At 43.3% G+C, this 72,089-nt stretch overlaps 1 long non-coding RNA gene across 1 annotated transcript; it reads right to left on the bottom strand.

Annotated features, from left to right (window-relative positions):
* Positions 1-4,724: 4,724 nt before the first annotated feature.
* On the bottom strand, positions 4,725-29,373 carry LOC123281478 (uncharacterized). Its single transcript, XR_006520993.2, has 3 exons — positions 29,233-29,373; positions 28,861-28,934; positions 4,725-5,326 (listed from the first exon to the last, which is right to left on the bottom strand). It is a non-coding gene; the product is annotated as an uncharacterized lncRNA (long non-coding RNA).
* Between the last annotated feature and the right edge of the window lie 42,716 nt (positions 29,374-72,089).

The following is a 72,089-nucleotide window of genomic DNA, read 5'->3' on the forward strand; positions in this document are numbered from 1 at the left end:
ATGTATATATGCACATTTATATGTAGATGGTCCAAAATTCTTGTATTAAGTTACAGTCCAATGACAGTGTACTCACGTTCCTTTGGTGGATCTGAAGGTATGATGCACAAATCCCCCTTCAATTTTTGGAAATGTATTGAGCCTTGATTTATGGCCCTGTATATGGTCTATTGTGGTCAATGTTCCATGTGGCCTTTAAAATCTTTTGCTGTCATGGAGTGGAGTGTTCCAGAAATGACAATTAGAGGGATGTGGTTGATAGCGTTGTTCAGATCTTTTATATTTTTACTTTTTGTTTTGTTGTTCTATAGTTATTGAGAGAATGGTGTTAACCTTCAGTTATCATGGATATGTCTAGTTATTCCTTTATTTTGTCAGTTTTTGCTTCACATAGTTTCAAATTCTGTTATTAAGTACATGGGGATTTATGATTGCCATGTATTCCTGATAACTGATCTTTTAATCATTATGGATTATCACTATTTCTGGTAGTAGTTCTTCTCTCGAAATCCACTTTGTTATTAATATAGCCTCTCCAGCTTTCTTATGATTAGTGTCTGCAATGGGGTATCTTTTTCTGTCATCTTACTTTCAACCCACCTGTGTCTTTTGATTAAAGTACTTCTCTTATGCACAGCAGATAGTTGGATATTGCTTTTTAAATCCAGTCTGACAATCTCTGCCTTTTAATTGCAGTGTTTAGTCAATTAACATTTAATACAATTACTGATATGGTTTGATTTAGGTATACCATTTTGTTTTCCATTTATCCCATCTGCTTTTCCTGTTTTTCATTCTCCTTTCCTGCCTTCTTTTGGGAAAATCAAAGTAAAGCCTTTATTTCTTCCTCCCTCCCTGCCTCCTTCCTTCTGTTTTTCCCTGCCTCCCTCTCCCGTTGTTCTTTCTTTTTCATCCTTAAGATATACCATTTGCATTATTTTTTAGAGGTTTCTCTAAGGATTATCATATGCCTCCTCAATTTATCAGAATATTTTTAGAATTAATATTTGATCACTTCACATAAAATTTAAGAATCTTGCAAGAGTATAGTTCCACTAACTCTCTCTCCTGAGTCCTTTGTGCTATTGATGTTTTGTATATTATATCTATATATGTTAAGAATTTACTTAAACAGCTATCACTTTAAAATAAATAAAAAGAAACAAAAATATAGTCTTTTATATTTACTCGCTATTAACCACTTTTGATGCTTTTTATCCTTTTCAGTAAATCAATGTTTCCATCTGGTATCCTTCCAATCTGAAGAACTTTTTTCTTCATTTCTTTCAGTTAAGGTTCATTGCTGATTAATTTTTTCAGTTTTCTTTGTTGTAAAAATGTAACCATTTCCCCATCATTTTTGAAAAATATTTTTATTTGATATGGAATTTGGGGATGATAGTTTTTTTTCTTTTTGACTCTTTACAGATGTCTTTACATTGTCTTCTGGCTTTCATTGTTTTTTTTTATGAGAAACTCAGCCGTAAGTCCTATTGTTTATTCTCTGAATGCAACATATCATTTTCCTTTGAGTGCTTTCAAGATTTTCTATTTATCATTAGCTTTCAACATTTTGACTGTAATTTCCCTACATGTGGTTTTCATTGTAATTATTCATCCTAGGATTTGCTGAACTCCTTAGATGTATAGGTTTATGTTTTTCACATACATTTAGAAAATTTTTGACCGTATTTCTTTAAATTTTTATTTGTCCCCAGTCTTTTTCTCCTCTCCTTCTGGGATTCTAGTTACGTGTATGTTAAACCTCTTGATATCGTCCTGCAGGTCATTGAGGTTCTGTTCCTTTCTCCAAAACATTTTCTTTTTTTTCCTTCAGATTGAATACTTTCTAGTGATTTATCAATAAGCTCATTGACCCTATCTTTTACTGTCTCCAATATGCTCTTAAGGTTATCTAATCATCTTTTCATTTCAGATATTGTAACTTTCAATTCGAAAATTTCCATTTTGTTCTTTTCTATAGTTTCCATTTCTCTGCTGAGATTCCTGTCTGTTTTTTAATTTTAACATTAGCTCCTTAAAGTCTTTGAATGTATTTATAATGTTCAACATATTTAAGTTTCTGTCTGCTAATGCTAACATCTGGATCATCTAGAGGTTGGTTTATATAGACATGTTTTTTTCTTGACTCTAGGTCCCATCATTTTTCTGTTTATTCCCCCCATGTCTAATAATTTTTTTTATTGTATGCTAGACATTTTTGATGACAATTGTAGAGATTCTGGATTCTGCCATCTTCCTTTGAAGAATGTTTATTTTTGTCCTAGCAAGTAGTTAACTTGGCTGGGCTTGAACTCCAAGCTGTTTCCCCTGGAGTAGGCAATAGTTGAAATCTTTGCTCAGTTCTTTCAGCCTTACAGCTGTTGTTTTCCATTGGTCTCCTTAGAATCTCTCCAATGTATGTGCAATTCAGGGGTTGTCCAAGGATCTGGGTGGAATTATATGTAGATTTGGAGGCTCTCCTCATGCCTCACTCTTTTCCAGGATTTCCCTTCTTACTATTCAGTTGCTCTGGAAGCCCATTTCCTGACTCCTTAAGACAGTAAGCCAGAAGCTTTCTCTTTGATATCTAGATGTCTCATGCTATGTGGACCATAGAGTATCCTTGGGCAAAAACAGACCCATGTAGTTTCCTTCTTTTAAGATTTGGCTATTTACCAGTTTCTGATTGCTTTTGGTTGCTCTCTAGTACCCTCAAATAGTTGATTTAAAAAATATTGTATAAATGTTATCTGCAGGAGTGTTAGTCTAATGCAAATGACTCTGTCTTATCTCAGAGTGTTTTCTACTATTGATTTTTGTATATTTATTATATATAGAGGAGGTTTAAAATTTTTCATATTAATTCTAAGAATTCTGTAGATTCTTCTGGATTTTTTCTGTATACAATCCTTATCTGTTATAGTGACAGTGCTGTTTCTTCTTTTCCATTCAATATTCCTTTTGTTTCTGTGTTTTGCCTTACTGCATCATTGGCATCTCTAATACAATGTGGAAAACAAGTCGTGACAGAAGGTTCTTTTATTTGGTCCATATCTCAGAAGGAGAGGTTTCCAAGTTTAACCTTTAAGTAGCTATATTATATTATTTATACTTTTTTTAATGGACAAACATTGTCATACTGAACAAATTACTTCTATTTCTTGTGAATGGACATTACATTTTATCAAGTACTTTTTTCTCTGTCTATTGACATGTTCCAACGTTTTCTTTAATATGTTAATGTGTTGAATTATATTAATTGATTTTCTAACATTTAATCAACTTTGCATCCTTGGAATAAATCCAGTTTGGTAAGATTTATTATCCATTTTAATATATTGCTCAATTCATTTTACTAGTATTTTGTTCAGAATTTTTGCATCTATTTTCATAAATGAAATGGAAATATAATTTTTCTTTTGTACTATCTTGTTGAGTTTGATAGAAAGGTTATGCTGCTTTCATATAATGAGTTGGGAAGAGGTTGTGTATGATTAGAATTAGTTTTTCCTTGACTGATTGGTAGGACCTGCGGGGATGCCATCCGCATTTTTAGGTTGCTTTGTAGGAAGATTTTTCTCTTCTGCTTAAGTTTATTTAAATGGGCATAACATTCAGGTTTTCCATTTTCCTTGTGTCAGTTTTATTAAGATATACTTGCACTGGTTATTAAGCTGTTGCCTTTTATTTCCAAATACACCCTTGTACTTTCTGCTCCATGATGGCAGAGCTAGGACTCTGCAAACAGTCTTTCTCCTTTGTCGTTTGGCTTCCTGTTAGGCTCTGCAGGAGGAAACTCCAGAAGAAGACTAGAAAGTGAGAGGAAAGAACATACTTCCACTTTCTTATTTACTTGTGTGCCTATCAGCAATGCTCAGCAAGAACCCTTCCCTCTGGAGGCAGCAATTACTTCTGTTACTCAGCTTCTCTGCAGACTCCTAGAACCAGCCTCACAATGACCCTTCAGAGGGACCATCAGTAGTTGGGCAAGGTCAGCAGCAGCAGAATTCTTCTGAGGTCAAAGTCTCAGCTCTCTGGGGTTCCTCTTATGAACTCGTGAAGAGCTGGCAGCATCCAAGTTGCCCTCTCCTAGGTGGTATGAGCTGCAGCTTCTGGAGGTTCCTACTGCAAGCTTCCAGTTCTGATGACCTCAACCTCTTCCCTTTGTCCTCAAGTCCCAGCTGTGGTAGATGCTTCCTCCAGTTATTATCAATATGATAGCTCAATGTTTTCTTTTTGCTTTATCAGTCTTCCAGGACTTGTGTAATCAATTAATTTTTTCTGTTGATATGCCTACTGTGGTCTATTTTCCTGATGGGACACTGGCTGGTACATTTCTTGGTAATGGAAGTGGTCACAGGACAAAGATCCTCAAAAGTGTCTAGGCCTGGTTTGATTTTTATCCTAGCCTTGAATACAGTATTGAACTCCTTGCCAATAGCAAATGGGTTACTACTAATCCATAGCATGCAGCGGTGATATGATAAAATTGTCACCTGTGGTTGATTGTGATAAAGAGCTTACTGCACCAAGTGCCTTAGGGACCAAGTAGCTCTGATGTGGAAGGGCTGCTTCCAACTGCACTGGAGAAGTCGCATATAGACAACGACAAGATCAGGTTTTTAAGGGTCGGGGGGTGGGTAGAATGGGGGAAAGTGGTCAAATGGTACAAACTTCCAGTTATAAAATAAATAAGTCATGAGATGTACAATATGATGACTATAGTTAATAATACTGTATTGTTTATTTGAAAGTTGCTAAGAGAGTAGATCTTAAAAGTTCTCACCACAAGAAAAAAATTGTAATTATGTATGGTGATGGATGTTAACTAGACTTGTGGTGATCATTTTGCAATATGTATAAATACAGAATCATTATGTTGTACTTCTGAAGCTAATATAATGTTATATGTCAATCATATCTCACTTTAAAAAAATCAGGTTTTCAGACTCTCAACTCAAATGTTCAGACAACCAGGGCACTTTTACAGAGACCATAGAAGAATCTTTTTCTATGTACGGGGCCAATCTTGATGAGAATTAGACTTGGAATTTAGTTGTATGGGTTGTAGAATTATGATGAGTTGAAGTCACAGACACAACAAGTTTCTACCTGGGTTGAATTGTTTGAAACTGAGACGTGAACTTCCCAGTCTCTCCAAGTGTCCCTTGTTAGAAGAAGCAGCTCACTCTTCTTGGGCACACCAGATCAGCTTTCTCTTTCTTGAAGACCCAGTAATAACCTTACTTAGAGCAGGTGCCTTGAAAAGGATGCCTGTTCTCATTAAGCCTCCCAGACCCCATCCCTGCTGCCTCTGTCGAACCTGAAAAAAAAAAATAGCTTATACTCCAAAATAAATGCAAGATGTTGCTATTTTATGTCAGCATAAATTTTGGGGAAGCACGTGTGAAAATGGATTCTAAGAGTACTAACACAAGGAGGATAGACTATACAAACAGATCAAACCGAATTCATTATATAGGTGCACTTACCAGAGATGATGGATCTCACGTTAGAAGTGGCTCTAAAGTTTGTTTACCTGATTGGTTGGCTGAAACTTTGACCCAACAATGGCCTATATTCAGTGATGCTGAAGCATAATGTAGAAGATTGACTCCAAATGTTTGATGGGTTAGGAATATGGGAATGGATTTATCATATGCAAACTGCATACCATTACTCTCCACCTCCACTATGTCCCTCAAGAGGCCCGGAAGACATTCCTTTTATTAAGGGGAGAAATTGGGAAACAGGTTAGCGATGAGAGCATCAGCATCATTGCAAAGCATTATGGTAGTTTTCTCTGTACACATGAAGAGCTGCAGTGATTAGATGTGCTCCCTGATTTCCATGGAGATCCTGGAGAATTAGTGGCCAAGAAATAGCTTTTAACTGCCAGAGACAAGGGAGAAACAATTACCGAAATGGGCGGTAGGAACCAGGAGGTAAACGGAATGACGTGCCGGACTCTTTGGCCATGCCTAACTGACTTCCGTATCCTTGCGAATGAAGTAGATGGGCGGTCTACTGCAATAGTACTTCCTCTATATAACAGAACACTCCAGGTCTGACAGCCAGGAACTTGATTTGACTGGGCACAATGGAGGGTCTTAGTTTCGTAACCAGTGTTCAGCCTTAAGCCAGATCATAGAGCCTGAGCCCCTTGATTGAAGGGAAGGCTGGCCCCCCTGAAGATGAACATGCAGCATGCTATGACTGTATTCTGTAAATATTCCCCCAAGCTTTTCCCAAAGGGGCCTTTGCTATTTACTAGGCTTACTGTACACTGGGGGAAAGGAAATCTGCAGAACTTTCAGGGATTTACTAGACACTGACTTGGTTCTGAACTGACACTAGTAACTGGGTCCCTAAATGCCACTGTGATTCACTAGTCTAGGTGGGACCTTCTGGTGATCAGTGAGCTTTTGGCATAAATCCATCTCACAGAGGGCTTAGTGGACCCATGGACCCTCCCTGTCGTTTTCCTCTCTGTCCCTGAATATACAAATAGAATAGGCATACGCAGCAACTTGGCAGAAGTCCCACATTGGCCCCTCAACCCTTGGAATAAGGGCTATAGTTTGCTGATGCTCTCCAGTGGTTTAATCTTATCTCCCCAAATAAACTGTAAGCTCCTGAATATAGTAAATCTCACTTAGCTGACTCTGTACTCCCTAATACTTGGGAAAGTACTTTAGTATTTGGTACTCAATACAAATTTATTGATAGTCGTTTTGTGAATTCATGTCAATATCTCAAAGTTTTTAGGAGGAGTAAACTAACTTGTATGGTATGTGAAAAAGAGACTGATCTAGATAGAGGGAAAAATAGCTAGCTTTAGGAAAGGAGCCTAAGAGTCTTTGCTGGGTCTTAGGTTCAAGAAAACATTTTTAGATACCTATTCTAATATAAGACATGCTATTTATATTTACAGTTGAAAATCTCATTGAATCTTTATGATATCATCGTGAAGTGGATTTTATTGTCTCTCTTTTCTAGTTGGGGAAACTGAGGCTTGGGGAGGTTAAGTAGCTTGTTCTGGGTCACTCAGTAAGTGGCAAGATAGGGATCAAAACCCAGGTTTTCTGACTCAAAATATTAGGTGTTTACCATTGTATGCTAGTTAATTCTTTGGCAGGCCATTTTGTCTTATTTTTCTTATACCGTAGAATATCTCCTTTCTCTGGAAAAGTGAATACTTCTTGTCTCCTCAACATTATAATTTCAGCTACTACCTTGACCTGGAGAGATGGGAAGGAGGAAGGAGAATCTATATCCTGGGCCAAGTATTGACTTGAGACCTCTCCCTTTCTAGAGAGTAGCCCACAAAGATTACCAAGGAACATTTAAATATGACTTTATGAAAGGATTGAGTGTAAAAAAGGGGAGATAAACCTAGAAATTGATATGAAATTTGATACTTTGCCTTGTAAGAAGTGGTTTGCCCTCCATTGCTTCAGGCCTTGCTCTCAAGGGAATTTCCTTCATGCTTTTTGGTCTTCCTTCATGAGATGTGAGCAGCTGGCTCCATCGCCTAGAAAGCTCATCCACTCCTGCTCTGCCATACGCCACCTCCAAGATGTGAAGCCCAGAGACAAGCAGGGACCTTTGGGTACAGAAGTGCTTATGGAAGGAAGGCCTGTGTCCCAACTGCTCTTTTCTGACTGAAGTCTTCCCAGTGTCTTGGTGATGTGTCCCAATCATGGCAATGTGGCCTTGAAGACTCAGTTAGGAAAAGCCATCTCAATGTGACATGAGAACTCCCACAACTCATAAACTCTGCATGCAGCATGTTTTGTACCTTGCCACACTCTTTGTCATGGTATCCTATATGGGGAACTCTGCCGTTTCTTAGGATCAGGGACTTTGAAATGGCATAGTTCGGACCAGAGTCTCCTAGAGCATGAACCATTTTCTAAGAGTAAATTAAGACAGGTTGGAAGCTGTGCTGACTTTTAAGGTCCCTTAACAATCAATTTTTAGCTTTGGAGCTTTAATATAGTAGATTAAAGATGAGGATACTCTTTGACCTCATGGACCATCAGTGGAACTCAGTGGTGACCTACCTTCATGCCCCTGGCAGGCCCAAGGAAGAGGCGAGGGAATGGGAGGAAGAAACATATGGAAAATGGACAGTTAGAAAGATGAAGGGAAACAAAAGAATAAGAATAAGAATAAATAAATGACTAGTATTTAATATAGCACAGGGATGTGTTCTTGTTCTGGTTCTTACTCTGGTAAGCTCAGTAAAGACAGAACTGTGAGAAACATGGAAAGCACTGTAACAGGCAAAAACAGAGAGTGAGGAGTGGAGAAGTGGGTGGTGGATAAGGAAGATTTTCTGGAGGTATCATATCAGTTGTGTCTCAAAGGAAGAATAGAGTTATGTAAAAATGCAGAAGAGCCCCCAGACAGGTGATGCATATGGGCAGAGTTGGAAGACACAAGAGCATGAGGGTGTGAGATCCTCATTCTATGTGGGATCCACATGTGGGTGACCTCCCACATCCAGGGCCCCATATGCTAGCATCCAGCACTTCAGCAGAGTCCACTGGTGGCCCACCCAATTTTCCTCTTCCTTTTTAATAACAGATCCTCACTTTTAACAAGGCACATTTCTATCTCTCCTGCAGTGATATGTGGCCTTGGAACTAAGTGCTAGTCAGTGAGATGTAAGTGGAGGAATTGTGCAGGACTTCTGGAAAGGCATCTTGAAGGGAGCTGACTCAGATTGGTCCTCTTCTTGTCCTTCTGTCTTTCCTCCTTCTGGCCTGTAACACAGGAGTGATGGCTAGAACTCCACAGCCATCTCAGACTCTGACATGGCCTTGAGGGTGGAAGTCATTAGCTAGGATAGTGAAGCAGGAAGACTGAAATTTCTGTTGTGCTGAACATGGTATGCAAGTTGAACAAGAGATGAATTTCTTCTGATGACATGGTTTTAAAAGGCTGTATGAAAATCCTTAGAAAACAGTTTGGGACCATCCAGTGTTACTCTAGAATGCCCAAAGGAGGTCTTATGAAGTGACTAATAAAATAATATACTCAAGAAAACCAAATCTTTCCCTGGAAATATACAGTACATGAAGGAGATTGTGCAGTAAAGAAAAAAAAAGTCAAGAAAACTAAGCCAAAAAGCAAGTTCCTATAAAACACAGAGGTGGGATTTGAATCCAGATCTGTATGACTCCCACACCTGTACTTTTTCCACAGAAAATAAAAGAGGAAGCCCATGTTGATTCAGAGGCTGGGTGAAAGGTGGGATTTCACAGTTATTTCTGTGTCTTGAACCTTGCTAAATGGCATCAGAGGGACCAGGCTGAGTTCCAGAAACAGATTAATCTCTGAGAATTGCTAGCCAATTTAATGGGATTATTTTCTCTAGCTTTTTTTAGTGGTTGGGTTTAATACTACTTGTATTCAAATAGCTCTTCTCCCAACCTCCCAGTCAAGTTCCTCGGCCTTGATAGATTCACCCCATAAGTAACCTGGTGAAATCAGAGAAGTCCTGAGAGTTTGCCTTGAAGCTTCCAGAAGCAGTTAGGGAGTATCTTGTCAGATATTCTGTTAGGAACTGATGTGTGTATGTGTGTCTGTGGGTGCATGTGCACATGTGTGTAATGTGTGCTATCTACATGAGAGAGAAATAATCAAAGGAATTTAAAGGTCTGCTATGAAAGTGAGAAGCCCTGGTCCTCTATCCCTGCTATTTCTTGAGAGGTACGATTTGCTAGCTACCACCTCAGCTTGCTAATGCCAGGTTCTGCCAACCCTGTGACTTCTTTGCCTTGGAGGAGAGTCTTGCTAGCTTTCTGTCCTTGGTATCTTCTTGGTTCAAGGAAAAGACCAAGGAATCAGGCCTGGAAGGCTATGCAAGAGCAATTGGTAGGTCACTTTGCATTCATTCTTTCTTTCATTGTTTCCTTATTTCTGCTTCCATTTTCGTGTTGCTTGTGCTCGAATGTCATCTTCTCAGAGAAGCTTTCTTTGTCCACCCTGAGATGTCCACCATGACCACCTGACACTGCTAATGCCCTTTTCTCTATATTCTTCTCCATATCATGTGTCAACATTTAACATAAAATTTATTTGACCTATTTGCTTTATCAATTCTCCCTTTACTAGAATGTCCCTAGCGCCTAGTACAATGCCTGCCACATAGTAGGCACTCAATAAATGGTGAATGAAGAAATGGATGAATGATTGAACATCCCATAGTTCCCAGATACCTGTTGTTAAAGGTATTGGTTAATGGATAAGCTGATCCCTAGAACTAATAAGGGCATCTAGAATTAGCAGAGGAGTGACTCTCACTTTTCTTCTTAGTTTGCGGCATGGTAAGAATTTTCTAGATCTTGTTCCTCACATTCACCTCCTTTTTAGCTCCCACAATTTGGTCTCTTAGGACAATAGCTTTTTCCCAACATGCTCTGTGTCAATTCTTGCTATTTTATCAGGAACCTCTTTATGAGGCTTCAGAAGAGAAAAGAACCTTGTAACTTCTAAAAGAACACTAGTGAACATGTTGGGAGTGAGAGGAGCTATGGAATGAGTGTCGAGAACATTAGGTTCATGTTCTGACCATGTAGAGAACTAGTTGTGGACCTTGAACACCTATTTTAATTTAGTGCACCCTTGGCAATCACAGATTTATTGCTTGTGAGCAATCTTGAAGGTCAATGGTGTATGATATTTGGTAATTTTTGTTGGACATGAACTTGAGTTGCCCTGAGTCTTGGAAATGCATTTCTTAAGGAGGATTGTTTGGCTAAAAAAGTAACAGAAATGAATTTGAACAAGTTTAAATAGAAAAGCAGGAAAGGGATGTGTGGCAGGATACAGCTGGACCTTAGGAAGACTTGAGAAGCAAGGCCATAAAGTCTTCCAGATTCTCAAACAGAATCAGTTCCATGAGAATTAAGAATTGGTCCCATGCTATCATTTCTTCAGTGGATGCTGATTGAGCGCATTTTATGACTTCAGTACTGGCTAGGAGGTAGTGAGACGTAAAAGGAAACATGAGGCTCTGTCTTTGCTCTCAAGGAGTTCACTGGCTAGTTAAGAGACAATAATTCCCCCACATTGAACACCAAGAGTGTGTGGCAAACTCAGTTCACTTGTCCTGGAAGTATTTCATATTATTGAGAGGTCCCTGTGTACTGGGGTAAACTCAGGAAGGCTTCATGTATGGGAAAATGTTTTATGTTTTTTTCTTCCAGGAACTGTAGAGTTTGCATCTTAGAAAGAAAGCTGAGTAAGACAGAATGAAAAAAGTCTTGGAGATTTGAATTAATCTGGTAGTGACAATGATGAGGAGAAGGATGGCAATAGGGAATTCCCACTAGAGGCAGGAGTGAGAGAGAAGTTCTGGCCAGCTGAGGAAGGGCTTAAAATGCCAGGCTTATGAGTTTAAACATAATGGAGCAATATGGAGCCTTTGGAGATTCTTTTTAAAATTTTAAATCTTTTAAGGAAATATTTCATTTATATAAGTACACACACACACACACACACTGTGTGTGTGTAAATATAAGGTATAAAGAACAAAACAAATATCTGTATACTTTCTATTCCACTTAAGAATTAGAACATAACCAGTACCCTTGAAGCCCTCTGTGTTCTCCTTCCTATAGTTACCTTCCTTATTCACTAAGAGTGATCATTATTTTGAATTTCATATTCATTATTCCTTTTCCTTTGGGTTTAATTTTATTACATATATTAAGCTTAATATGATTTTAAAATTTTGTATATATAAGTTATATATATATGTGATATATATCAATTTTCTATATTCATAAATAAATTTCTACCTTGTTGCTATTAATTTTGCTTTTTCTATGACTCTGCCCCCACTTCCTTTTCTTGCCTTCTTTTGGATTGCTTGTTCTTGATTGCCTCTCTACTGGTTTTAGAAATTACTCACTCAATATTCATTTAAAGGGAGGCCTTTAAATTTCATTTTGTGCACTCAACGGTCTAAAATATATTAGCATCTTAACCCCACTTCCCTCAAGAACAAGGATCTTGGAAAGCTTTATCTCCTGTCAATCCCACCCCCTCCAGCACTGCCCATATATTTTAGCTCTTGTTTTGAAGCACACAAAAAGATTACTTTTGTTTTATTGTTTAGATTTTTATATATGGTATCATTTTTATTGCTCACAATTTCTTCTTGCATTGCAGATTATTTTCTGGGATTATTTTACTTCTTAAACTAAGTTTTTTAGTGAGGGTATCTTGGCGATAAACTATTTCATTTTTTTTTTTATCTGAAAGGAACTTGAAATCTGAATTTTCTGGATACTCCTGTCCAAGGTTGATAGTTATTTTTTCCTAGCATGTCGAAGTGTTATTCCATTGTACTCTGACTTCCATTGTCACAAATGAGAAGTCTGTTGTTAGTTTAATTATTAGTTTTATTTTTCTGTTTTTATTTTTGGTGATCAATCTTTTCTTTTAGATGTTTAAACAGATGTTGTCATTGTCTTTGCTGTCCTGAAGTTTCTCTACAAGGTGTATAGGTATGCATTTCATTTTATTTATACTGCTTTGTATAGTTGTGCTTCCTTTATGTATAAATTTATGTCTTTCACAAATTGTGGAAAATTCTTAGTGATTGTATCTTTGAATATTTTCTCTCTTCTATTTTCTTTTTCTATAACTACAATTACGTATGTGCTATGCCTTCTAATTCCTTTCTTCATGTTTCTTGACCTCTCTTTCATTCATATTTTTCATCTCCTATCTCTTTATGCTAGATTCTGCATAATTCATCAGCTCTCTTTGATGTCACTAATTTATTCTTCAGGGGTGTCTAATCTGATGTTAACCTTTTCCTTTGAGTTTTAAATTTCAATGATTGTATTTTTAATTTCAATGAAAAAATTCTCCTTGTCATTTTTTAATACTCTCTTACACTTTGCTCATTTTTGCAATTTTACCTCTTTCCTTTAAAAATTACATAATTTGTTATATTGTATTCACTCTCTGATAACCCAATATTCAAATTTGTTGGGAGGCATAACTTTGTTGTTTGTCATTTCTGCTGATGCTAGCTTATGGCAGCTTGTTTCTCCTTGTGCTTGATAATTTTTTACTTGAGCTCTTATTTGCTTGAACATAATCTGTGGGGTCTGGGTTGAGGATTTCTTTTCCAGAAAGGTTTATATGTTTCCATTTGGAATTGAGGGCACTACCAAACTAGGATCACTTTTTAATTTAATTTCTCAGTTTGAGGTTTCCCTTATATGTGGGTAGTATGCATTAAAACTCCTGATGCCCAGTGAGAACAGATCTGGGTCATGAATTCTAAAGGAAGATTATTTTACATATATAAGATGTATATAAAGGCACTATAAAAACAGTTTTGCTTTGTTAGAAGGCTGTATCTTTCTTCGGTTTGCCCTTTCACGGAAGATGTAGCTCCATGAGGAGGTCTTGGGTTAGCTTCTCAACCTTGCATGAGGCCAAGGACTGGCCTCCCATTTCCCATTCACATCAAAGCCACATTAATCTCCAAAACTCTAGGTTTTGACATTTGCCCCCAGGGCATCACTTACCCTTCTTGTTTCAGTTTACTCTTTGTTTTCGTAAGTGTGTGTGTGTGTGTATACATGTATGTATGTAAGTATGTGGCTCTTGGAGACCTCCCTTACTTTCTTGAAAACAAATACATTTAAAAGTGTGTTTTCTGTAATTTATCCAGTACCTAAGTGTTAAGATCAGAAGATATTTTTAGAATGCTCAGTCTGCCATGTTGCCAGAAGTAAAAGTGCCATTTTAGACTCTTATGAAGGGAATTAAAGTGAAAAAAAGTCCTGGACTGTTGAGTCAGAAGACATCTCAGTTTAGTTACCCTGAATTCAGACCCAGAGACATAGATCCTAGGAAGCGACTGAAGGAGTGGGGAAAATGTGACAGAAATGGGAGAAAAGCCAATGAAGATACATTAATCAGTGGGATTCTGCTGTGGTCTATTGATCTCAATCCTGCAGGGACCTTCTATGGATCCATGTAGAATATGCCTCAAAATTGTCTTCTCAAGGGATGGGAAAACGTAATATTTATACACCAATTCACATCCTCCATTGGTGAGAGTTGCTCTTGAGGGTTTTAAATGCCCAGAATTTCTGTCCTTCTTTGCACACAAGCTAAACAAGCTTCTAGGGCACTAGAGAAAGCCCTCAGGCAGTGAAGCAGAGAGATGTGGGCTCAGGTGGGAAGCTATCAGTGCTCCTGGGAACTGTCCCCTGAGGGTGTAGGTAAACTCAGAAGTGGGCTAAGGAGCCAAGCAGGGCATCAACAATGTCTGCTGCAGAAGACTAGAATTCAAGTCTCATTTCTGGACCTAATTATACTTCTTCTGCAAAACACTACAAAAATGATAAGAACTGTGGTGTTGAGGGAAGATTAATACAAGAACAATATAGAATAAGAGTTGACAAACTGTAGCCCATGGGCCAAATCCAACCTGTTTTGTAAATAAAGTTTTATTAGAACACAGCCATGTCCACTCATTTATATTTGGCTATGGCTGCTTTTACACTGCTTTTACACTAGGCAGAGTTGAGTATTTGCAACAGGGACTGTTTGGCCCACAAAGCCTAAAATAGTTGCTATCTTGCTTTTTACAGAAGAGGTTTGCTGACCTCTAACTTAGAAGGATTGACTAGGGAGGACCCCATTACTTGGGAGACGAATTTGGAAACTCCTGCAGATTTCCAAGGCTGAGATAAGAATGGCCATGACCGACGTCTACACCTGGTACCTAGTCCACGCTTACACGCAGTACTCTTTGAGTTTGAAAAGTTACAGCAAAAGAATCTTTAAAACAACTGCAGGGTCTTGAGTGTGGGAGACCCTGAGAAAGGTGAGATCTTTGTTAGACAAGAGGAAGTTAGGATATTTTTGATAGGGCAGGGAGATGGTGGGGGTGAGGGGATGGTGATAAGTTTGGTTCAAGAAGTCTTGAAGGCATTTGAAACGTCTAGTTTCTAAGGCAAAATAGAGCATTGGGGCGAAAGTTGGAACCGCGAGGCAATGACTGGGCCATCCATGGACCTAAGCATATGGGTAGCTCACTGGAGCGATGGGAGGCAACATAGGCCACTCTGTTTCAGAGATTCTACCCTCAAGGCCTACAGCCATCCACCATCTGTTTTTAGGGGGAGCCGGATGTGGGGCATCTCCAGAAAGGAAACTATCTAGTTTTAGCTGCTTCACAGCATAACAGGCAACCAGATCTGTGACTATGAAGTAAACTGGTTTTTTTCTGAGCTTCTCTGACTTGAGAACTTGCCACACTACATGAGAACAGACAAGCAGCCATTAGGACAAAGGCAGGCAGCATCTCGGCTTTGCTTTGCTGTCTGAGGCCCATCCCAACACAGCCGGCTCCTCCTGTTCTTTAGGATGTGCTGTAGTGATGGATCACGCCCAGGGCAAGGTGTTCTGCAAAAAGGCCCAGAGGATGTAGAAAATTTGGTCAGCTTTCAGACTCCTGGCCCACATTTGTCAGTCACCATGGAGCAAGTGGATTAGTTTTTTGATCCAGAGCTTTTCAAAACTAGGGTACCTTTTTTTTTTTTTTAACATTTGTATCTGAGCTAATGTCTATTGCCAATCTTCTTTTTTTCTTCTTCTTCTCCCCAAAGCCCTCCAGTACATAGTTGTATGTTCTACTTGCTGTCCCTTCCAGTTGTGTCCACACTAGGGTGTCTTATTAGTAGACCAGCGAAATTTAAAATAGTTTTAAAGTGTAATTAAACAAAACAGTAGGGTTTTGTTTGTTTGTTTGTTTGATATTTATTAGATGGGCATATATTTTGTAAAGAAAAGACACTAGACTGTGGGAGAAGACCTGGGTTTGAGTCCCAGCTTGGTACTTTGTAAACCGTGTGACCTTAAGAAAGTGACTTTATCTGTTTGTTCCCAGTTTCCTTCTCTGTTAGGTAGGAATGGTTGTCAATGAGAAGTAAAAGAACGCATATGAAAGGACCTAGTAAATATAAAGTATTGCTCAAATTGTTGTTATAAGAATGAAAAAAGTGTGGTGAGGCGGAATGATTGTGAATTGCTCTTAAAGCTAACGATTGTTGTGCAAAGCAAGGGTCTAGTTCTTTCCATTCATTATCCCATCCAGTCCTCACAGTCTCCCATCTGATGCAGGTGTGACTAAGTTTTCCCTGTTTTGCAGGTGAGGAAAGTTAAGCTTGGAGATTTTAAGTACCATCCATAAAGGGGTGAAACAATGAGCCTAAAGGGTGATACAGCCCATGAAGCCTTGCTGGCTGCACAGACAGCTCCAAGTTGGTGGCATCATGGTATGATTGCCGAGACCTAGGACCTCGGCCTCAAAATTTGATGGCTAATGTATGCAGGAGTGAACTGGACTTACGGATTTATTTCCCCTAACCTAACTCCTAGGAAACTGATAGATAAAAATCTAGAAGGTCAATTTATTAATTTGCAATGAGAAACATATCTGATAAATAGACTGATTCTCATGTTAACTGGTCAGCAGGGTCTTTTCTTGTAGGGAAGCCAAATTATAATCAATAGCTTGCTAGGTGGGGACGAAATCAGAGCACAACAAATTGATAATAGTAATAATCATAGCAATGGTGGCAATAATAACAAATATGTTGATCACTTACTACGTGCCAGGCACAATGCTAAGTTCTCTGTAGGAATTATCGCAGTTAATTTTTATGAAACTATAGGTACGTACTGTTTGGCTCCCATTCTCCAGGTGAGGAAATTGAGATGTAGCAGCGTTTAGTAACTTACGGGAGACTCAAATGTGACGTGTGGCAGAGCCGGGATTTGTATCCAGGAGCTCTGCTCCACTGGAATTATTTGCTTCCTAGAGGTGGTGCTTCATGGGACGATTTCTATTCCAAGCTCAATAGGAAAGTCAGGGTCCAACATATATCTAGCAGTGGAAGGTAGTTGGTGATAAGGCCCACATGGGTGACCAAACGAGGAGAACAGAGAAGGTTCCTGTATCAGGAAGGCTTCTGTGTTAGGAAAGTCTGCATGGGATGAAGGGAATGAGTCTTGAGACAGCCCAGAAGGGTGAGCAGGCTTTGGAAGGGCAAGATTCCTTGGAAAAGAGCCAGCAGAGTGAGCAAAAATGTAGGGGGTAGAATGTTCAAAGCACATCAGAATAGAGAAGTTGTGTCAGGAAGCAGTGGGAGAAAATACTGAAGTCTTTTGAGGGAGAGGCTGTGGGTGAACCCCAAATGCTGAGTTGTGGTTTTATCCTGATCTTGATGAAGTAGATGACTCCATCCTTGCCTGCGATTCTGAATCTAGTGCCAGCTCTGTGCCAAGCAGTGTAGGAGGCATCAGGGATAGAAGGGTTGCTGAAGCCTGGTCCCCACCCTCAGGGTGCTCATGGTTTAGTGGAGGAGCAGGCAGGACCCAACAGAAGAATTCAGGAACATGGGGGGAGAACCGTCACAGAGGTAGAATGAGCAGCCAGGGAGCCCAGTCAGCCAGATAACTAGCTCCACTCACATGTGGCCTTAGAACCAGGTCTTGAAGGATAACAAGCCACAGCCTGTCAGGGAACAAGGATGGAAGGGCGTCATTAGAGTGAGTGAGAGCCAGAGCAGGGTGTAGAGTTTAGAAAGGGGCTCTGTGCGCATGGAATGCCCAGCCCAGGAAGGTGTAGAGTGGCTGGGTCTAGGGGCCTAGGCAGAGAACGGAGCAACATGTGGGTAGAGAAGTGGGGTTCTTAACCACTCACCCCAACATTTTCTGGGCTCCGATAGGTGCAGAGCATAGAGTTCAGTGGGCTGGGGCACCCAGATAAATTAGCTATACTCCGTACCTTCAGGGACTGACAGTCTAGGAGAGACAGAAGACCCGAATGCAGACTCCTTGGAGTAGGACCACATCTTGTTCATTGTTTTTAAATTCTCTTAGAGCAGTGAGCAGGGTGCCTGGGACATATTAACGCTCATCTATTGTTCCTTGAATGAACCAATGAACATAAATCATTTGAATATAACGCAGAAACAAATAAACGCTAAACGAATGTGAACACAAAGGGAGCAGAGGCCAGCTCTGGGTAGGGGAATCTGAGAGGTCAGACTTAGGGGTGGCAGGGAGATGACCAGTCCGTTTCCCAGGTGGGCCTGGGAAAGGGACCATCTGAGCGCTCCTTGCTGCTGCTTGCCCTTCTCTTCTCCTGGCTCAGTCCCCTCCCCTTCCCGCTGAAGTGGCCTGGGACTGAAAATCAGCCTGGGCAGCACCAGAAGAGCTTTGCAGACGAGATTAAAAGCAAATCAAAGAAGAAAAATTGTGGCTCGGTTTATGTCTTCCTAATTAAAACCCCGCCAGTCTCCCTTCTTTTTCTTTCCAGCTAATGTTACACTAACGAGCTGAGTTTAGTGGCATTTATGTAGATAAAAGTCCCAATGATTGATCTCAATGGCTTGTTAAAATTAGTTTCAGTCCACCATATTGATTTAATTCCATTGCTTGAAAGTGCTAATTAATAATGATAATAAAAGTGTCTCGGCCCATTATTATCAGTGGGCAGGCGGGGGGTGTGGTGGGGGGGACTGCTGTTTTTAGTGTCACTTACTCTGTCTAAGAGTGGCCTTTGGAAGCTGACTGAGGGGACAGGAGGCTGGGGGTAGGGGCAGAAAGGGGTGGTTCCGTCCTTTCTGGTGGTCTCATAGGTTCCTTGCAGTGGGGTTGGAGGCTGCTAGGAAGGGAAAGAAGGATGGATGCGCAGGATGCCATGCACCCCGCTTGTCCTCTAGGCACTCTGCCTGCAGAGGTGGCCGCGCTGCTTGCCTGGGTGGTTCTTGAAGGAGCTCAAGGGTTTAAACTTTAGCCTGTTCTAGGGGGTGATGATGTTGGAGGGGGCAGGGTCAGGGGTTGGCTGTGTAGATACTTATGAGCTGCAGAGGGCGTGGGCCTGGAAAAGGTCGATTGATGAAATGTCTGATAGATGGGGAGGGGAGAAGGATTTTAGAGAGCAAAGAGGGAAAGAGTCAGGGAAATTGAGTTAATAAGGGAGAGTTAGAGGTCTCTCCTAAATTAATTCATTAATTTGCTTTAAAAGTCTCCTCACATGAAATAAAGCCCTATGCCCCTGGAAAGGATTCTGCCAGCCACTCTGGAGAATAGGGTGTTGCCGTGAGAGAAGGGTGGCGTCAGGAATGAAAGCAGCACCTGGTTGAATGAGCGCTCTTCCAAGACAGTGACAAAGGCCCTGTAAGAAACACCTCCCTGTAAGAAACGGGAGGCAAGGGAGAATGGCGCCTGCAATTTGGCCAGCCCTTCCCCCAACCCCAAATCGTCTTGGATTTCCCTGTAGACCACCTACCAGATCTCTCTCTCTCTCGCAAGCACTCATGCACACACACCACAGTCTGTATCATAGAAGTCCAAGTTCCATTAACCACATATAATTTGCGTCTTGGAGCAGTTGGAGGTCTGTGATCCTTCCTCTGTTGAACTTACGACCATCAGTGGTCTGTGGATTGCTCTCGGAGAACCAGGAAGGGAGTGGAAAGTTTCAGGTCCCAGTAGATGTGGTGAAGAAAGTGGGACGAGACACAAGTGAAGGACATGCAGCCGCTAGAGATGAGGGAGCATGGCCCCACAGAAACAGCCCACAGGCCCACACGGGGCCCCAGCAACCCGAGGACCAAGAGGTGGCCTTAATTCTGAGGCAGGTTCTGGATCAGCTAGTCAGCTGCCTGTTGTCTGGGCTGGACTACTGGGTGGGAATAAGTCTATTTAAGGCAGAAGTCTCTAAGGGATGCAGCTGCTGGGTGTGGCAATTCTGAGCATCATAGTCTTGAACGTAATATCTACAGATCCACCTGATGTATGTGTATTTCTGGAGATGTTCTTTAATGAAGGGGTTGATGAAGCATCCTCCACGCCCCAGAAAAGATTAATTGAAAACTCACACTATAGAATGCAAACTATATATGATTTACTCCACAGTTAGCTCAAGCATAATTATATGCAATAATTATACTGTGTAGTTCTGATATTAATTACAATCCATCCTCATTAAAGAATTAACCAAACCATGTGTGGCTGGGGACAGAGAGGAGGGGATAGTTTTTATTATGATTTACTCTCTATTCTTCTCCTTCCAGCTTGTGCAACTTTTTTCTCCCGCTGTGCTCTGTGCTGTCCTTGTTCCGCAGTGGTTTGTGTTGGGATATGTGTTTCTCGTATCAAGGTCCTCATTACTAACTGCAGAAATTCATCCGTCTCTGTTCATGCAGTTCCTCCTGGCTCCCTGAAGTAAGGAATCTTTACCAGTGATGCTCCTTAGGAAGGGTTCTTCCTCTGATATGATTGGCCAAATGCCAACTGCTAGCCCTACTTTCCATGAGGTTTCTATTTGAACGATCCTGGCTCTCTGTTTCTCACTGCCTACTCCCTGCCTGGTGCTGCCGGCTTCAGCATAGTGCCCTACACTGTGATAGGTGAAGGGGTTTGAGCTTGACTCATTTTAGGGGAAGAGTAACTTCCAGATTGAGTCCAAGCTTAGAATAGATTGCCTTTGGTAAAAAATATGGGGATCCATATGCTTCCTTGTAACACTGTTAGGCACCCTCCCTGCTTCCACTCAGGGATATTATTGTTAACTATTTCATACACATGTGTGGGTGGGGTAACAATGCACTTAGCTGGAATGTGGATCCTGGTAGGGATCTTAAAATTAGTTCATCCATTTCTTTGTTTGTAGGTAGAAGCCATCATTTATGTTTTCTAAGGTCTGGAAATCCCAGTGGAATGTTGGAGAACATAATGCATTCTGTCATACCTGGTACCTTCTACTGTGCCTTTCCATTTTGCCATAGTTTTTTCCTTTTCTGTTCTCCTTTTACCTTGTGTTTTTCACTTTTGCCTTCTTCTTCTCAATCACAGCTTATTCAGCCTAACCGAGGCTGACACATGAGAACAAGAAGGTTGTTCATATGGACTATGGGAGGGAGAGTAGGCAGTGGGGATGGGCAAACCTTATCTAGGAGGACATAGTGTGTGGTAGTGGGGAGAGTGTTTTCTTGTTGAGGCTCCTGACATTAGAAATGGCAGACTCCACTTGTCCCTCATGGCATGATGTGGGTGGCAGCTGGAGTTTCCCAAGGGGACTAAGTGATTTCCCTTGTAATTTTTGGGATATACATCATGGGTTCTGTAGTCAGATGGATGGAACACACAGCAAGATGTTCCAATTAAGAGATCAGTTTGGAAGTCTGATGACCTCAAGCCTGGAAGTTGAGGCTCTCTGATCATACTCAGCTGAGGATATACTGGACAGTGTCTGGTCCTGTGGGTGGAGGACTGGCAGGGTACCAGGGCCTTCTCGTGGTGTACGGACTGTTCAATGCTCACTAGGTGTGCGCATGTTCATGGGGATGGGGTTGGCAAAGAGAGTTTCTGCATAACCAGAAAGAGAAAAAGATTTAAAAATCTCGTCCAATTTGGTTCATGCATGCGGAAATTGAATTTGTCATTAGATCCATGGAGTAACTATTGGGTGGGAAACTGGGGGCATAGAAGGAGTTCAGGAGCTTGGTTAATATTGAAGTGGAGTGGGAGGTAAGGAGCTGTCAGGGAAGAGGGGCATGAGGCAAGATAGTTCAAGACTTAGTGCCAGAGCAGAGAGAATGAGGGTGGGGGCAGAGCTGCACAGTGGGGTGAGCCTGAGTTGATGGCATAGGGTTAAGGTTTCTATGAGCTGGGCTCCTTGGCAATTGAATCCCGTGGATCTCTATGGTGAATCACACTGCAGCTCCAGTATAGGCTGAATATAGACAGTACTACAGCTCAGGGGCTATGTGAGCACCAGGGGCTGACCTGCCTGGTATCCTGGATCCTGAGTGTGGTTGGATGTGGAGGAGAATCCAGACAGGGGCAGGGAGTCATGGAGGGAGAAGTGAAGAGAAAAATTCAGTGGGCTGGCAGCTGTGGCTGGGCAGTGGTGTCTGGAGCCAGCCGCTACTGGCTCATGAGAGCCTGTGGTGCACATCTCTTCCCAACTCCAAGTTCAGTGACATTTTGTTGGTAGGTTGTTAGCCTGAGATCAACCATGGTGAGAGTATTTACACTGCAGAAAGTGGCAAATGCTACAAATCAGGGATTTTTTGCCTGGGGGGAGCTGGTTGTTAAACATTTACCAGCACCCTGCTGGGAGCAGAACCTCTTTTGTGCCCCCTAGTGTTAGCGGCAGTGGGCACTGGTGTGGGCTTTCCTCTGTGCAATTAGTTCAAAAACAGCATACTGGAGCCACTAAGGAGGGCGTGTTTGAGGAACTGGGAGAGAGGGAAGTGGGAGAAAGAGAGTAGAGGGGCTGGCAGCAGATCTGACAGCTGCAAAGGCTGTCACCAGAGGTGGTGCTAATGAAGGCTGATGAAAGGAGCCGTCAGCAGCCCCGCTTTTAGCCTTTTGGCCCAATCGTCTTGCTCTGGGTGTGGTGTGTGGGCACTGCCACATGCTGCTGTGTAGTGAAAATGGATACAGACTTGTTGAAAAACAAATTGGCACCATGTACCATGAACTTAAAACATTAATACCCTTTGACCCAGTAATTCTCCTTCTGGGAATCTGTTCTAAGAAATTAATCCTAAATTCATTTTCATTTTTTTTAAACCTATGATGCAAAAGGATGTTAGTTGTAGCTTTATTTATATTAGCAAAAAGTTGATTATGATCTAAATGTCTAACTGTAGCAGAATGGTTAAGTAATCTATGGCATGTCTTCTTAGTAGATTATTACACAGTGATTTAAAACGATATGAAGAAAATTTATGAAAAATATGGACATGCTTTTGATAAGCAGAATACAAAATTGTAGAGTGGCATTTTTCTAAAGTGTGTTTTGGAATACTATTCCCTTGTCAAATATATTTGGGAAATGCTTGCTATCATATGCCCTCTCAGGACTTCACAATGTACATCAACGCTGAAGGTTCTGAGAAGTTCTGTGGTTTAACCTACTGCTTCTTGAACTTATTTCTCCCTGGAGTCCTTTATCCAACCAACATCTATTACCATCCTCAAGCATTAGTGTTCTGCAGAACACGGTTTTGGGAAATGGTGACACACTGAACGGTTATAATTACATTAAAATGTCCATCAGAATAAAGAAAGGTCTGGAAGAAAAAAATGGCAAAATGCAAGTAGGGACCATGAGTAGCAATGACTGTGAAAGATTTTTTTTTGATCTTGTTTTTTTTTGTGTGTATTTGCCAGAGATTCTTCAGTGTGCATATATTATTTAATTAAAGAATTTTATAAAGTCCTCTCTCGAAGCAAATTTGTGTCTTTCTGGAGTTTATAACATGTAAGATTCAGAATTTGTGCTTTCTGCCTAGTCGATAAAATGTCCATATAATCCAGTAGGATATTTGGTAAGTAAAGGATCTGATGGCTGGTATTTATTATAGCATGGTGACAATTTCAGTGTGAATGTGTATTTGGGATTCACTTAGTTCGTTATAGCTAGAATGAAACAGTCTTTAAAAAGGTAGTAAACACCTACCTAATTGTTAAAGGTGTGCCAGGCATGATTCGGAGCACTGTACACGTTACCTTATTTAATCCTGACAGCAACTCCACAAGGTAGGTACTACAATTGTCCCCATTTTACAGACAAGTAAACTAAGCCACAGAGAGGTTCCTCTGGGTTCCAAACCCTCTTTCTCCAGAGGATTCTTCATCAATAGCCAGACCTGCCTCCTGCTGAGGGACCAGTGATAACACTGTATCAATAGACAGATTTTACGGCTGCTGGTTGAACTTAGACACTGAACCATTCCTGCCTGTGACAGTGGTGGGGCCGGTTCCTCCTGGGTCGGCAGGTTGAAACTGCATGGGCCTTTCACTTCCTCTGGCCATATCCTCAACTATGTGAAGGCAGGGAAGGTACAGACAAGAGGCGAAGGGGGAGGATGAGTGCCCAGTTCTGGTCCCCAAGGGCCCAGGAGCTAGCCTGGCTTCTGTAGCTCTTCTGATGGACTCCAGGAGGTATCCTGTATCCTTCTTCGATTATATCTTCCATCCAACCACCTTTTATGTTTTCATTTTTCTTTACAAAGCTGTTAACCCATGATTATATGTCTTCCATGCTGATGTTTTTGGACCAGATTACACTGCGGATGGGTTGTGAAGCCCAGATGGAAGTATAGACTAAGGTTAGGGACGTGGTCCAAACAGTCGAGATGCCCAGAGGCAGAGGGACGGCTGCATGACCATTCGAGGTCACTTCCCTTCTCTGTTCACTGCTGTGTTTGGATATCAGGTGTCAGGAGAGTGCAGCTGACGCAAGTTGCCATCTAGAATCCAGCGTCACCGTGGATGTGAGAGACAGAGGAAGGTAAGGTAAAGAAACAGGAGAAAAGAAACCTGTTGTACACAGATTTTAAAGCCAACGATTCCAAGGAGACAAATTTGGGGTTGGCATGTCCTTGCTCCAGTTCAGGCAAAACCCGTTCCTTGCTCTTTCTCATCAGAGAGCATGGAGAGGACCAGCTGGGCACTGGTCTCCAAGAGAAAGAGCCTCCCATTGGCTTGAAGCCTGTTGTTACATCAACTTAGTCCCACTCGTCTCCTTCTTCCTAGACTTTTCCACTCTGGACTAAATAATTCTGAGCCTGAAGTCTGTCCATAGGTCCTGCTCTCTAACCCTGTATGTCACTTCTCCAAATGGGATGCAGTGCCCAGTTGGGGCTGACTTCTGCTTCTCATGAGAGGGTTGCTTGTGGACCTACGTTGTTTTATCCATATTTTCTCATTCTACCATCATGCCTTCTGTTCTCAAGACACACAACACACGCGGGTGTGATCCTACCACACAGCAAAGCATTACACTTTTTCTTCTAATACACATTCACCTTGTTCACTCTGCATTTGCTGGTCTCTTCCCATTCAATTTTATTATTGCACACTTTTTCCACTTTTTTATTCTTACTCACTTATTTGATAGTATCGTTTTTTCTTTTCCTTCTCATAGGTTTAAGACTTTTACACTGATTACCACTGAACTTCATTTGGCCTGTTTTAGACCAAGTTCCCAGTTTGTCAAATCAACCTCTGTATTAATTTAAAATTTGTTCCCTATTTCCAGCTCCTTGTCTGGCTTTCACAGAAAGGTCTTCCACAGAGTAAAACTTCTCTGCCAGCAGTACATTAGCCAAATGGTTGGTGGCTAGATTGACAAGAAAAATGGGGTCAGTATCACAGTACAGGGGCTTCAGCAGTATCCTCCAGCTCCCGTGATCCAGTGTCTTGAGGAATGGTAAGTATTTCAACTCCCCAGTCCACTGCCCCAGAGAAGAGAAAGTGTGTTGAGAACAAACAGCTACATTTAGTGGCATAGCTTCTGTGTTCAAGAATACTCTTAGCTAAATCAAAAAATACCTGGAAACAAATGAAAATGATAACATGCCATACCAACTTGTATGGGATACAGCAAAAGCTGTATTAAGAGGAAAATTCATCGCAATACAGGCACATCTTAAACAAACAAGAAAAATCCCAAATAAGCAATCTTAAACTACACCTAACTGAACTAGAGAAAAAAGAACAAATGAAGCCCAAAGTCAGCAGAAGGAGAGAAATAATAAAAATCAGAGCAGAAATAAATACTATTGAAATGAAAAAGGCAGTAGAAAGGATCAATGAAACAAAGAGCTGTTTTTTTGAGAAGATAAATAAAATCGACAAACCCCTAGCCAGACTTACAAAGAAAAAAGGGAGAAAGCTCAAATAAACAAAATCAGAAATGAAAGAGGAGAAATAACAACAGACTGCAGAAATACAACGGATTATAAGAGAATACTACGAAAAACTATATGCCAACAGAATGGATAACCTAGAGGAAGTGGATAAATTCTTGGACTCCTACAATCTCCCAAAGCTCTCTCAAGAAGAGGCAGACAATTTGAACAGACCAATCACAAGGAAAGAGATTGAAACAGCAATCAAAAACATCGCAAAGAATAAAACCCCAGGACCAGATGGCTTTCCTGGGGAATTCTACCAAACTTTGAGAGAGGATTTAATACCTATCCTTTTCAAGCTATTCCAAAAAATTAGGGAAGATGGAACACTTCCTAACACATTCTATGAGGCCAACATCACGCTGATACCAAAACCTGACAAGGACACCACGAAAAAAGAGAACTACAGGCCAATATCACTGATGAACATAGATGCAAAAATTCTAAACAAAATTTTGGCAACCAGAATTCAGCAATTCATCAAAAGGATCATACATCATGATCAGGTGGGATTCATACCAGGGACACAGGGATGGTTCAACATCCGCAAATCAATCAACGTGATACACCATAGACCACATCAACAAACTGAGGAATGAAAACCACATGATCATCTCAAAAGATGCAGAGAAGGCATTTGACAAGATCCAACAGCCATTTATGATAAAACTTTGAACAAAATGGGCATAGAAGGAAACTACCTCAACATAGTAAAGGCCATATATGACAAACCCACAGCCAATATCATTCTCAATGGGCAAAAACTGAATGCCATCCCCCTGAAAACAGGAATGAGACAAGGATGCCCTCTATCACCACTCTTATTTAACATAGTACTGGAGGTCCTGGCCAGAGCAATCAGGCAAGAAAAAGGAATAAAAGGAATCCAAATAGGGAGGGAAGAAGTGAAACTCTCGCTGTTTGCAGACAACATGATCTTATATATAGAAAACCCCAAAGAATCCATTGGAAAACTCTTAGAAGTAATCAACAACTACAGCAAAGTTGCAGGGTACAAAATCAATTTGCATAAATCAGTAGCATTTCTATACTCTAATAACGAACTAACAGAAAAAGAACTCAAGAACACAATACCATTCACAATCGCAACAAAAAGAATAAAATACCTTGGGGTAAATTTAACTAAGGAAGTGAAGGACCTATATAATGAAAATTACAAGGCCTTTCTGAGAGAATTGGATGACGACATAAGGAGATGGAAAGACATTCCATGTACATGGATTGGAAGAATAAACATAGTTAAAATGTCCATTCTACCTAAAGCAATCTACAGATTCAGCGCGATCCCAATCAGAATCCCAATGATATTCTTTACAGAATTAGAACAAAGAATCCTAAAATTCACATGGGGCAGCAAAAGACCCTGACTTTCTAAAGCAATCCTGAGAAAAAAGAACAAAACGGGAGGCATCACAATCCCTGACTTCAAAACATACTACAAAGTTACAGTAATCAAAACAGTATGGTACTGGTACAAAAACAGGTGCACAGATCAATGGAACAGAATTGAAAGCCCAGAAATAAAACCACACATCTATGGACAGCTTATCTTCGACAAAGGAGCTGAGGGCATACAATGGAGAAAAGAAAGTCTTTTCAACAAATGGTGCTGGGAAAACTGGAAAGCCACATGTAAAAGAATGAAAATTGACCATTTTTTTTCACCATTCACTAAAATAAACTCAAAAGGGATCAAAGACCTAAAGGTGAGACCTGAAATCATAAGACTTCTAGAAGAAAATGTAGGCGGTACACTCTTTGACATCAGTATTTAAAGGATCTTTTCGGACACCATGCCTTCTCAGAGAAGGGAAACAATAGAAAGAATAAACAAATGGGACTTCATCAGACTAAAGAGCTTCTTCAAGGCAAATGAAAAGAGGATTGAAACAAAAAATCAACCCACTAACTGGGAAAAAATATTTGCAAGTCATATATCTGACAAAGGCTTAATATCCATAATATATAAAGAACTCTCACAACTCAACAACAAAAAATCAAACAACCCAATCAAAAAATGGGCTGGAGACATGATCAGACATTTCTCCAAAGAAGATATATGGATGGCCAATAGGCACATGAAAAGATGCTCATCATCGCTGATCATCAGGGAAATGCAAATCAAAACTACACTAAGATATCACCTTACACCCATTAGAATGATAAAAATATCTAAAACTAATAGTAGCAAATGTTGGAGAGGTTGTGGAGAAAAAGGAACCCTCATACACTGCTGGTGGGAATGCAAACTGGTGCAGCCACTATGGAAAACAGTATGGAGATTCCTCAAAAAATTAAAAATAGAACTACCATACGATCCAGCCATCCCACTACTGGGTATTTATCCAAAGAGCTTGAAGTCAGCAATCCCAAAAGTCCTATGTACCCCAATGTTCATTGCAGCATTATTTACAATAGCCAAGACACGGAAGCAACCTAAGTGCCCATCAACAGACGAATGGATAAAGAAGATGTGGTATATATACACAATGGAATACTACTCAGCTGCAAAACAGAACAAAATCATTCCATTTGCAATAACATGGATGGACCTTGAGGGAATTATGTTAAGTGAAATAAGCCAGCTAGAGAAGGATAACCTCTGTATGACTCCACTCATATGAGGAATTTAAAAACGTGGACTAAGAACAGTTTAGTGGATACCAGGGGAAAGGTGGGGTGGGGGGTGGGCACAAAGGGTGAAGTGGTGCACCTACAACACGAATGACAAACGTTAATGTACAACTGAAATTTCACAATATTGTAACCTATCATTAACTCAATAAAAAAAAAAAAAGAATACTCTTAGCTCATCACTGATTTGGGGGCCTGGCCTGGGTGCTCCTTATTATTATCATCATGATTTTTTTTTGACAATATGGTTGGGGGAAGAGTCTGAAGAATAATTGTTACTTGGCCACTGGGAAAAAAATCACCTTTTGGTAATTCCTTAATCTCTTAGTGATTTTCCTTGCCTAGCCCCGTAACAGAGCTACCCTGCGCAATTCCACAGGGACACTGGGAGGATAAAATGGGATAAACTCCTAATACTAATAGTACTTACTGAAAGCCAGTAGTCACGTGTGCTTGCTCTGTGCCAGGCACGGTGTGTTCTGTTTTGACGGCTCTGTGGTAGACCTGGAGGGATAATTTCTGTTAGATAATGGGATTTTCCATGTCTTCCATCGTCTGTCCTCGGTCTCATTTCTCTTACCAAGTTCCATGGATTCTCTTTTGGGTATTTCTTCCCCGTTCTTCCCCATGTCCCAACCAAGTTGAGTCCCTTATCACTGCTCACTGTTCCCTGGTCTCGCTGGCCTCAGTTTCTCCCTTGTCTAAGTGTCCGACGGGTGCTCCTAGACTGACCATCTGAAGACGCCACTTCCAGTCAGCCACCCCCTCCTCATTAGAAAATTATTCCGTGTCCTCCTCTTACCTGGTCTAGTATTCAGAACTCTCTACATGCTGACTCCTCATGACCTTTCCAGCCTGTCTCCCACTGCTCGTCTCCAGGGACAGCGTGCCTCATGTAGTTTGATTTCTCACTCTCCCAGTCCACGCTCTGTGTGTTCCTTCCTCCAGGCCTGTGCTCGCCCTTCTCCACTCCCTTCTGCTCTGTGACGTCACCTCTACAAGTCCTGCCCAGCCTTCAAAGTCCAGCCCGAGCTCTTGTTCCTACACTCCGTCTTCTCTGAACGCTTGTGCAATCTCTTTGACCACTAATGCTCACACTGGCAGATGCTGCATTTGCAGTCTTTGGTATTGTTGTTTTGTGTTGTTATTTAATTCATCTCCTTTTTGAAAACATTTGGGTGTGGTCCATAGTAGACCACAGTAGTTCATTTAATAACTCTTTGTGTAATGAAGGAATGCCAATATATAAATGTAGTGCCTACCTCCAAAGGTATCAGTTTCCTTCCCAGATTGATAAAAATATGAATCTTCCTTATAAAGCAGAGTGGGAGGTAAAGAGGGAGACTGAGGCACACAGAGGAGAGAGAGGAAAACAGTCTTGAACACAGTCTTGATCGGGAGCTTGAACGAAACCCAGGGCTTTGGTGCTCAATCTAAGATTTTCTGGGCCTTTGCTTAAGTAATTCAGAGTCTAGGATCCCCAGATAGTTGGGAGAAATAACCAGTAGTAGAGTAGCTGAAGCATGCTGCAAAAAATTTTGTGGTACTCATTACTGTTAGGAACAATAATAACAATTATGGTAATGATGATGATGATGATGATGGTGATGGTGATGACGGTCATGATTAGGCAGCTGCCCTGGCTGAGCCTGTCTCCTGGGTGGCAAATCCTCCACTGGATAAGCAGGAATCGCTTTCCTTCTTCTGTGGGAGAGAGGTCTCTGGCCTCCCTAAGCCACAGGGGCTGGGGCGGACAGGTCAGGAAGGCCGAGCCCGGGCTTCTGCCTGGCAGAGGCGAGGGAAGTCATTTCCAGTCCCCTTGGTCTTGACTGAAAACAAAGTGAGGGTCCCTGAGTTCTCCTATAAACGGTAATGATAACACAATTATCATGCAAAACAAAAATTAAGTTTAATGGTGCAAAGCCAGGGTGTACTGGGGAGGTAATTCATATTAATTATGTTTGGATTAAAAGCTTATTTCTTTTGTTAGCATCTGCAAGTAGAAACTTGGCTGTTAGAAAAAAATCCGCATATAATTACGGCCTCTTATGGAGGAGCAGTGTTGGACTTAATGGAGCATCTCTGCTCTCTTCAAGCTCCCGGAGAATGGTAATATTTCACATTTTATGAAACAGAGAAGAAATAAATTACAGGTTTAATGATAAGAGCTACTTGGGCTCATAATGAAATCTGATTGGCCAGTTAATCCACCGAGACCCTCAGATGTGAACCATCCAAAAGGGGTAAAAATGATGAAAAATGAAATTAAATGGAAAAACCTTCACCTGCAGCCTCTTTTGTGAAGGCTGGGGAAAGGAAGAGCAGGAGAGAAGCCCTGGGGCTCAGGAGGAAAATATTCGCTTTCCCAGGCTTTGGGGAGAGCAGAACGAGGGAAGGACTCTGCCTCCTGCCCTCCCCAGGCTTCCCACGGAAATGGAGCCTGGAGACTTCCTGCTGGAGATAGGAAAGGGACCACCGGGAGGAGGGAAGGCGATTTCTCCGTGAGAAAGCTCGAGGGACTCCCACGGGGCCTTGCCTCAAGCAGGAAAAACAAAGACAGAATGCAGGCTAACTAGAATAGGGCTGAGTGGATAAAACTGTTTTCACAAACAAGGAAGTATTTTGCATGGGGAGGAAGGTAAAGATGGTCTCTGTTTCTCAGTTCCAGGGGCACCTCCAGCTTGAGGCACATTCCCAAGAGGGAGGTAACATGAGACTTCCCCGAAGGGCCAGCTCGGCCTCTGCCTGCTTCTCCTCCTTGGCCTTTGCTGCTTGCAGCCTCTGCAGACCCTTGGGGAGCAGGCCCAGCTCTGTTGGGGACAGCCCTGGGGAAGGCTTTGCATTGTACTTTGCGAGGCAGCAGGCACACAGCAGAAAAAGATTCGGGCTTTGGAAGCGGACAGGCCCGGGTTCCTATTCCTGCTCCGACATTTATTTGCCTGATGACCTTGGACAGGATATTTCACTTCTCAGTCTTGGGTTCCTCATCTACAAACCACGATTGTTGTGACACTTCAATGAGAATAATATGTGTGAGAATTAAACACATACCGGGCTTGAGCCATGCCAGGTGTTCAGAAAATAACTATGACCATTACTAGTTACTGTCGAAAATACGAGAAAAGCTTCCTGTCCTAGGTAAGGCCTGAGAATCAGCCCACCTCCCAATCTGTGGGAAAATCAAAGAAATGACTTTATAAGAACTTATTGATCGTCCCAAGCACTCTGAAAGGTCAGGTCACTGACCGTGCCCCTCCCGGCCATGGCACGGTCTTCCTAGATCCCGCACAGGTAGGAAGTCCATGAAAGACTCGTTTTTGATATCAGGTGGATGGCACTAGGTGGAACTGGTGCTAAAGAGGACTCCTTCCATGTTCAGCTCTCAGGTTGCTTACTGTCCTTATCAACAAGCTCACCACTGATGTTCGCTCTGGCTGCTTCCTCTGGGGTAAAAATCTATGTGTATAGAGTAGAGGTGACAGTGCGGGGGTGGGGTGGGCACTCACGGTGCTAATTCCCACAGGTCTTTGCCATCCAGTTATAATGCAAAGACCAAAGACACTGGCAAGATGGCCGCTGAAAATTCTGAGCACTAGTAGAGGTGGTTTGATCAGGGCATCAGGAGCGGCATCGTGGGTGGGAGGTGGGGTGTGGAACAGAAACTTCGAGAGGGAAATGGAAAAGTCAGTTCCTGGAGCACCATATTATTAGACCAAGCACGTCTCAGTTCAGAATGTGGCTGTTGCATCACGACATAGGGCTGTGCTCCAAGAGTCTCTGGAAGTCTCTGAGGGGGCTGAGGATTTCTCGGAAACTCTTGTAGGACCCTGTGCCTCAGGCCCTCTCTGCTGCTGCTCTTGTCCTTGGAATGATCTTGGTCCCCCCTGCTTGGTGGTCTCAGCACAGGCCCTCTTAATGGTAGACGCCCAAACTGGAGGGGTCTTGGGTATCTCCTGGTCCTCCTCATCACTGCACAAACGGGGCACAGATATAACCTGTGAACAATGCCCAGTGCCGGGCCTGCCACATGTGGATACTCAACAAATGATCATTGTCCCTGTTCCTTATGTAACTTGCTGAAGGTCCCATAATGCCCAGGCTAGAAGTATCATTAACACCAGTTTTTTTTTTTTTAAGATTTTATTTTTTTAGAGCAGTTTTAGGTCCACCGCAAAATTGAGAGGAAGGTACAGAGTTCCCACATTACCCCCTGCCCCCACACAGGCATAGCCTCCCCCATCGTCAACATCTCCCAACAGAGTGGTACATGTGTTATGTTGAGGAACCACCACTGGTGCATCATAATCACCGAAAGACTATAGTTTACATTAGGGTTCACTCTGGGTGTTGTGCATTCTCTGCGTTTGGACAAATGTACAATGACACGTATCGGTCATTGTAGTATCATGCAGAGTAGTTTCACTGCCCTGCAAATCCTCTGAGCTCCACCTATTCATCCCTCCCTCCCTCCAACCCTGGCAACCACTGATCTTTTTATTGTCTACATAGTTTTACGTTTTCCAGAGTGTCATATAGTTGAAATCATACAGTATGTAGCCTTTTTGGATTGGCTTCTTTCACTTAGTAATATGCATTTATGTTTCCTCCAAGTCTTTTCATGGCTTGATAGCTCATTTCTTTTTAGCACTGAATAATATTCCATTGTCTGGATGTACCACAGTTTATCATTCACCTACTGAAGGACATCTTGGTTGCTTCTAGGTTTTGGCAATTATGAATAAAGCTGCTAGAAACATCCGTGTGCTGGTTTTTTTGTGTGGATGTAAGTTATCAACTACTTTGGGTAAAAACCAAGGAACACGATTGCTGGATCATATGGTAAGAGTATGTTTAGTTTTGTAAGAAACCATCAACTGTCTTCCAAAGTGGTCATACTCTCATTAATTGCATTCCCACCAGCAAAGGATGAGAGTTCCTGTTGCTGCACGTCCTCACCAGCACTTGGTGTTGTCAGTGTTTTGGATTTTGGCCATTCTAATAGCTGTGTAGCGTATCTCATTATTGTAGCTCCCAGTTTTTGAGCACCTAATGTGCCAAACAACATGGTGGTACTTTTATGTACATGGTTGCATTTAATTCTCACCAAAATTCTTAAAGTAGGTGTCATTTTCTCACTTTACTGATGAGGAAAGGAAGGCTCAAAGAAGTTAACTGATCTAATCAGGTAACTTGAGTTCTCCTGACGCCCAATTTGGAATTCTCTCCACTCTGCCACACTGGCTTGAGGGTTGAGGACAACAGTTTTCTCTTATTTTTCAAGAAAATAATTTGCCAAGTGGCGAATATGTACCTGCCAAAAGGCCTTCGAGGCCTTCTATGAATGGATGTTTGCTCTTATCGCCTGTGACTTTCCCCTTGTTCATTAAACTAGAGTTACACTAACCATAGTCTCTCCTGGTTCCTCCAAATCCAGTGTAACACACCTCGCTCTTCCACTCTGGTGTTTTCCTACTTGCATTTCCCTCTGCCTGGCACACTCCTCACCTAAGGCCCTCAAATGGCCGCCTCCCTCAATAAAGTAGCACCTCCCACCTCTACAGTTACTCTCTGTCTCAGTGCTCTGCTTTATTTTCTTCACGGTACTTATCACTATCTGAAATTCCCTTATTTATTTAAGAATATAAACTCTAAGAAGGCAAAGACTATGTTAACTGCCGTGTCCAAAGTGTTGAGATGAGGGCCTGGCCCAGAGACTCAATAACTCTTTGCAGAATGAATGAATGAATGAAAGAAAGAAGCCCAATTCTGTCTCCATTCCCATTTTCAATTGTTCGTCCCCAATCCTCTTCTTGATTTTGTTCCTCTTCTTGCAGCTATAAAGCCTTGTGTGTGGGGCTCACATCTTTGCGCAGAGGCGGTGACAGGTGGAATGATGACCTGCATTGCCATTCTGCCCTTCCTGCAGGAATGCTGAATGGAGGAGACCTGGGGAAACAGTCTTTGGCAGCATAGGAAGCAGTGATCTTGCCACCTGTGACAAATGCTCTGCTTTTCGGTTGTGGTTCAGGTGTTGGGAGGCCTCTGTCAGTTTCTTGAAGCTGAGCTCTGGCTGAGAAGGGAAGAGTCAGGCCTGGCAGGTTCACCAGGTGCCCCCCCACCTCTGACTGCCGCCCAGGCCGCCCATGATGCTGTGGTGTCATGGCAGCACATCTGCGGGCAGTGGTGCAGGCTCAGAGTTTCTCCTTGCAGGTTGCTTTGCAGTGCCTGGAGGACAGCAAAGGGTGAGGAGAAGACCTTCCTTGAAGAAGTGACCTTCCCTTTCAAACCTCCCCTTAGGACTCAGATAGCTGTATCCAGTGGTCACGTTTCTGCTCGTGGAGACCTTCTGGCGGTGGTGGAGGTAGAGGGAGGGAGTGCCAGGAACTGAAATGGCTCTGAGTACATGAGGATAATAGCAGCCATATAGTCAAGGGCAGCAGATCGTGGGTGGGACACAGACTCTGGGAGCCTGCTGGCCTTGGTTAGAATCCCAGCTCTGCCTTTTGCTAGCCATGTGACCTTGGGAAATGCTTGAGCTCTCCTCACCAGTTTCCCCATCAGTAAAAATGGCCTGAGAATAGAACTTCTCTCAAGGCTGTTGTGGGGATTGACTAAGTTAACATTTCTAAGTGCTTAGAACAGTGACTGGCACATATAAGCATTACATTGTAAGTGCTATTTAACTATTGGTTAAAGAAATAAAAATGATCCCCAGTAGACCTCCCATGTGGATGATACTATGCAGTTTGTATAACATTCTCCCATGTGTGATGCCATTTGGTCCTGTCCCTGTAATGGTAGGGAAGTGAATTGGTTTGTACTGGACACCCAGGTTTGGTAGGGCCCTTGTAGACATTGTATTGTTGGATCTCTTTTAAAATGCAATCTGAAAGTTTTTGTCTTTCGATTGGTGATTTGATTTGTCTTTCAACAGTTTGCTAGGGCTTCCGTAACGAAATACCACAGACTGGGTGGCGTAAACAACAAAAACGTATTTTCTCACTGTTCTTGAGGCTGTAAGTCCAAGGTCAAGGTGCCAGCAGAATTGGTGTCCTCTGAGGCCTCTGTCCTCGGCTTTCAGATGGCCATCCTCTTACTGCCTCTTCACATGATTGTCCCTCAGTGCACAGCCCCCTGGTGTTTCTTCCTGTTCTTTAAAGGACACAGGTCACCTTGGATTAGGGCCCACCATAGGACCTTATTTAGTCTTTCTTCTTTGAAGGCCCTGTCTGCAAATACAGCCATAGTCTGAGGTACCAGGGGTTAGGGTTTCCACATATGAATTTTGAGAGCAACACAATTCAGCCTATAACAACCCATTTTCTTTGTTTAATTCTGATTATTTGATTTCATGCTTTCCTTCTCCTAAAGAGCTACACAAATAGAATTACTTTTTTAAGTGAAAGGAACTAAACAACTTTTACTAAAAGAATTTTGAGACTCTTAAGACAAATTTTAAAACAACCAAGGATATTCCTGAGGATGCGGCAAAATCTTGACTGGGAATCACTGCCCTCTGGACAGACAGGAAGGAAACAGACAATACAGATATTAGGGGAGGTATGGTTGCAACTGTTGAGGACTGCTTATCTGCTAAGTTAAATATATTGCGCAAGAGAACAGCAAGTACTCTTGTATCCTTGTTGAGCATATTGTCTAAGGTCACACAGTTCTTAAACAACAGCCTTGGGATTTGCCCCTGGAGTCTATCTGACATCTAAGTCCAACTGCTGTCCACCACATCAGGCTGGAGCATGACTAGTTTTCATAACACGCAATCTTGTCTCCGGACCTCTTTGCTAACCAATGTTCCTATGTGCGCAGAAGTTACAGGGAAACCATCTGACACAAACCCTGCTAGATGGTCCCCTGTAACAAGGTGAGAGTAGTACTCTGCTTTTGAGGAGCCACTCATGAGATTTTGGTGATGGGTTGACAATGAGACCCTGTCCTCCAGCCACAGGGGAGGGCCCACAACCTAAATCAGGCCAATGATAACATTGTATCTCTGTGGCTACAGTGAGTGGTCCAGGGGGTGGGCAAGGGACACAACTGGGACCAACCTGAGTCCTTCCTAAGGATTTTAAAAACTGAAGCTTTTAGAAGAAGAAATTCTCTCTTTCCTTCTGGGAGTGGGAGGGCAGAGCTGTTAGGATGTGGATCTGGAATCCTGGAGGCCATGCATTCTGCCACATGGAGAAAAGAATCTGCCACAGGAGAGAATGAAGCCAACAAACAGAGAAGCAGAGGCACGAGATGGAGAAAGAGAATCCTGAAAGCATTATAGTCCCTGGGTCCAACCATGGTTGAGGTCACGTGCTGCCTTTTTTGGTTTGTAGAAACTGTCTCTCTTGCTCTGTTAGCTTCTGTCCCTTACAACTGGAAACCTTGACTAAAGAGCCGACCTCTGAGCAGAGCCACGTGAGAGGCAGCCGGAGTGTGGTGTGATGAACGTGGGATATGTATCAGGTGATCGGGTATGAGTCTGGCTCTGATACATCATTGACTTGATTTTGGAAAAGACAGTTTCTCAGAATTTTAGTTTATTTAGTTGTAAAATGTGGGTAACAATAATACATGTTCTGTTTACCACCAAGAGTTCTTTAGAAGATAAACTGAGGTAAAATGTGTGAGAAGGAAATGTTATAGAATTTTCAGTGTGAAGTCATTAAATAGCGACCCTTCCTCTAGACTGCAGAGGGGAGCCACCACTCTGGCTACATGTGAGAAACTTCTGCCCTAGGAGACCAACACTTGATGACAAATTACCAAACATTTGAGGAAAGCCATCAAAATGAAAGAGATGATGAGCAAAAGAAGTTCTTACGTGAAAACAAACATAAATAACAGGGCCATCAGTATAGGCCTTTAAAATAATTATATTTAATATCCTTCAGGAAATAAAAGAGGACATGATATCCATGAAACAAGAACAGGAAGTTATGAAGCAAGGGCAAATTGTTGTTACAAAAGACCAGTTAGAGAACTTAGAAATGAATAATATGATTGTTGAAGAGCAGAACGGATACAGTCAAATATTTATTAAGAGAGTCACCAGGTGTTGGATGCTGGGGATACACTAATGAAGAAAAGCAGACATGGTCTATGGACTCATATACTTACTAATGAAGGACACTTATAAAATAACCGCTCCAACAAATTTAAAAGTGAATGTGATGCTAGAGAGCCTGTGATGGGTGGGGGTGGGGTTTTACCTAATTAGGGAGGTCAGAGAGAGCTTCCCCAAGGGAAGGACAACTGAGTTGAGGTTTCAAGGATCAGTGAGAGCTAATCGGCAAGAAGGGAGGGTGAAAGCTCTGGGTTGGGGACCAGCCTATGTAAATGTGCAAATAGGAGAGAATGAAGGCAGGCCAGGGCGAGTGGGCCCAGGAGAGAGATTGGGAGCTTCAGGAAAGCTGGGGTTGGGGAAGAGGCAGATGGGGGAGCAGATCATGCCCATAGGGAGCCATTTTAAGATTGGATTTTAAGCAAACTTTAGTCTGAAAGGTAGGCAAAATGACTCTTTTGGCTAAAAGGACTTTAAAACCTTCGTCCCATAACCCGGTATTCAGAATACTTTTACTCAGAGAGAAGATGCAGCCATCAGATTTGAGAAGGAGAGTTTTGTTATCACACAGCTCACAGTCAGCATTTCATTGAGCACAGGGGGAAGTGAAAGCACCGATAGAAATCAAGGGACAACAATGCTGAGAGACTGGGCAACTGAGGGCGGCAGATGGAAGTTGTGCTGAATGGAGGCTGGATAGCCACCGTGAGCCACGTGCACACTGAGGTTAAACGGAGCCCAGGCAGTGGAGAGAGGAAGCAAAGCACCATAAAGCAGCAGATACAGCATGAGGAAGGAGGGAGGGCGGGAGTGAGAGAGATGGAGAAGGGGAGAGGGAGAGGGGAAGGGAGGGAGGGAAAGCACGCTTAGTTCAGATGCCTTTTCAGTTCTCTATTCCAGTTCCCCTGGGGCTTTGCTGGGCTAGTGTTCTTCTCCTCGGGTTTCTATGAACTTCCTTTCAAGGTTCTGCTTGTATTATTACAACAAATCCCTTTTTAATCTCCTGAGAAAAGAAAGAAAAATAGAGAGAATGGTAACTCTTTCGTACTTAAAGACTGCCCTGTTCACAGTGGATAAGTCAAGTCTGAGATTTATAACGGTGGTCTTCAAAGAAGAGGCTTAAATGTTCTAGCCTGACAGCAAGGGGTAGAAGCAGACGAAAATTTTGCCTGGACCATACCCATTCCCTTAGACGGTTAAGGGTTATCTTTAGGGAAAGAAGAAAAATTGAAATCTGGTGATCCTATAACCTTTATAGTCAGTTGTGTGTCCCTATGTTTGATACTCTGTGTGGTGTTTGGTTTTCTCTACAAAGTATGAGTTCAGTCATGACAACAACCTTTTAACATCATCTTCATGAAGACAATAAAAGAACTTTTTAAAGTATTGCTATAGATAAGCATTTCTAAATATCTATACACAGAGGAAACGAGAACGAGTCTTGGTAGGAAGGAAGTCCTTACAAGGGCACAGTGATAGAAGGATTGGTTATTATCAGGATGGGTTGATTTGTATATGAGAAATGTGCTCCTGGTGAGCCCTTTGCTACCTCTAAGAAAGGGTTGGCTCTGGGAGGGGCAGTCTCTCCCTGGCCAGCAAGCTTTTTAAGATGTCAAAACATCATAAAGTACAGAAAATAAAAAACATGAATTTTTGGAAAAATGTACCTGGATTGATTCTTAAAGTCAAGATTTTGGAGACAAAAGTGGGCGAAACCAGACGAGCAGTTCCTCATAAAGAATTCTGTCTTTATTGCTTTAATCAGGGTCTGGTCAGGAAAATGGAAACCAACCTAGGTATTTCAAACAAAGGATATTCAATGCAGGGTATAGATTACAAAGATCTTAGAAAGTTAAAGAGCAACAAAGGAGAGATGCAGGTAATTCAGAGATATCTAGACAAGGGTAATACAGAAATAACTAGATGAAGGTAGTTCAAAGATGATGTAGATGAAGGTACTTCAGAGATGATCTAGACGAAAATACTTCCGAGATTATCCAGGGCTGAAGGACAACAGGGCCGCGATGCCGGTTCCAGAACCTAAGATCACAGAGGGCGAATCACAGCTTCAGAAGCTGGAATAATGGAAGAAACACCAACAGAGGAGGGAAGGAAAGAAAGGGGAGTGGGTTGAGAGAGGGAGGGAGAGAGAGGAACAAAGACATTTCCCCTCCTCTCGCGTCTTGATTTTCCTGTCAGTTTGGCAAAACCTACCAGGAAACGCATTGCCAAAGGAGCCTGGGAGGCGTAGTTTGCAGACCTCCAGCGCCATAACCCCAGAAGGCGGGTGCGGGACTCAGAGACAACAGGCAAAAACCTGCCGCCCTAAACAAAGTTCCATTTTGTTTGGCGCAGTTTTGTAATGAGCTTTACAATGACTCATTATTATTATGAGGCTATTGTTCTAGTCTCAATGGATCTTTCAAGGAATCCCTTTGACGCATCCTTTCCTCTAGATTAATCCGCAGTTTGACTAATCAGCATGATTGTTTAAGGCCAAGCTACTCCTTAAATATATAAAAAAGACATATAAGTAAGTTCTCTAGAATAATTCAAATGAAAGAAAAGTGAATGTGTACAAACAAGTTCTTGGCAGCAAAACTTATCATAGGAAAAGAAAAAAGACACCTGAAAACGCTCTAAATGTTAATAATAGATGATGAGCTAAGAGAATTTGTGTATTATTTTGACTACTATGTAGCTATTGCAAACAATAAATGTTACTATGTAACAAAACCCTTTGTTTCAACCAATATATACTGAGCCCCTCGAATGTGCCAGGCCCCAGGATTAATGACAGACATAAAAAGACGAGTGCGACATGGCTCCCTGTTCTGATGGAGCCATAAGCCCATGGAGGTGACAGCCCTATAAACATGAAAAAGAGTTCACAAATTACATAAGGCATTAGAACGGCAAATTTTTATGTAAACAAATTTTCCATAATGATCGTGTATTATATGTATAATAAAAGTAGTAAATTCTTCTAATACGGTTTTTACAACTGTGTAAAATACGTATAATTATTGGAAGAGAACACAAAAGAGTGAAAATAGTTGTGTTAGGGTAATCCTCCTGTGGTGGTTAGTGTTATGTGTCTACTCGGCCAGGCTGTAGCACACAGTGATGGATCCAACACTAAGCTAAATGTGACTGTGGAGGTATTTTTTAGATGTGGTTAATATCTACAATCAGTTGACCTTATGTAAAGGAGATTACCCTTCATAATGTGGGTGGGCCTCATCCAATCAGTTGAAGGCCTTCAGAGCAAAAACAGGTTTCCAGGAGAAGTTCTGCCTCAAGACTGCAGCACTCACTCTTGCCCGAGTTTCCAGCCTGTGGGTCTGCCCTATAGATTTCAGATTTGCCAGGCTCCACAATCGTGTGAACAATTCCTTAAAATATCCCTCTTTATTTCATATATATATATATTACACGCACATGTGCACAGACACCTGCATCCACATATGTCTCTTGTTGGCTCTGTTTCTCTGGAGAACCCTGACCAACACACCTGCTAAGTGTTTGTCTTTTAAACGGTCCTTAATGTGATGTTGGTTTTATCCTACAGAATTTCTTTATAGCTTCCTCTGTCCTTTCTGTGCCTGGACTCCTCTTTGACTATCTTTTCTCAGCCTTCTGACAACGTCCACCTCCAGTTGGCCCCTGATCCTTAAAGTCCGTCAGCAGAAGCAGGATCAAATGGTGATGAAGACCGGAATGCGTTAGCCCACGTGCTTTCTTCTTTCCCTCTAAACCAGCTACTGAGCAATGTCAGAGGCTGCTCTCAGGCAAGGCCTCAGCCCCTTGTGAGACCCCAGAGGGCTGTGCTCCCATCAAGGGACGGCTGCCCATCAAGGACAGTCTTTAGATGACATAGAGCAGTTTGGATAAGACTAATGCCAAAGTCCCAGGAGCACTGGTTGACATGCTACCTTCGGTGTTCTTGGATCTCCACCCTGCCTAAAAGGGGAGTGGGGAGTGAAGTCAGTTCAGCTCGCCAGCCCAAAGCATAGTCTGTATTCTTTTTTTTTTTTTTTGAAGAATAGTCCTGAGCTAACATCTGCTGCCCATCCTCTTCTTTTTGATGAGGAACGTTGGCCCTGAACTAAGATCTGCCACCAATCCTCCTCTTTTTTGCTGAGGAAGACTGGTCATGAGCTAACGTCTGTGCCCATCTTCCTCTCTTTCATATGTGGGATGCCTGCCACACCATGGCTTGATAAGTGGTGTGTAGGTCCACACCCGGGATCCAAACTGGTGAACCCTTGGCTGCTGAAGCAGAATGTGCAAACCCAACTGCTGCACCACCCGGCTGGCCCCTGTAGTCTGTACTCTTGAGAGGTTTGCTGTTAGTGCCAGTGACCCTGCGTGCAGCAAAGCTGAGCCCTGCATCCCACCTCCCAATGCTCTATCAGATGGTGCTCCATTGCTATTCCTAGGGTTTCCATGGCCAGTGTTTTCAGAAGTGAGTGGCCAGGTCCCTCTTCCTAGTCTGTCTTAGTCTGGAAGCTCCGCAGAAACCCATCCACCTTGGGTGACCCTGCTGGTATTTAAAATGTTGGTGGCATAGCTTTCAGCATCACAGCCACATGCAGCCACCACAGTATGACAGTCGACAGATGGGTGGTCATGGACAGATATGGCTCCCTCATAGGGAAAGGAAGCCCGGCCACTGCAGTGAGAGCACCGGATCTTAACCTCTAGACCACCAGGGCTGGCTTCTTGAGAGATAGCACCATCCAGAGGGTGCAGGCTCTGGGGACAGAACATTGCATTCCAGTCTCAGCTCAACTACTTTCTGGCTGTGTGACTATATCCAAGTCACTTCACCTCTCTGTGGCCCAATTTCCTCATCTGTAAACTGGGGATTGTTATTCAACCAAACCTGCAGCATTGTGGTCAAGATGTCAAATGTGTTCATTTTCTAGCCCATAGCAGCAGTCACACAAATAACAATAATGGGATTATTTGAGGATGAGGGTGGACTTTGGGAAAGACATTTGACACATGTGGGCTGCCTAAGAAGTCGAGATCCTGGTCCAGCCCCACCTCCCAGATCTGGCTGAGGGTAAAGAAATTATTCTTGCAAAGTACAATGAATCCTCAAAAGAAACATGGATTTTTACCATCGTTTAATATCACTACCATGTTAGCAGAGAATAATAGACTGATCAACTTTACAAATAAGTAGAGGAAATTTACCATCACACAGAAATTTAGTTTTTTTGGCTCTCCTCTTTTCCCAGAAGGAACGCAGAAGTAAATAAATAGCCTCCCCCCTACCATGCCCCCCCCACACCCCGCTTCCTCCCTCAACTTGGCTTCTTAGTTATAATTATCTTGGGCAGGTGCCTGTTTGCACCAGATTCTTCTAGGCCAAGGACTCAGTTCGAGTCAGCTTTCGTGTATCTGTATGTGGATTATCCACTTAATGAAGCATCTGCCAGGAAAGTTTTAATCCCAACCTGGCTTTCTCCTAGCATCCCGTCTCCCTCGCTCCCTCCCTCAGCCCTCACTCAGCTGATGTGTGCTTGGGAAATGCAAACTAATTTTAAAATTCGCTGGAGCAAAACATGATTAGAACGGTTAAGTCTGCTGCCAAAAATAAAATCAGCTAATGCATTCCATATATTTAGATTTCCAAAATTAAGTTGAAATGATGCTTCTTCCAAAGTTTGGGTTTATGCGCATCAACCTGTATCACCACTAGTGGGCCCTACTTTTTCTGGCAACAATAGATTTGGTTCTCCTGTAAATGGCATTGCCTGTTCCGTATCCCAGGGCAATATTTTTACTCTTTCATCCTGCTGAAAGTGAGGTCACAAGCCCTGTTCAAGACGGTGGAGAAGAGACTCCTTAGGGTTGGGAAGGAGGACATGACAAGAGGCACTTTCAGCTCCGTCTAAACCGAGGCTCTGGTATTCTTTAGTCCCCTCTCCCCAGCCTGCTGGTCAACCAGGAGTCCAGCGGGAAGAGGTGCCCCAGGAGACCGGGTGCTGACACTGAAAGAAGTAAAATGAAGGCTCCGAAGAGATGTCGCTGCCTTCGAGGAGCTCCTAGTCTCTTTGGGGAGACAAGATTAGCATAGCAGCATAACACACATCACAAAATGAAATCCCTTGCTAAATTTGGTGGCAGAGACTGGAAGGAGAAACTCAAGAGAGAGATCATCAACTAGGATGGTGTCCTTTCCCTGATGGAGGAGGCCCCTGAGTTAGGAGTAGGCTAGATGGCGGGAAGGGGAGGGCATTTCCACGAAGGAATCAGCCCAAGCAGAGGCAGGAATGTAGAAAAGAGCAAGCCAGGATCATGGGGCAACAAAGGGCTGACTGGAACACACTCACTATGGTAGGGAGTCGTGTGAAATACAGACGGGTTAAGACTCTTTTGGTTGTGAGGAACAGAAAACAAAAAGGGGAGATTTATTTAGACATACAAGGGAGCCTCATGGGACTTGAGATAGTGAGGATCCAGCTGCCCATAACTGGAACTGGGACATATTAATATATTCGATGGCAAATTTTTACCCTTATAATTTTACCCCTCTACATTTCCTGACTTATTTTTTATATTTTCTCAATTTTTTTCTCCTTAAGGAAGAGGCCCATTTGGATAACACATTTTGCACCTCTGTATTTTCTTTCTGTCTCCTCCTGTTGACTAACTTTGGTACTTTCTCCTCCTTTAACACATTAGAAAAAGACCCCAAGCGTCTTATCCTCTAGTCAACATGAGACTTCCTTGACATGAAATGGAACTTCAGCCTCTGTTTGGAAAATGGAGAGCTCATTCCTTTGTAAGGCGTCATCCCAGTTTATTGCCAGCTTGTTGGGAAGTTCACTCTAAAATTATAATGATTTAATTGTATGAACCCCCACTTGTCTATATTTCACATCCAAAGAGAGCTTTGAGTTTGCCAATCTTTTGCTCAAACTCCCCAAATGATGCCTAATCACCTTGTAAATTAAAAAAAAAAAAGGAAAAACAAGGGGCCCTGGCTCCGTGGCTGAGTGGTTAAGTTCACGCGCTCCACTGCAGGCAGCCCAGTGTTTTGTTGGTTCGAATCCTGGGCGTGGACATGGCACTGCTCATCAAACCATGCTGAGGCAGCGTCCCACATGCCACAACTAGAAGGACCCACAACGAAGAATATACAACTATGTACCGGGGGGCATTGGGGAGAAAAATCTTTAAAAAAAAAAAAAAAAGGAAAAACAAGGGAATTTATTTTAAGGATCCAAGGGAGTGTCATAGGACTCAAGGACTCAAGGGCTGTGTGGAAATCCTGTTGGGATCCAGGAGGCTCTTTATGCCTCTCTTGTCTCCACTTCTCTGCGTATGTATCTGCCTGGTGTTGGGCTTCCTCATTCTTATGGTAGATCATAGCTGCCGCCAACATCTTGAGGCTCTCCTTCCCTTTCCAGACCCCTGGCAGTTATTCTGCCTCAATTCCAAATTCCAGAGAGAGACAGAGAGACAACCCCAATGGTCTAGGCCTGGTCCAATCAATTCTGATGGAGGATGTCACGTAGGGCAGGTGAAAGCATGGCTCTGGCACCCTGGGATCCTGGGGCAGGCGGTGGGGGAGAGCAGCCCCAGAGGGGGAGGAAAAGAGTTGGTTCACCAGGGGAGTAAGCTCAGCTAAGACAGGCCTCCAACGTCTTTGAGGAAAACCGGGTGAAAATATTTCAGTTGGCTGGGATTCTAGAGGGTTAGCTCACTTTCAGCAAATGTTGAAAAATCCAGATATTTAAAGCAGAGAAATTGAGTTGTGACCACTCACTTCATAGAAAGGGTTATGCACTTTTGAGGAGATTTACCAAGATTTCTTTCAACTTTAAGTGATTCTTTCCCATTATGCTTCTAATTGTGCTCATCTTATCTGCAATGAATCTGCTTCCCTTCATTTGGGGATCTTCCTTCAGTCGGGTTCAGGATCCATCCCCTGGCACCCTCCGTGCTGGGAGCACCAGGAGGGAGTGATGCTCACTGTATATGGCCAATGGGTGCCACTGGCTAGAGCGTGAGCTTCCTGAGGGCAGGGATAGGTCCTCTGTTCACTTGTGCCTGCATCCGGTGTCTGACGGGGTGTGTGTCACGTAGCCATGCTAATAATGCTTACTGAGCTGAACGCATGAAGCTGGCTTCCAGATAGACTCACAGCCAAGGAGCAGCTTAAGGAAAATAGAGCTTTATTGTCAGTAAGGGAAACAGTAATAAGTCCCTTCCTGCAAAAATGTTGTAAATGGCATTGCTTCTTCTAGTCCTGCCAGCAGCGTCTCCTAGGGTCTGAATGACCCCAATTCCTGTTTAGTCTCAGGGCACTCGTAGAGTTGATCCACCACAAATAAGGCCCTGAGACCTTATTTACGTTCCCTTCCCACAGGGGAGCCTTGCACGGAGCAGACCCAGGTGCCCTTGCCTCCCTTTGGGAATGGCAGCAAGCTGGCTCCAGTCACCAGAGAGATGAACCCCACCCCTTCCACGGTGGCCTGGTGTATATCGAGGAGGACTGGCCACCTCCGCCTGCTAGCTCCCAGGCTCAGCCCTGCAGACACAGCCCCGGGGGAAGGGCTGTCCAGAGGACGGCCCACCCTGGCGAACTCCTTGCCTTGGACAAGAAGAAGGCGACAGATGAGACAAAATGAAAAATATAATGATGCATATTATATTAATCATCCTCCCTTTTTCTGACACAATAAATCTTCTCTTTAAACTCATGGTGGCGATTGCATCATCTCCCTCTCTCCTCGAAACAGCACAGATTAAGATAAAGTGATAGTGCCGTGTCAAAGAGAGCTTTAGTGCCACACTTGGGATACAAAGAGAGAGGTTAATTTATCATCGCTGGGGAGAACTGACAGGAGAGAGATATACTACCGAAAGGGGATTTAGCACAGGGCCAAGAAACTTCACACTATTTTTACCATCTGTCACATGCTCTAATAAAGCAGGGCAAAATATGAAGAAAGGAAAAATGAACTATCAAGCACTGATGTAATGCAGCCTATAAATCTAATTTAATTACTTTGCATGGAGACAGGTCCTCGAGTCTGTGTGAATATACTGGATTTTCTTGGCAACTTAACAACTAAGTGTTTTAATAACATCACACTATAATTTATTCTGCTTGAAACACAAAACCCCTTTTGTGAGAGTTTCATTTTTGAGAACTGTTAATTTTTTCGGCTAATGTCAAAACTGGCATAAATTCACATGTGAACTTGAAGCCTGACTGTGAAAAAGGCTTGGGTTACTGCGTGCCTTTTTATTGTTTGGCACTTTTTCCCCCTTCTGCATGCATTAGAAATAATTGGGCTTTGTTGATGACTTAGGTGAGAGAGTTGTCTTGCAATTAGATTTGAATATAATGACAAAGGGTGTGTGAGGGGGGAAATCTTTCTAAAATATAAAAAGGTAAGAGAACGCAATGGGAAAAAAAAAATCTTCATTTTCCAGCAGGAAGCAAAACCCCAAATGCGGTCTTCCCAGAACCAAGCTGTCCCCAGGACAATGAGAAGTTCATTCTGGAGAATGTAAGATCTCAGGGCAGAAGGGACACTGGGAATGCAGGTCCGCCCTAGAGGGAGCCACCGGGAGCAGAAAATAAATCAAAACTAAAATTAATATTCATCGGGTGCCTTCCCGAATTTGGATGCAGTTACAGAAATTATTGTTAATAATGAAAGCCATATATCAAAGGTTATAAAATTCATCTGTGCTAGGACACTATTTTTTTAGACTTTGTTCTGAACCATTAAAGATGACATATTGCATTTGTGTGCCTCTGTGTATAATAAGACACATTTAAGTCTGAGTCTAACCTAAACTGGCAATTTTGGCATTGAACTCAAGTTCTTAAGTGGGGGCCCTGACACTGCTGTCCAGAGGAGGTCGGCTGAACCCATCCATTCTCCCATGACCTCACTCCGTAGGGCAAGATGGATGGGTAATTAATTTGTTAGATCATCAGTGATTCACGTTGGGAAAATAAAACTGAGCCTCTTGACAAATTCAACTGAAATATAATGGGGGATAAAAAGATAAAAAAAACCCCAATTGCTTCCCCCACAAAACCCCAAGCCCTCACACTAAAAGCAAACCTAAATGGAGAGATATATGATCTGCTGAAGTTCGTTTCTTTATTCCTTCAGCAACACTTAATAAATCCTTACTATGTGGAAATCTCTGTAGGACACACTTTGGGGGCACACGCGGCCTAGTAGCAGAGAAACAAGGGAGAGAAAAATGACTCCAGTTTAATACATTCTAAGAAAGTTTAAGCTGGTGGGCAATATCGGTGGAGTTCACGGAGAGGGCAGATATGGAGCTGGTCATGGTATGGCCTTTGGATAAAACAGAAGTGATTCATCTGGAAAATTCTAACAAGTGTTAGAGCCATCAGGAAATTGACCACAATATTCATAGTGTTGAATATTTAGTGAATGCCACAGGTGATTTGGTATATGTGAAATATCTAGACTGATTCAAGGGCCTTGAAGCCAGGAAACTGAGGTGCAAAGTTTTCCAGAGAAGTACTTTCAAATAAATTTCTCCTTCTGCTTTTTCCTGCAGTTCCTATTCCCCTGTTCAGACTTGGAAAACACTCAATTCTTGTGGTTTCTTGTTCTGTTGAATTTGTGTGGGAGAAAAATGTACAACCTTGAACTCTGAATGAAGCCCAGTGTGAAAAGTAGTGGTTTTCAGCTGTGCTATTTCAAATGCTCTCATTGGTATTTTTAAAGACTTCCCACATATTCAGTTACTGACCTGCGGCCTGGAATAAAGAACATTAAGAAGCAAAAAAAAAAAGAAGAAAAAAATCAAACCGCCAATATTTACTTATGAAATGACTTGGTTATAGCCCAGCGATCCGGCTGCCTTAAAATTAGTGTACAAATTGAAAGTTTGAAGGGTTTCTTTTTTGGCATTTTGATTTCCTCATCTGAAAAATGGGGATATTAATACCTACCTCCTGGGGTTGTTGTGAGGATTAAATGCGCCTGCATATGTAAAGCATCGAGCACACTGAAATGATGGCTGCAATTATTATTTTATTATTATTATTTTGATTTCGCTGCCCCTCCTTCTCTTCCTCTCTGCGTTTCCAACCCCCTTCCCACACCTCGTAAAGTACTGTTTTTAATAGACTTGCCGGAATCCACTTCATTCAGCCTCCCCCTTCTGGCCCAGCTGCAGACTGCAGCCTTGCCACTTTTTTGTTGTTACCTTCCAAATAGGAAATGTAAAAAAAAAAAAAAAAAAAAAATCATATCTGGGTGGACCCAGGCTGTTTTCCGGAAGTGAACCTTACTGAGGAGCACTGGGCAGAAGCAGAAAGAGCACCAAACTCAGTGTGTGCTTGGTGGCAAAAGAAGAAATTGCAAAGGAGTCCACGTTCTCAGAAGCCTAGGAAAGTCTTTCCAGTCAAGGTGGGTGGGGAGTGGGGAGCACACCAGGAGTTAAAAAGCCAGCAAAATTTATGGTTTTATCTCCTTTAACGGGTAACTGTTAGCCCAAGGGCCCCCCCGACACGAGGTGAACTTGACCTTTCATACAAAACAGTTGTACTTGAACTCTCCAGGCTGCTCGAGGCTCTCCATATTCTTCTTTTAACAGGTACCTTGCTTTGACCTTGCTGGTCTAGATGACAGATCATTAACATGAAGGGGTTATTCGGGAAGGCTCCAGGTCTAAGCTGGAAGGGCATTAGCGCCAGGTGACTGGGACAGCTGAGAGTGAGGACATGAGAAGCCAACACCCCCATCTGGAATGAGTGAGGTTTCAAGGAAACACCTTCAAACCACATTGGTCCCCATTGTGGCATCCGAGAGACGCTGAGCCATGCTGAATTTTAAAAAATTGTCTCCATACTCTTCCCAGTTGCTCGCTAATGTATGTTTTGCTCGTTCATGTATTCATTTAGGCATCAAACATTTGGGGCATTCTTGTTGTGTGCCAAGCAGTATAGCAGCTGCTGAGGACGCTAAGAAAGAACAAATTGGCCCTGCCCTCAAAATATATTGAGTAGAAGAAAGGACGCAGACACAAACTGCCTTAACTGCAGTGTGATGTGAAAACCACTATGTGATCGGTCTGAAGGAAATTCTGCGGGAGAAGAAGGGACCTTTACAGAAGAAAGGGGGAAAGTTTCTAAGGGTATTCCTCGAGCCAGGGATAGAAAGTTGAGTAGTATTTGTCTCAGGTGTAGCAGTAGGAGAAATGACATTTCTGGTGGAGGGCGCAGCATCAGCAAACGTTTAGGAGAGTGACTAGTGTACAGGAAGGTCAAACTGATCCTGCTGGCGTAGGGGGCGTAATAGTCTGTGAGTCTCTGTTGGGTAAGGAGACAGGCAGGCAGGAGGTGAGTTAAAGAGCCAGTAAATCTCTAGCTATCCAGTTCTTCAAATCCACACATCTGAGGCCCAGAGAGAATGGGAAGTTCTGTTGGGTTCTGCCTATCCACACAAGCATTAGTTCCAGAAGGTTGTGAAAGTCATCTGACCTCCAGCAGGAGACCCCGAGGGTGGTGGCCAAGTTTGGCAGTGCCCCTTTGGACAAGGAAGGGTTTGTTTTGATGAATGTGGGGAGCGGCTGAAAGTGCCCCCTCATGGCCAGTGTATTTCTGCTAACCAGAGCAAAGCACTTTGTTGAAGCACCATCTAGGTACCCCAAGGGGAAGGTCATGACCACAAGTGACGGTTATTGAACACTCTCCCTCGACCCACCACTGTTCTAAGTGCTTCACTGAATGCTCACAAAAAACCTAGCGAGTAGGTCTATTATCATGTCCGTTTTACCAAGGAAGAAACTGTCACAGACCAGTGGGCTGAGTTGCCCAAGGTCACACAACTAATAAGTGACAGAATACCATTCTGTCTGCCCAAGAAGGTGTACTCTTAACCAACACCCTATATCTACCCAAGAGAGTGTAACCCCCATGACACATTTGCTAAGCTAAGGGCTTCATTCATGTGCATTGTCTCATGACGTCATCAGCATGACAGCATGAGACAGGCATGAATTTCATTTTACGGGTGCAGAAACGGAGACTCAGAAAGATCAAGTAACTTATTGTCAAACAACCAGTAACTTATGGAGGTGGCACTCAAACTTAAATGTGCCTGATCTCAAAGCTAATAACCTTTCCACTCTACCATGCTGAATTTCCAAGGAAGATTCTCGCCAGGTGCTGCTCCTTTTGCTGCCATTCAAGAAGGAAGGTACTAAGAGTACATTTCACTGAATGACCGCTTCCCTTGTGGATGACCATCCAGGTCGACCAGCCTGCCTGGAAGGCAAGGCCAATCTTTACTGCCAAGTTGGTATATTCTGGACATGGGTGATTTTGCCCCTCGAGCGTCTTTCCCAATAGGCTGGAGCCAAATTCCGTGGAGTTACTGTGGATGGGAAGTGAGTCAGATATACAGGGTTACCTTATTTTAAAAGGACTCAAGAGCCAAAGTAAACTAGAGTTTTTCACCTTAGAGAACGAGTATTCATATAGATTTCCATTAAGTAGGTAACTCCTATAAAGTGTTTTGGAGCAGGGATAAGCATATAGTTTCTGTAAGTGACCAGATAGCAAATATTTTAGAGTTTGTGGGACGTACAATCTCTGTCACAACTATTCAGGTCCGCACGGTGGTGCAAAAGCAGCTACAGACAACACGTAAATGAATTAACATGGCTGTGGCCCAAGAAACCCTTGTTTATGGACACCAGTATGTGAATTTCACATAATTTTTATGTGTCACAAAATATTATTCTTCCTTTGACTTTTTCCAACCACCAAAAATGTGAAAACTATTTTTAGCCCACAGGCTGTACAAAAAATCACAGTGGGCTGAGTTTGACCCATGGGTCGTAGTTTGCCTGGTTTGGTTTATAAAATTTTTATCATGTACTTGTTAGGAAATCTATTGTGTAAAGCAAAATGCAAGATATATCCCTTGTAAACTGCTTAAATACTCATTTACTTTTCTGGAAAAATAATGCTCCCTTTAGTTGAGTCCTCTGGATACACTTGCATCCTGGAGCACACAGAAAGAAAAATCATACTCTGTTGAGGATAAGTTGACGTTTTCCACACAAGACAGACTGAAGATGAATTTATGGCTATGTTTGGGAATCTGACCATTTGCCTCCAAGTCTTTGTTCTATGGAAACATTCTGTCTGGTGTGTTCGTGATTCTAGATAAAGCGTTGTCTGGCCAATCTTTAGATTGATTTGCAATATCCCCCTTCGTATGAAATCCCTTCTTTTCTCATTAAGGACCTCATACTCATTTTCGAGGTTTTCTGCTGACTTTTTCAATCAAGATTGAAAAGATGCCATTTCTCAAAGTCTGTTAAGTAGTTCTTGGAGGAGCTGCAGCAGCCCTTTGGGCCCTGTCAAACAAGGAGCTCCCACAGCTGAAGGATCCGGGTCTTGAGATAGCACCCCCCCCCCCAAAAAGAGCAAAACTCGGAATTTGGGGGTGTGTGCGGGAGAACAGTCCCTCTGAAGACCTCTCCAGTGCCACCTTCTTCTCTCCATCCTCTGGCTTTGTCCTGACAGTTGGCATTTTTTCTGGAATTCAGTGGGGACTGGCGTATGGCAATGGTTTTGCAGTCCCAGCCTTGACCCTCGGCCCTCCTTTGCCATTGTTTTCTTATTAAATTGAAAGAGCAGAGAAGACGAGGCTTCTTGGTTTCCAGGATGCTGGGTAAAGACTTGTCCTTGTCCTGCTGATGTGTGTGAGCTGGGCCCAAAGTGTTGAGGGACGAGACTTGGAGCCCAGACACACCCCTCCGAGCGCCCACCCTGGAGGTCAAGGCTGGTACATTGGGGCGTGGAGGGCTGGGCCAGGCTGCTCTGGGCCAACCTCTTGCCTGCGTGCCTCCTCCCCAAAGAGAAGATGCATAATGCACTGCCCACAGGTGGAAGGGGTGCCACAAGGGCATGCTTTTCTGGACGTTCTGACACTTCTATAGGAAACCAAATCTCTGCCTTTCACAAAGATGGCAGCTCATATTTATTTCTGCAATTCCCTCTGCCTATCCCTCACCCCAAGGGAGGGCTGGCTAGGAGATTTACCTCAAGTCAGAATTTGATTTTGTAACTAGAGCTTCTCTTTCCTCTGGGCCCCATTCCTGTCTCTGCCCCAAGGTGGATAGTGCTGAGGGACGGGCAGGTGTGGTCTGGGGCAACAGGACCAAGTGATGACAGATTCGAGCCCCAGGTACAGACTCAGGGTGTGGCTAACACAGCGTGGGAAGGATGACTCCCCCTGGCTTCAGTTTTGTACTGTACTCGGGAGCCACGCACATTGATGGGTGTTGGGGTGGGGCTACACAAAGTTCCCTCATCCTGGCTACACATGGATCATGGGTGAGATGGTTGTAGCAGCAAATAAGGAAGGAAAGCCATCTTTTGCTACATTGCCTTGCCCTGGTTCCCTCTTTCTCTGGAGGCCCAGGACCTGCAGCTGCCTTTGGCTCTTCCCACCGCAGAACTCCACCCAGGAGATGGGCCTTTTCAGGCTGATCTCATTTGCAGCAAAGTGAATCCGCCTTTGGGGTATGTTTTGAGAGATACCAGAAGGCTCCTGTATCAGTTAGCTAATGCCACAAAGATACTGTGTAATAACTACCCCAAACTCAGCAGCCTCAAGTGACAGTCATTTATTCTCATGAGTCTGCAGCTCAGCCAGAGTTGACTGGGGTTGGGCGGATCTGTGTTGGGCTTTGCTGGGCTGACTTGGCTCTGTTCCACACGTCTTTCATCTTCCTCCTGGGACCAGTGGACGAGCCTGGACATGTTCCTCCCATGGCAATGCCCAAAGTGCAAGAGCATATGTGGAAGTACTCCAGGTTTCTTGGCCAAGACAAATCACGTGACAAAATCCAAAGTCAAGAGGCTAGAAAATAGGACCTGCCCCAAATGGGGAGGCACTGCAAAGTTACACTGCAAAAGGATAGAATCAGGGCCCCAAACATCATCTATCATAGTCCCCGCTACCAAAAATATTTCCCTCAAAGACCTTTGACATGGCTTGAAATCCAAGCTATTAAAATTACTCCTTTGCATTAAAATATGGTCTGCATAAGGCCCTCGTGAGGGGTAGGACCTTTATGCATAACTCCTTGTTCTTCAGCAGCATTATGCAGTTGGCCAGCAGACAAAGCGGTTCCGAGGGAACGGGGCTCTGGACAGAGATATTTTGCACACGAAGTTGGACCACAGGAGGTGGGTGGGCTGGAGTCACCCCGCCCTCCCATTGCGGTCCTTTGTACCTGCCCACCATATCTTCACCATGTTAGGAGAGAGCTACAGAAATTCTTCATCTGCCCAAAGAAATATTAATTCATTCTGGGGGCTAGAAAATTCCTAGGTCGGAAACATTCAGAAAACAGCAGCTAACTCTGTAGGAAACACATCCTCGGCTTCTCAGTGATGTCAGAATGTTTGTCCCTTTTTGTTTCTGTTTGGGCACATGGAACACGGGAGGATGGGTGGGCGGCTGAGTGGGAGTGTGGAGGTCTGTGTTTGTATGCATGCGCGTTGTGTTCATGTTTTTGCCAATATGCCTGTCTCAGTCACGCTCAGAAATCTGTCTTCTAGGCTGGGAACAGAAAGAGGTTTTCATTATTAGACAATATTATCACTAAATAGTTTTTTTTAAAAAAAAAATGAGTTAAGAGGATTGTACTCCTTCCAAACACATTTAATAAGCGAGAGGGGTGTGTGTGTGTGTGTGTGTGTGTGTGTATTGTGTGCTGTGTGCCGTGTGTTGGAGGTAGGCTGTAAATAGAGAGATGTCTTTCACCCCACAACCTCTCAGATTCTATTTCTGTTACTACTAAGATGAATTTGGTAAATTATCTTAGAAACTATACAATTGTAGACAAAAACTGCACATCTTAATTAATTACATATTACTTCCAGTAATAGGCTCTCTCTATCTACAAATCCATCTATATGTAATTTTTAGTCTATTTAGTATCTTGTATTGCCAATCTTTTTTTTTTTTACAAGTGGGAGATGGGGAAGGATTGACTGGTGTTCTTTTGCTTGCTCTAACGCAATGAATCCTCTTGTATTTAAATTCAGTTGTAGTTCATAGCCGGGTAGATTGGTTCCTGGTGAATAGTGCCGGCCTCCCCCTTCCTCCCCCCGACAGTGCCATCCCCTAAAAAGCCTGAGAGCATGTGTGCATAAAGGAGATGGTAGATTAGGTTGCTGGGAAAGGAAATGTACAAATGTACCTTTGCAAGAAGATTAACTGATGGTAGCGGCAAGTTGCTGATGAAGGCAGTTTGTGTAAGAGCAGGCCCTAGCTGCCGGGGCCCATCTGTCTCTGCTGTCACTCTCTCCCTGGCTGCCTGTGCAGCAGGCAAGCGGCCCTGGGCTCCTTGTGTCTTCCTCTTTCCTCTTCCTCCTCCCTCTGCATGAATCCTGCTTCCCGGAGCCCCAGAGACCCGAGCTTCCCAGTGGAGGGGAATTAGGAAGGAGCTGATAAGGTTGGGAGTTTTCTCTTTGTTCAGCAGCCTGGGCATCACTTTCCAAAGTGCCTTTTGCAGTCTTTAGGGGCCCAAAGCCTTCCTCTGGGCAGGCTGTAGCAGACGTCAGCTGTGCCCTTCTTGGCCACCACTCATCCTTGGTCAACATTGCGACCAAAAGCCCCTCTCAGGAAATCGTAGTCTTCCCCATGCTTCTTGGAGCTGGTGAACTCAGGAGGCAAGTGGGTAAGACCCACTTACATGTTAGGCCTTTTCAGATTCCAGTTCCCTGATGCAGACACAGCGTTAATGATATACATGTTACTAGTAAACACACAGCAACTAGGGTTGGCGTCTAAGAAGCAATTCTTTGCTTGTCCTGAATCTTCCCTCCAGGGTGCTACTTAGTTCTTTGATTTTGTTCCTCTTTAAATCCCGCTATGCACACACGCATGCAGCCATGCGCACACACACACACCAGTCTCATTCCACATCCCTCCAACCCCATCTCCTCCCATTAAAAGCAATAACAACTACCAACCTCTCCAAATCCTCTCTAAGATAAAGTAAACGAGTCTACTTCTCATACCATATTCTGCATAATTATAAACACTAGTGAGATGGACAAATATGCTGTGAAGTTGTGCCAGTGCTGGCTATAGTGTGGAATTTGCCTTTACCTTCCTCCGTAGGAAGTGGGAGCCCTGAGAACTGGAAAGTACTCGGATATTTTACAGACATGAGATTTACTGCTATGACTTTCATAGTTCTTAGGAGGGACTCAACTTTTTGAGGTGGATGTAACCTTTCCCATGATCAAGGTCCCTTTCTAAATAAGCTAATTCATTTTGACAGGAGAGTCACTGTCCTTACTAACACCTCTAAGTTCAATAGCTTTACAAAGAGACTCCTTTGTTATGTTGTGTGTGTTTAGCATAGGACCATCTTAGAGGCTGACCTGAGTCTGCTGTGTCTGGTTTTATGGGGGAGGAGGTCCCCTTTGTCTCTCAGTGTGTCCCAATCTCTCAGTAAGACATCGTAGCATAAAGTGTTCCACAGCAGTTAGTGGAATTATGCTGGCGTGTGAGCACTTCAGTTAGCTCCGTGGCCAGACAGTCTAGGGGAGAGCTAAGCTGCTGGGGAGTGGACAGGGAGTGGGTCCATGTTGGTTGCACTTCAGAAAGTTCCTACTTCCTGAGAATGATAGTGCCTTCAGGCAACAGCTCTATCCTGGATACTCATGACCTTCCTTCAGTTTTGCAGATGGTTAAACTGAGGCCTAGTCAGTGGTGTGCACAGGGTCAGAAGGTCCTAGAGGAGCACCACAGAGGACCAAACCTGGAGTCCTGGCTTCCAATCTGTGCTCACCAGGGCTGTTCGCTGTCATCTTAGTTCCCTTGTAAGTTTCTTCTGTTTTAATGCGATGCATGCAAATAAAACCACGGTTGCTGTTCCACAACCCACAAGTGTTCTTGGTTGTTGAACACACCCTAGGAAGCGCATGCGCTCACTGAAGCTCATGCGCACACACACACACACACACACAGAAGTTTTCATATTAGTTTCCTGAGTTCATGGATAAAGTCCAGAGCTGCCAAAGCTCCCAGTACTTTGCCATGTCACACTAATAGCTTCCAGATCCCATCACATATTAAATTCATGCGGCTTCAGCGAAGCCATCTATTTAATGCAATTCGCTAAATGCCTGCGCAGCCCCGCTGACAGTGACATATTAGTTTTGCAGTCTTTTGCAATCTGATATCTCTGAATTTGCCACCGTACTAAAGATTTGATTAATGTGGTTCCATTTGGATGCAGTAATTGGCTGCGACTGTTGTAGAAAATAATCAGGCTTTCATTCCTTACAAGTGCACGGACATGCTAATGAGAGAGTGGGTTAATTAAGCCCGCGGCAGAAAGCGACAGTTACTGATGACTGTTATGACAAACCACCGACTCGGCATTTGGGAGCAGGACAGCAAATTTGCACTTTATGAAATTACAGGAAAACTAGGACATAAGGAATAAATAGTTACATCTGTTTGGTGAAAGGGGGAGGGGAGGGAGGAAAAAGAGGGGCCCAAGAGAAGAGAAAAGAACAAGCGGAAGATGGTCTCCCCAAGAACAGAACCCGAGCCACACAATTCAGGCTCCCCGGAGAGAAGGCTCCTGTTCTTCAGCGGGCACTTCTGAGAGTACTTGAACCGAAAGATGCTGGCGGAATGTGACACACCCGGTCCAGCATTTGGATATGGACTTTCTGCAAGAGGACCAGCCAGTAGCTCAGTTGCCTGGAAACGAAAAGAGATTCAGGGAAGGAGGAGGTGAAAGGAAGGGGAGAGCACACCTGCTTGGGGACTTCTCACCTGTGGCTCGCACATGGAGACAGCATGGGTTCTGGGGCAGTCACATTGCTGTTTCCTCTTTCCCGAGAAGCTTGCCTATACACGTCTAGGGTGAATCAAATCCCTGGGTTTTTATTAGCCCTTCAACTCGCTTTCTCTCCCAAATTGGGTTCCTGCTTCTGGGTTTGACTCTCATAGCCAAACCCTGGGTCTCTTCTTTGCACTGGGCAGGCTTTCTTTCAGTTCTGCTGGCTCCCCTTGGCTCTCTGCATCCTCCTGCGTGGCTGTTGTCCCTTCCCCTGTCTTTCTAAGCCATTTAGGTCTCAAGGGACTGAGATTCCTGTCCACCCTCTGGGTTCCTGCCATGGTACATGGTCTCACAAACTCTTCATCTCTCCCCAGCCAGCCCTGGGTCCCCAGGATTTCTCTTCTCAGACCTGGCATTAACTCCTTCATTTCAGTCTGCATCCATCTTCTCCCCCCCACCCCCCAAACCAACATTTACTGAGCACCTATTAGATGTAAAGCTCTGTTCTGGGTATGAGGAGGAAACAAAAATGAACATAACCTGGGCCTTATCTTTCAGGAGCTTATAGAGCAGTAGGGGGAAAACCCATATATACAAGTCACTAACAGCGATGAGTTGTCATGAGAGAAGAATTCAGAAAGAAGGAGATCACTTCTGTCTGGGCACACGAGAAGCTCATAGAAAAGGAGGCTATGAACATGTGGCAGAGAAAGCAGCAAGAGAAAAATGATGGAGGAAGGGTGATAAGGATGTGTTTGGAGAAGAAACGGGAGACAGAGCTGGACAGTCATCTGTAGACAAATGGCAAAGAGTCTTCATTGTTCCCTAAGGAGCTCAGATTTGCGCTGCAAGGGGTGGGGCATTATTGAATAGTTTTTGAGTCCAGAAGGTCATAATCAGAGTGTGCATAAGAGACAGCCTGTTGGAGTCAGGGGTGTGGTGGAAGGCATAGGGTGATGAGGCCTGGGAATAAACTGGAAGCTAGAGATCATGGAGGAGGTCATCCCAGGCATTCAGGGGAGGGTGGATGGGAGCTGGACAGGAGCAGGGCTGGGAGTGTGGATGGGAGTGGATCACTCTCAGTGTGGCTCTGCAACACTCCTGGGGCAGCTGCTCTCTCAGGCTTCTCTTGAGCTCAGAGCTGGGGAAGGAGGATTCCTGGAAGACATTTCTGAGCAGAGCCAACTAATTTTCACAGGTGGACTTTCCTTGGACGGTGAGCATTCTCAGATACATGAAAAGAAGAATTTACATTGAAGACACATATCGGCTTCTATGTTTAAGAAATTGTGCAGCAGAAGGCTCACTTAGATCGCAACCTTGGTGAATGTGGTTCAGTCCACAAAAACCTAGTTTATGGATGACGGTTCCAGGAAATCCATTGTCGAATTACAGGAGGGTATCTATATATTGGCAAGCTATTCTTTTTGTAGTTATTAACTCTCTCACCTCCCCATCACCACCTTCCTCAGTCCCACCAAAAGATACAAACAACTTACATATATAAAATATATTATCCAACACAGGTGGGTACAAGGAAAGAAGGAAATTCTGTTTATTGAGGGCCTACTATGGCTAGCACCTTACATACATTATTTGTTATAATTCTTACTTTATTCATAAGAACACTAAGGCTCAGAGATGTAAAATAGAAGCCCAAATTTGCATAACTAGTAAGTGGCAGGCAGGGCCAGATTTAAAAATTGGATCTGTCTGATGCAAAAGCTGCTCTTTCTCTTGACCTCTAAGAATTCTTTGATTACATGGGAACTTATTAAACAGTAAATTTCCTGCATAGGACCACCTTACACTCAGGTGGAGTGTAGGTTTATCCTCAGGCTCTGGTATGAGCCTGCCCTGCCCCTGTCCCATTCTCGCACCTTCTAGCATAAAGGGTATATCCTGTCTGAAGTGGTGCTTAGAAGCATGAAGCCCGTGAGTTTTGCAGTGTGCCATGTTCTAGGTGTTTGACACTGGCGTGTTGAAGGTGTTCCACCGCTCCAGCCACATGACATTTAGAAAGAGTTTTCACAGAGCTCTTTACTGTTGGCTGGAGAGAGACTGGAAAGTACGGACCCAAAGACGTAGACTTTGGCCAAAAACGTAGGCCATGCCATTCGCGAGGCTTGTTGTGTTCGTGTTTCCTGTGACTGAGCCACCCTTTTGGGAAAGAGCCCCAGGGAAAGGAGGAAAAGTACCAGCAAATCAGTCTGTAAGTAGAGCAGGAGCCTGGAGAAATGGAGAAGGGCCCCTCTCCAATCATCGGGCAGAACCATCACTCATCTGCCAGATTAGCTGGAGACTCCCAAACCTGCCAGCCTCCATCTGGGGCGGGTTCTGCAGCCTGAGCACCGGGGCCTGCCTGGGAGCCGATGATTTAGACCAGAGGATTTTATGGTCTGAGAATGGCTTTAAAATTTGTTGGGAATTACCCAGAGCACATTTTAAACACTTAAATTGCCGTCTCCATATTTTTTGTATTTGCAATTTACCTTAGTACAATTCTTCTCCTGTCTCCCTCAGCACTTCCCTCGTGCCTCAGGCCTCCCTCTTGCTCTGTGGAAAGGCTCTGCACCTCAGCACTTCTCCAGCTTGCACGAGGTCAGGAAGTCACCCTGACGCCCAAGCCACTCATTCTGTTCTGCTGTTATTTATTCTGGGTTGAATAGTGTTCAAGTCTTCTTTTTATTTCTTATTTATTCTGGGTTGAATAGTGTTCCCCTGAAAATTTGTGTCCACTTGGAGCCTTAGAATATGACCTGATTTGGAAATAGGGTCTTTGGAGGTATAATTAGTTAAGATGAGATCGTACTGGATGAGGATGACCCTGCAGTCCAATGACTGGGCTCTTATAAGAGGAAGAGAGGATACAGAGACAGCAGGGAAGGAGGCCGTGTGAAGACGGAGGCAGAGACGGAGTGGTGCAGCCACAAGCCAAGGTTTGCTGGGAGCTGCCAGGAGCTGGAAAAGGCAAGGAAGAATGTTTTCCCAGAGCCTTCAGAGGGAGTATCGATGCGCAGACACCTTGATTTCAGACTTCTAGCTTCTAGAACTGTGAGAGAATATATTTCTGTCATCTTAAGCCACTCAGTGTGGTCCTTTGTTACTGCAGCCCTAGGAAGCTAATACACTCTCAAATCACTTAGGGCTCTGCCTCCTCCTCCGGGTGGCCCAGTCCCAGCTTCACAGAGTAAACAGGAAAGTCTCTGTTATCTCACTTCCTTGAGGCAGGAGCTTAGGGGTTTGTTGGGTTTAAGATCCATCCATTTCTAGCCAATGGCTCATTTTTTCCTTCATTCTGTTGGTTGATTCATAAGTCCAAGTTTACTCCCTTCGGCAAGGCTGTAGATAACATCCTAGAGATATCATCAAGAGTGGAACTATATTATTTATACAAATCGAAACTATGCTAAGTTCCAGGCCTCTTCATAATCCATATAACCATTTATTCTTACACAAAATAGTCACTCAACAAATATGTGATGCTGAATTGGACTTTAGATTCTACCTCTCCGTGTGTTGGGAATGGGAGGAGATTGGTTGTCTTTTCCACCAGTCCTACTCTTCCTCCGGTCCTTCTTAACACCAGTGCCAGATGTTCCAGAAAGTTCTGCACGATCCTCCAAACGCGATGGGACCCTGACTCCTTTAGGCCACAGTGAGCCTTCCATCGTGTGTTCCCTCCCCCTCTCTGCCCAGTCCTCCTCTTTTAATTGCTAAGGCCTCGCTCTGTGGGCTGTCAGAGGGGTTCTGCACATTTTATACCTGACAGGACCTCTCCCAGAAACCCCAGAGGGAGACACCGTTAAAGTGTTTTATGTTGGGGAATAGGTTGGTTTCTGTGCAATAAAAACCAAAGCCATTGAACAAGCAAGCTCCTGGGTAATTGCTGGGATGGAGGAGATAGCTTCCATATGCCGGGTGGGTGCTTGGAGGCCAAGCCTGCATCTGGTCCCTTTGTTCTGTCAGAGAACAGAGCCAGGAGGGGGTCTGACCTCCCGATAAACCCTGAACCAGAACCCTCTGCCGAGCTTCAGGGAGAAGAGGGGCCCTGGGGGCAGTGGAGGGAGGTCAGAGGGCAGCAACATCTGGCAGAAGGAGGGGCTGGTGGGGAACTGGGGAAAGGGGTTGGGGCTGGCGCTGCCCCTCCATAATCAATAAACCCAGCTACCAGAGGAGATCAGAGCGCCATTCATTAACGAGCTCGTTAAGTGATTGATAGGCTTAATTTTCCTGTCAAATGTGGACTTCCCTTGTAAACATGTCAATTGAGGAAAGTTCAAGCTTGTCACTTGGATTTATGGCTGGAATAACATGCAGGTGAAGAAGAGGGGGCAGCTCCCCGGTGACCCACGCTGGCTGCTGTGAACTGGTGAGGCCAGTGTGGCCAGGTGCCTGCGAGGCCCTCTCTTTTTTTCTTCCTGCAGCTGAGATAACAAGCACAGTCTTAGCTTCTCACTCTCTCATCCTCGAAGGAATGAAGAAAAGGCAATCCCACGTGGCTGCCAGGCCCACTCCCGCCTCCACAGGGCTCTCCCTGGAGCTAGTCATCGATTCACCTTGAAATCTGGAGGGACAACGGCCTGATTGGAAAGGCTCACCCAAGCTGGGCTCTTTGGAAACCCATCTCCTTTTCCTTTTTGGTTGTCCTGGAAGACTAAATGTCCATGAAGACTAAATGAAAATAGAAGCTGAAAGCCCCACTAGTGTGACACAAACTAGCCATCAGCTCCTCAGCGATCTGGAAAATTGCCAGTGGCATTTGGGGGACAGGTTGGAGGGGAGGTGGGCACAGGGGGAGTGGCCCACTCAGAACAAGTGGAGGGATGGCGGAGGGCAGCTGCAGCCAGCAGCCTAATGGGTGGTCCTGTGGGGAGCGCATTTCTAACAGGCTTCGTTTAATGCTCCATGTTCAATTAGCCAAGCACAGCTACACTCCCCAGATGTATAGGAAACGCAGGCACCATGCAAGTGAGCATTTTGGATAATTGAAAATACAGTTCAAAATCCACTATAATCCATGAGTGTTATGATCACAAAGCACTGGATGTGGCTGAGAGGCTTTCCAGGACCTGGCTGTGGTCTGCTTTCACCAGCACAGTGATGGAATTTGGACTCCGCGATGTTCTGCCCTCTTCAGTGTTAAAATCTGCCTGGTCTTGTATCATGCACTTCTTCTCTAGCATGGCCGTGGACCACCTGAGAGCAGGGCCCCTGTCTTTCATGCCTTTGTATCTTCTGCAACGTCTGATAGAGGGCCTGAGCACAGGAGCTGCTGCCCCACTGGGTGCCAATGGGCTGGGCCGTGCCCAGGAGCGCACGCCTGCTGAGTTGGACCTGTCAGCACTCAGCCCTTCGTTCTGTAGTACCAGGAGCTTCATCCATGGCACCCTCAGTGCATGGAGAGTTAGGCTGGGGGATGGACTCAGAGGGCAGATTATCTCTAGATGAAAACTCCGTGAAAGTCCGCCCCTAGTGTGTGTGTGTGTGTGTGTGTGTGTAGGGGTGCTCAGCTAGGTTCTTACAAACTACACACTCTGTTGGCCCTCCTGGACATTCATACATAGTATATCATCACTGGTCTGGCCATGGACTACACATGGATGTATGCAACAAAGCAGAGCTTTCTGCAATGACACCAAACTGGGCAGGCTCTCCATCCTCAGGCAGGGAACCAGGAGGAATGCCTGGCTGCTCTGCTCACCAGCTCCCCTCTGATGTCCTGCTAGCTTTTCTTTTTCCGGAGCTGCAGACTTGGTTTATTTGTACAGGCTTGCTTACACTTCAACACTCTGAAAGAGGGACAAGCAGCAAGAATGATAATAATAATGGCAAAGCTATGGCTTTTTTGAGCACTTAGCTTATGCTGGAGCACTCTGATCGGGGCTCTGCAAACATCTCTAACTGCTCTTGCAGCCCACAGTTCTCCCTGAGGCTGCGCTGGTGCTGGGGTTGGAGCCTGGTGTCTGGAGGCTGGGCTCTGCGACCGCACTGCTGTCTTAATTCAGCATGCTCCATGGCCATGCTAATTTTATGAAGCTGCGACGTGTTTGGTGTATTGCTCAGAAATCTGTGTATTTGTTTTTGTGGCAGGATCTCTGAGCACCTCATGGCAGGAATTTTCTGAAATATTTTCAGGTTCAGGCCCACAGAACCATTCCTCTTCCTTATCTAAGTGCTGGTGTATAATGGGAGCCATGTTATTGCTATAATGTTCTCTTGAGTTGAGCCTCTGGAAAGGCACCAGGACCAAGTTTGGACACAAGCAAAAGCCCTATTGGAAGGGGTTGTGTGGGGGCTGGGAGGCTCATCGGTTGCAGAGCTGCGCCTTGGCGGGTGACAGGACCCTCCCTTTCCTTTAGTGCAGTCAAGGCCGCTGAACCTGGGCCCAGATGGCCTCTCTCCATATACTATTGTGGTCCAGCCCATAATCATTAATTATTATTTTTAAACCATATTTATTATTTATTGAGTACCTACTAAGTGCCATGAACAGCCCATGCTACGTCACATATACTCTTTCGTTAATCATCACAATAATTCTATCCTGTGGGACTCTTGTTATCTCTGTTTACAGATCAACAAACTGAGGCTTAGAGAGTAACTCTAGAGTAACTCCCAGGTTGGGAGGTAAAGGTCTGCTCCACTGCAGAGCTCTGCTGTTCTACCAAACCCAGCCGCCTGCCCTCTCAGGCAGTCAGCGTCCCGTAGGCTCTCCCATCTCCCCACCCGTCTCGTCTAAAACTCCTCTGCAGCAATAAATTTCCAAAAGTAGCAATGAGCACAGAACACAGCTCCCATGGTGCTCTCCCCGTGGTTCTTCTTGTTTTCTGACTTTGCATCTGGTCGGAATAAAGAGAAGGTTCTTTGCACTGTGTTAGGACAGGAGGGGCTCCTGCCTGTGCTTCGCCTGTGTGTCCGTGGAGGGTCTGTGGCAAGCTTTTCCCAGGGAATTGAGGGGTTCTTTCTATTCCAAGTGGTAAAGCCAAGAGGAAGCAGCCTGTGAGAAGCAGGGAAACATTCTGAGGCTTCCAGGTCCTGCGGCCCCCGGGACTCTAGTCTGCACCTCCCGGGAGCATTGAGACAGATCCTGGGTGCCTGCTGACACCCGGATGCATCTCTCAGTCTTGGGTATCAGCTCCCTCTCTCCTAGGACTTTCTCTCTTGAAGAAAAAAGAGAGAAGGTGTGTCTTGTGTTTAGGAAAATACATCTTTCAGCTCTGCTCAGCCTGCCGTGTCCTTGAACTCAGGCATTTTCATGGTAAAGAAGACTTTGATCAACTGCCCCATTCCAAAGAGACAGGGAGGTTCTTTAGCGTGCAGGACCTGTCTGTGCTGGAAGGGCCCAAGCTCCGCAGTGCTGGCACTGGCCCCTGGGAACCAGTAAGTGAGATGAATTAGAAGCCTTGAGCAAAATATTTGGTTTCATGCAATTTAGTTTCTTTTCTACTACTTGCTTAAAATTCAGTGGAACAATTAAATCTTAAAAGTGTCTGGTGAACGCCTTGGGCTCCCTTCTCCTTCAGGTTTATTGATTGTATTTGGTATCACTCACAAGAGCACGATTTTTTGTTTTTTAACACTTAATAAGACCATTTGGTTGGAACCCAGAAACAGAAAGTCCACAATGTGACAGAACATCTAGACTATGGCAGTAGGCTCAGCAAGCAGAAACCCACATCATTCCGTCAACAACCTTGTGAGGTTGTCCTTGAATTCAAGGCCTTAGCTGGGCCCAGTGAGGAAATAGTTATGAGTGCAGGCTTTGTATTCCTACCCTTGAGGAGTAGAGAGCATCATTGGGAATAAAGCAGAAAAATCCCCAGATAAAAAAGGCTTCAGGACCCTTTAAAAAGACAGATGAGCAAAACCAAATGGGTACAGTACCCTCCCTTTCCCTCAGCCCAAGCAGAGCTGCTGACGACTGACTGGCCAGCAAACATTGCCCACACACCCCAAATTGGGCTTGCAACTTTCTGTACCAGCCATTCAAACTGAGTGTCTTAACTCCGGGGAATTCAGGAGTAAAGGAGTCACTAGAGGTGGAAAACCATCATAAGAAAGTGTTTATTTCATTTTTCTGACCACTTCTTGGCAAGCAGTTCACCCACTCTTCTTCCAAAGGGTTGACTTCAAGATGCCAGAGCTGAGGAGGCCCTGAATGAACTCACAGCCTCAGTATGCTGATGAAGCAAGGATGGCTGTCTGAGCTTCTTCTTTAAAATCCAGGTGAATTCTTGAGTTCTCTTTCTGCAAGTTTATTCTTAGCGTATAGAAATGCAACTGATTTTTCTAGGTTGATTTTGTACCCTTCAACTTTGCTGTAGTTGTTGATTATTTCTAATAGTTTTTTTGGTGGATTCTTTAGGGTTTTCTGCATATAGAATCATGTCATCTGCAAACAGAGGGGGTTTTACTTCGTCCTTTCCAATTTGGATACCTTTTATTTATTTTTCTTGCCTAATTGCTCTGGCCAAAACCTCCAGTACTATGTTAAATAGGAGTGGTGAGAGTGGGCACCCTTGTTTTGTTCCTGTTCTCAGAGGGATGGCTTTCAGCTTTTCACCATTAAGTATGTTGTTGGCTGTGGGTTCGTCATATATGGTCTTTATTATGTTCAGGTACTTTCCTTCCTGGCCCATTTTTTTTGAGGGTTTTTATCTGGAATGGATGCTGTATCTTGTCAAATGCCTTCTCTGCATCTATTAACATGATCATGTGATTTTTATTCCTCATTTTGTTAATGTGGTGTATCATATTGATTGATTTGGGGATGTTAACCATCCCTGCTTCTGGGTATAAATCCCACTTGGTCATGGTGTACGATATTTTTAATGTATTGCCGTATTCGGTTTGCCAACATATTCTTGAGGATTTTTGTATCCATGTTCATCAGCAATACTGGCCTGTAATTTTTCTTCTTTGTATTGTTCTTGTCTGGTTTTGGTATCAGGGTGATGCTGGCCTCATAGAATGAGTTGGGAAGCATTCTGTCGTCTTCACCTTTTTGGGGTAGTTTGAGAAGGATAGGTATTGACTCTTGTTTGAATGTTTGCTGGAATTCTCCAGAGAAGCTGTTTGGCCCTGGACTTTGTTTTTTGGGAGGTTTTTGATTACTGTTTCAATCTCTTTACTTGTGATTGGTCTATTCAGATTCTCTATTTCTTCTTGATTCAGTTTCAGGAGGTTGTATGAGTCTAAGAATTTATCCATTTCTTCTAGGATATCCAATTTGTTGGCATGTAGTTTTTCGTAGAATTTCTTTATAATCCTTTGTATTTCTGTGGTATCCATTGTAATTTCTCCTCTTTCATTTTTAATTTTATTCATTTGCATCTTCTCTCTCTTTTTTTCAGTAAGTCTAGCTAAGAGTTTGTCAATTTTGTTTATCTTCTCAAAGAGCCAGCTCTAAGTTTCATTGATCTTTTCTATTGTTCTTTTAGTGTCTATTTCATTTATTTCCACTCTAATTTTTATTTTTTCCCTCCTTCTGCTGGCTTTGGGCTTTATTTGTTCTTTTTTTTCTATTTCTGTTAGGAGTAGTTTAAGATTACTTATTTGAGATTTCTCTTGTTTGTTGAGATGGGCCTGTATTGCTATGTTTCCCTCTTAACACCACTTTTGTTGCATTCCGTAAGAGTCGGTATGTTGTATTTTCATTGTCATTTGTCTCCAGGTATTTTTTAATTTCTCCTTTGATTTCTTCATTGATCCAATGGTGGTTCAGTAGCATGTTGTTTAATCTCCACATATTTGTGCCTTTTCCAGGTTTTTTCTTATAGTTGATTTCATTTCATAGCATTGTGGTAGAAAAGGTGCTTGATATGATTTAAATCTTCTTAAATTTACTGAGGCTTGCCTTGATCTCATTTACAGTCACACACAAAAAATAAAATATCTAGAAATAAGTTTAACCAAGAAAATGAAAAACCTGTACACTGAAAGTTATAAGACATTTTTGAAAGGAATCAAAGAAGACACAAAGAAATGGAAAGATATTCCATGCTCATGGATTGGAAGAATAAACATAATTAAAATGTCTATGTTACCTAAAGCAAGCTACAGATTCAATGCAATCCCAATCAGAATCCCAATGACATTCCTTATTGAAACAGAGCAAAGAATCTTAAAATTTATATGGAACAACAAAAGACTCCAAATAGTCAAACCAATCCTGAGAAAAATGAACAAAGCTGGAGGCATCACAACCCCTGACTTCAAAACATACTACAAAGCTATAATAATCAAAACAGCATGGTACTGGCACTAAAACAGACACACTGATCAATGGAACAGAATTGAAAGCCCAGAAATAAAACCACACATCTATGGACAGATAATCTTCAACAAAGGAGCCAAGAACATACAATGGAGATAGGAAAAGCTCTTCAATAAATGGTGTTGGGAAAACTGGATGGCTGTAAGCAAAAAAATGAAAGTAGACCTTTATTTTACACTATATGCAAAATTAACTCAAAATGGATTAAAGACTTGAATATAAGACCTGAAATCATAAAACTCCTAGAAGAAAATAATAGGCAGTACACTCTTTGACATCAGTGTTAGCAGCATCTTGTTGAATACCATGTCTACTCAGGCAAGGGAAACAAAAGAACAAATAAACAAATGGGGCAACATCAGACTAAAAAGCTTCTGCAAGGCAAAGGAAACTATGATCAAAATGAAAAGACTATCCACCAACTGGGAGAAAATATTTGCAAATCATATATCCAACAAGGGGTTAATTTCCAAAATATATAAAGAACTCATACAACTCAACAACACAAAAACAAACAGCCTGATCAAAAAATGGGCAGAGGATATGAACAAACGTTTTTCCAAAGAAGATATACAGATGGCCAACAGGCACATGAAAAGATGTTCAACATGACTAATTACTGGGAAATGCAAATCAAAACTACAATGAGATATCCCCTCACACCTGGCAGAATGGCTATAATTAACAATACAACAAATAACAAATGTTGGAGAAGATGTGGAGAAAAGGGAACCCTCATACACTGCTGATGGGAATGCAAACTGGTTGCAGCCACTATGGAAAACAGTGTGGAGATTTCTCAAAAAATGAAATATTGAAATACCATATGATCCAGCTAACCCACTACTGGGTATTTATCCAAAGAACATGAAATCAACAATACAAAGAAATTTATGCACTCCTGTGTTCATTGCAGCATTATTCACAATAGCCAAGATGTGGAAGCAACCCAAGTGCCCATCAATGATGAATGAATAAAGAAGATATGGTATATATATACAGTGGAATACTACTCAGCCATAAATAAAGACAAAATCATCCTATTTGTAATAACATGAATGGAACTTGAGGGTACTATGTTAAGCGAAATAAGTCAGAGAAAGACAAATACCGTATGATTTTGCTTATATGTGGAAGATAAACACAAGGATAAAGAGAATAGACTGGTGGTTACCAGAGGGGAAGGGAGTGGGTGTGTGGGCGAAAGGGGTAAAGGGGCACATACGTATGGTGACAGATAAAAACCAGACCATTGGTGGTGAGCCTGATGTAGTCTATACAGAACCTGATATATAGTAATGTACCCCTGAAATTACACAATGTTATAAACCATTGTGACCTCAATAAAATAATTAAAAAAAAATAAAATCCAGGTGAAAAGGCATTCTAGAATAATGAAATGTAAGAGCTGCCGCCTGTCTCTCCTGGAACATGGGCTGCGCTCCCGCTTCATGGCAGCACGGAGGTGTCACGAGAAGCTTAAAACACATGGCCCCTGCAAAGATGGGAATGAATATTTCTCAGCAAAAGAGGAAACGGAGGGGGCGAGGCGAAGGTGGAGGGAGAAGCAGGATTGCGCTGTGCTTTGATGGCCTGGTATTTTCCAGCTCCGAGAAAGGATTTGAGCTGCAGCACTCAATACGGAGCAGCGATCTGTGGTCGGGGAATGAGCACATCTGCCTTTTATAGGCTCGGAATGAAAAATGTTTTTAATTAAGGAGTGGAATTGGGGCCTTTCGTCTTGCTGCATGCTATGTACCTGTCAAACCTGCTGGATGGGAAGTGAGTTCTGACCTCTCACCCCCACCTACTATAACCAAAGGCCTCCTGGGAGAACGCAGAGAAACCAGGAACACCTGAGAAACTGAATGGCTGCTTCTGGGGTCACAGTCATCATACAGAATGCACCCCAGTGTGGAGAAGCCTGCCCCTCCCCAGCCTGCTGACTTACAACGTGATTCCAACCGCCTGGCTCAGGGAGAAAGGGTGGGTCCATGTCGTTGTTGGCTGTGGAGCGAGACTATGAGCCAGGAGGGCTCAGGGACCCAACAAGCCTAGAAAAACAAAAAGGAAAGATAATGACAATAAAAATGTAGAAGGAAAAACGAATTAAAAGCTGAAGAAAAACTAGAAAAGTAATGCTCTGTGGCAATATTCTCATTTGAAACAAGACCCTCCCCTCCAAAGAACTCCTCCCCCCACAAAAAAATCTCTGTAAAGAGAAGGAAAATGGTTCTGCTGAGGTGCCAGCTCTGCTGGGGACGCCAGGAGGCAGAGAGGCTGGGTAGCATCTTTACGAAATGTCAGAAGCCAGCAAAGGAAAGGAGTCACAGCAAGAAGCCACTGTCGTCTCCTGGGGATGAGCTAGAGGGTCACCTGAGCTTAGATTTTGGGGCTTTCCCCAATTTTTTTTCTTTTCAGATTCCTTTCAGCTATAAGACGCTTCCTTATGAGACGTGAGTCCTTCCCTAAATATTGGAAAGAGCCTTCTGGGAGTAAAGGCAAGACCTTACAACCCTTTTGGATAGTCTGCATCAGCCCTCAAAGCAGGAGAATGGCCCAGGGGACATCTCCATGCCTTTTCAGGCCCTAACATTCTATGCGTTTCTGTGGATTGCCTTTGGGTTGACTCATCTTCCTTCCTTTCTGCCTTATAAACTCCTGTTTCAATTCTTGAAGCTCCAACGAGGGCTACATTCATTCCTTTCTCAGTATTCACTCCCACCCCTTCATAGGTTAATAAAAGTTGAAAATTTTTTTTGCTATGGAATTAAACATATGCATGCTGAAATGAACCCCTTCCGATTTTTTAATTAAATTTTTGAGTAAGTTCGTCAAAGCTGAACTCTTCTCCCCCTTGTCTGTCTCCCTCCCTCATGTGCTCTCTCCCTCTCTCCCTCTGTGTTTCTGCTTTGTTCCTAGACAAGATTTAGCCCGCATGTTGGTAAACTGGCTGTAGGTGCAGGTCAAATGTCACCTCCCCGGTAAAGGTGCCTGTGTCACTGGGCAGAAATAATTGTTCCTCTGTCGTGCCTCTGCCATCCAGCCATTCCTCAGCTCCCTCCTCTTCTTGTCCATCCTTCATTCACAATCTAGAGGGTGTAGCGCTGACCACACTGTGTTACACTGAGCTCTTTATGTGTCTGTCTTCTCTGATCTGCCAGCTGCTTCAGGGCAGAAATTCTGTGATTCTTCTTTGTCTCCAGTGCTTAGCACAGTTCCTGGCCCCTTGAAAATGCTCAACAAATGTTGAAAGGAGCTGAGTTCAGAGGAGAGGAATGGAAAGAATCAGAGGAAAACTGTGGTAGATTTCTGGGGTCTTGATGGAGAAAAGTGATTCTTGCTCACGGATTGAAGACCTATTCTTGATATTCTGCCACTGCTGAAGACAAGGACGGCAGTGACCAATAACTATCTACCCCTCGTAGAAATTATTTATATATATCATATCATTGATACATACATGGAGATATACCCCCATGGTAAATTGTTCACAGTTCAGAAAGTTGCTGAACAAATTAAATTATATTGGTTTCCTTTTAGTTATTAAACTTACTGCATTTCTTCTGTGATTATGTACAGGAAATTGTTGACTGATTTTTATCACATTTAGTATCAGGCATTGCATAATAGCCAACAGTAATAACTGCTAACATTGATGACTCCTTACTATGTGCCGGGCATTCTTTGAAGTACTTTACATATATCAACTTATTTTCTTGATAAAGAAACACATATGCAGCTCAAACATGATCTGTAATTCATACAACTATCTTGCATGTTTGCAAATAAAAATTTCATAATATCCTATAAGCGTATGGATAGCAATACAGTTGGGAATCTGGTAGAAAATATTGAACTATTGTGATTTACTGAGAGCATTTATCTAATCCTGGCAATCATGAATTCAGTTTGATGACTTTAAAAGTGTTGATCTTTGGATTCATAAATACTAGAAATTGGGGGATAATGGGGTGCAATGTCATCACAGGTGTCAGAGCCTTGAGCAAAGTCTTAGCAAGAGAGCTGGAAAGAGAAGGCCCCACCCTCTGTCTCCAGTACGTTGTACACATCTGATGGAGGAGCTATTTGAGGCGCCGTTGACTCATCAGGCCCCAGTGATGATCATGGGTCTATCTGTCTAAAGACAAAAGGATCCATGACTTACTGGAAATTTCTTCACTGAGCTCCTGGGAGAGATGTGTATTTTGCTCCTTACCATCATTTATAGGTGATTATTCTTGCTATTAGGTCAAAACATGGAGGTTGAAGGATTCACAGTTCAAGGCGGCTGTGACACCTCACTTTCTGTTCTTGCACCAAATTAATTTGTGGCGGTGAGGAGAAAAAAGGAGGTTGCCTTTGTGCTTGACACATAGCAGGACCTTGGTCTGTGCTTGTTGAGTGAATCAGCAGATTTGTCTCTAGCCTACTCTGGCACTGCAATAGCAAT

The sequence above is a fragment of the Equus asinus genome, chromosome 27 (assembly GCF_041296235.1).
Source record: "Equus asinus isolate D_3611 breed Donkey chromosome 27, EquAss-T2T_v2, whole genome shotgun sequence".
Lineage (NCBI taxonomy): Eukaryota > Metazoa > Chordata > Mammalia > Perissodactyla > Equidae > Equus > Equus asinus.